We start from the raw sequence: 61,562 nt of genomic DNA on the forward strand, positions 1-61,562 counted from the left end.
ATGTACAATGTAAAAAATGTAAGAAATGTAAAAATGTAAAAAAGAAAAAAAGGTAAAACATACTCACCTAATAATGGACCTTTCACTAGGTCTATAGTAAGCCAAGTAACTTACTTGCTCAGTGTTTTCCACAGTGACTTATTCAGGGATGAAAAAAACTCCTAAAAATATTATTGGATGGTATTGTAATTCTGAGCAAGCTGGTAATTAATCTGTACTGTTTCCCCTAAAAATAAAATTTAGTAGAAATTACAATTCTTTAAAACTTCGTAACTAGAAGGAATACTTATCAACTTACACTAATTAAATAAAAATGTAGACGATATTAATTTTCATAGATCAATTTATTTAGAATTACAAATATTAAGAATAAAAGATTTATGCTTTTCTTAATTAACATAACAGTTGAGCTAAATATAAACTCTGCACTAAAGTTCTGCAGTGGCACAGAATATGGAAGCGTTTTTAAACTATACAAAAATTTCCAATGGAAAATAATCTTGTTTCAGTTTTATTATACATTAACATATAAAAAGTCTCATTTTATGAGACATCTAAAAGAATTAAAGCCACTTCTACAGCTCTATCTTAAACTCCAAGTCTTAAAACAATTTATTATATTTTGACTTTATAATATTCTATATTAAAACAAAGAGAATTCCAAATACACACTTTTTACAAGATTAACATTTTAGGCAGGGTTTTCCTTAAAAAATAAAACAAAAACCAACCAAATACAAACCTTTTTTCTGTATTTCACAACACTGGTTATTATATGTTTTCCTTATAAAATTTTTTACTTTATAAATGGTATACTGTTGGATTTTAACCAGCAATCTGGTTCAAAAGTTGTGCAAATAAACAAAAAATATGAAAATAGTGTGTTATCAGTCTTTTCTTTTTTAATAAATCTCATAACAATAGCACTTTTTGCCCTGAATTGACAGGAAAAGACATGCCAAATCCACTTGCTGAAATATAGCATTTTGCAAGTAATGTTTTTTTCCTGCTCCTTCATTTTCTTTCAACAGACAAACAACAAAAGTTTCTTTTATAAATTATGATAAATTAAAATATTTATTATTATAAAATGATCTACAGAACCATGTCACATTGCAAGTATATACCATATATGCTTGTACAGTCCATATTTCCCATCTATGTTCCAGTGCCTTCCTTCACACTAGGACTTCCCAGATCTCATGATGTTCTTTTGAAGACTGAGGTGGTGATCAACTAAGTGAACCAGAGATGTCGTTTTCTAGAAGGAATCTCCACGTTGCCATGCATGTGCATAAAAAGACCGTGTTTCTTCGTGTTCTCCATTACAGTTGTCTGCATGTGTTGGGTTGAAGTCATGCACGTGAAAAAAAATGGTCAATGTGTTCCTCCATGAAATTATGTTCAGATATTTTCAGTTTAAAGACTACTTACAAATAAACATGTGTAATATAAGCAATGCTACTGCAGCTGAATAATAAAAGAAAAATAAATATAATTATGGTCAGCAATGCTGGTTTAAGAAGCAGTACAGTATATTAAAATGCCTTATTTGGAGATTTAAATTTCCCTTGTTTTCTAGCAGTTGGGTTATTTGGTGTTGGAAGCCTATATAAAGGAAAAGAACTTCTTGAAAACAATGTCCTATGCAGTTGGAATAACTGCACCTTCTCCTCAGTCTCTGTTGGTGTTATTTGCTGCAAAGGCATGTAAGTTTCCCATCTGGCTCAGGCCACTCTGAATATGTGCAACATGGATTTCTACATTATTCTGAAAGCAACTAAAGAAAGAAAAAACATGGTTAACTGCTTTATTTCACAAAATTAAAAACAGTTTTTTAAAAAGGAAAAGTTTAATGTTAGGAGATAGCTATGATAAGGGCCCCAGGGAAGGAATAAGGCTCCCCTTCACATTAGCCCTAATTCTACGTCAGAAGTCATCGGAAAAGCATGCTCCAAAGAAGCAAGGTGCCAAGGAGTTCTGGGCAGAGTGCACGTTCTTGGACGGGGGAAGCTCTATTTCTAAGTTAAACCTCTATGCTAAACCAAAACCTATTCTATCAGTACATTGAATATAACTGAAAAGCTCTTTTACAATTTATTTAAAGGATACAAATTATATAAATCTTGGGTTGGCCAAAAACTTCCTTTGGTTTTTTTCAGTAAGATGGCTCTAGTAGTGCTTAGTTGTCTTTAATGTTATTCGAAACAGTTCTGTTAAGACTGTATTGTCACAGCTGTCATATCAGCAGCATTAAAAAACAAAACAAAACATCAAAATTGGTGAATTCCTGTGTAGTCTTTTTCATATTGAAATATAAATATAAACTCTGCACTAAAGTTCTGCAGTGGCACAGAATATGGAAGCGTTTTTAAACTATACAAAAATTTCCAATGGAAAATAATCTTGTTTTTAAAACAAGATTTATTTATTTGAAACAAGATTTTATTATATTTTGAGATTTATTTATTTTGAAACAAGATTTTATTATTTGAAAATAATAAGATTATTTTCCATTGAAATGTTGAAAATCTGCAACATTTTTGGCATATTATCCTTTATTATTTCAAGGAAGGTAAAAACACAACTGAAATGCAAAAAAGATTTGTGCAGTATATAGAAAGGTACTGCAACTCATCAAACATGTCAAAAGTGGTTTGCGAAGTTTCTTGATGGAGATTTCTTGCTGGATGATGCTCCACAGTCGGGAAGACTAGTTGAAGTTGACAGCAATCAAATTGAGACATTAATTCAGATAACTGATATACTCAAAATATCCAAATCCATAAAGTTATTGGTGTAAATGAAAAGCATGTCTTTTATTTTTTATGGAAAAAAGGAAATGAACTCTTCGGCCAACCCAGTATTTCACAAATATGCATAATTCTTAAAACCTATACTGGTAATCATTATGAATTTAATATAAAAATCATCAGGGTACATCTATCTAATGAATTACCTGATATTAGAAGCATCTATTGTACTCTTGATATCATTCAATGAATCTGTAAGTGATTTGAATTCAAAGGAATTCAGGTCTCCGCCTTCTGCTAGACACTAAAGAAAAAAATATTTCAAAATTTAATTGAATTACAGTTCAACAACTATAGACAATAAAATTCCTGATACAACCTAAGTTATAATTTTTTTTAGCAACAAATTAGCAATGTTTGTTTAGGTGTCAAAATTAAGAAAGCATCTCCTCTGAAATATACCTTGATTTGTAATAAAATAGCTGTAAGCCTGGAGATTAAGTTTGTCAGATTTTCATTTTCAACACAGGGCTGTCCTGCTGAGGAATTTGCATGCCGCACGATTTCCTGTGCTTCTTCCTCGCACCTTCGCCTCATGTCTGTAGGCTGGTCTGCAGGCTGGAGCCCCTGGTCTGGAGCAAGCTGAATAAGGCGATTGAAACATAAAGATGCACATTCATAAGACCACATCATTTGTGTGTTGTGTCCTGTTTTCAGATTTGGATTTTTACAAAACTAGCATTTCTAATAAAAATGAAGGGCACTCTCACTTTAGAAGGTTTTTTCCTCCTATAATTGTTTTCTAGAGAAAAGAGAATTCGACAACTTTTTACCCAGATTTACTATTTACGGCCTATTCCATTTGACCTCTCTCTGTGTATATGTAATTCTTTTCCTTTATACTCTTTATCCCTAAATACTCGTTTATGTTTCCTAAGTACAAGGATATTCTGTTACATAAGAATAGTGCAATTATCACACTCAGGAAACTTAACACTGATATAATACCATTTTCTAACTCGACAGTTAGGTTTCATTAACTGCCCCAAGGACTCCCACACATAGCTATTTGTCCCCTTGAATATATTTGGTTGTCATGTCTCTTTAGATTCCTTCATTCTGGAACACTTCTGTAGTCTTTCATGACCCTGATATTTTTGAAAAGTACCAGCCAGTTATTTTGTATAGTATCCCTCACTGTGGGTTTGCCTGTTTCCTCCGACTACGCTCAGGTTACGTGGTTCCAGCAGGGACACCACGCTGATGCTGACTTCCTTGCGGTGCATCGCGATCAGGAGGCAGGTGCTGCGGATCTGCCCCGCTACTATGACGTTATCTTCGACCACTTGGTTAAGGTAGTTAAGTGTCTGCAGATTTCCCCACAATAAAGGATTAGTAATTAATAAGTACTTGTGAAGAGATATTTTGAGGCTCTGAAAAGATTTCATTCCTCATCAAATTCTATCCACTACTTTTAGCATCTATTGATGATTCTTGCCTTCAGCAATTTTTACTGTAATGGTTGACAAGTGGTGTCTTTCTCATTCTTATCATTTCTTCTACATTTATTAGTGGGTATTTTACTATAAGAACTTTTTCTTAAAAATTAGTTTAATAACGAATATTAGCGGACTCATGGATCTTATTCAATGGGTTATAATCTCTTACTATAATTACTTATGCTGAAGCTCAAATTATCCCAGATTTGGCCAGTGGAGATGCTGTCAAGCTGGTTCCTTTTGATACATCCCCGTAATTTGGGGGGCACATTTTACTTCCCTGGCACAGTAAGATGGTCCAAGCTCATCTTCCCTTTCTCTGCCCTAGCTCTGGAATCAGCCTCTTTCCCAAGGAGCCCTGCTTCCTCTTTCTGGACAGCGTGTTTAGAGATTGAGGTTTGGGTGCGAGGTGTGTGCGGTGTATCAGGGTGTCACTGCTCTAGCCTCTGTCCGTACGCGTCCACACTTAGTTATACCCATATTTAGAAATAAACCAACCATGGATTCATACAGATTTTTTCTTATTCTAATCTAACACCACAGGGTTTGTTCTAGTCTTCCCCTTCTTCAGCAGGGAGAGACTGGGCTCCCATATTAATATACTTTTATTTAGTCCTTTGCTCAATCCTGGAGTACACAGTGTCTCAGAATTGCTAATCTTTTACCACTATGAGAGAGACTATACCAACAGAGTTCCATATTGGTTTAAAGTTTGGTTTACCTTCAAACTTGGGGTATACAGTCAAATAACAGTATTTTTCTAAATTTTTTTGGAGTTCTAGATCAGTTCTAATCCAAACAAACAATAAACTCACTGGATATAAAGCACTCTTTGACACTGATGCTGTAAGGAACAAAACTATATAAAATATGGTTCTACTAAAGGATTTTATAAAGATATTGGCTTAGTTTGATTTTCTAAAATATAAAGGTAACAGTATTAGGCTTCAAATAAGAAAGTGTAGAGGGTACAGCTCCCGAAGGGAAATTCATGAAAATTACCTACCTCGTAGCAGAACTGCTGAACTTTATGCAAAACCTTGTTTAGGTCCTTGTTCAACTGTTCAAGCTCTAGAACAATTGTTGCGTATCTCCGCTGAAATTCAATGCCAATGGGCATGGAGTATGATTTCTGAGAAGAAAAGAATCAGATTTTGATAAGGGATTTTTTTGAGCAGTGCAATTTCAATTATCTAATAAGAAATCTGACTTACCCAGTACCAACTAAAGGTTATTCAGATTGTCAGTACTCAATGCTATATTTCTTGTATGTCGTAACATTATATATTATTATTTAGGAGACTGTCTCTGTTCTTAGGTACATAACGATGTTTGCCATTGACTTTTTAAAATGGAGATCTTATATAGAGAAATTAAATGCAGCAAAACTGTTGATTCTATATAATATTCCTCATATTAGTCTTTCAACTTTCTCGTAAGTTTACCATTTTTCAAAATAAAAAGTTGGTAAAAAATTGTATGCACTCATTTGAAGTGTTCTAGTTATTTAAACTCAATTGATTCTACATTTGGAATCATCTCAATATAGCATAATGCTTAATCACGGGTGCTAGAATCAGATTATATACGATTAAATGTTTAAATCCCAACTCTATCACCTACTAGCTGTGTGACCTTAAGTTTGTTAATCTTTCTGCACTCAGTTTCCTTGTCTGCACAACGGGGGTAATAAGAATATATACTGAATAGGATTATAGCAAAGGTAAAGGGAAATATACATGCTAGCATACTGTATCCCATATAGACAATGCTCAATAAATACTAACCGCTACCATCATCATTCTGTATTTGCTTCCCGCTTGTTAAGTGTAAATGGATTTTGGTTTCATTTCCTTTCCTCTCTTCACAACTCCAACAAATTACACTCTCCTTCCCACTCGAACTTCAAACGCTGCAATGAGATGCCTCCAGTCGAGCCAAATTTAACCGTTTCTTTTTCCGGAGGACTTCTCAGAAACTAGATCATCACGTACCGGGGAAGCCCCACTGCTCCGTCTAGGAAGCACGGCCAAGGACGGAAGGCTCGCCTAGACTGCATAAGCCACGTCCAGGAGCACCACCACAGGGCTACGCTCGTCGAACAGAGACCTTAGAGATCACCTGGGGCAGCCTGTCATTTTACACATGAGAAGACTGAGGCCAAGGAAAGTTAAATGAGCTACTTCATAGCATGCACTATTAAAATGTGTTAATGACTTAATGTTGACGATGAAGATGGCCAACAGTATTGACTAGAGCTGACTAAGGTGCCAGGCACTGTCCTTTGTGTTTAATGGGGTCTCACTGAATCCTCACAACCAGCCCATGGGGAGGGTACTATAATTATCCCATTTTTATATACAAGGAATCTGTTAGGCTCCTTATTATGTCACCTATTGTATCTTGTCTTCTCTTCTGTATTTTCCATCCATTTTTTCCTCCATGCTTCATTCTGAATATTTTCTTTTGCTCTATTTTCAATTACTAGCTCTCTCTTCAGCTATTCCTCATTTGCTGCGGTTACAGCTACCAACTGAGTTCTTATTTTTGAATCCTGCATTTTATTTTTGGAATTTTCATTTGGTCCTTTTTACTGATGTTGTTTCCAGTCCTCATCTAATAGTCTCAATTTTTTCTAATATCTTTAAACAAATTAAGCATCTAAAATCTCTGCCTAAAAATTCCATTATCTGGAATTTGTCAATTGTCTGTACTTTCTTTTGGTTTTTGTTCGGATTATCATGTCTCTTACTGTGTCTGGGATTTAAAATGTAGTGTCAGACACTGTATATTGAATACTGTGGAAGTAATTTGAGGTCTAGTATGATGTCATATTCCTTAAGAGGCCGTATTTACTTCCGGTGGGTTGCTTAAGGCCCTCGAGTTCCATAATCATCTTAATTCAGTTTCAGAGATGAGACAATTTGAAGCTTCCACATTCCAGGTTCCACAACACAGAACACGGAAGGTCTGCCAGCTTCTCCCAACCTTTGGTCGGTCTTTGGACTCTTAAATTTTTGTCCTCCCTGCCCTTGTAAGCCGTTCAAGAATGCCCCTCAGCTTCTAAGCCATCTGTTTTGAAACCTGCAGAAGCCCTGAGTAAAAAGCAACCCTAAATGACAGCTTTCCCCTTCTGAGTTTACGCCTCTTCCCAAATCCTATCCCTGTAATTATTTAATGCCTTGTTAATGCTCCAGTGTCATCAGGCAAGTTATTTTTACATTTTATTTCACAGGAAATAGTTGTTCTTAACTATTTGGATTAGAAAGGTTAATTCAAATCACCTAGTCTACCATTACCAAAAGCAAAAGAAAGCTTAATTTTTCTGAAATGATATGTTCAAATCTTAGAAACGTTATCTGTTTCGCTTTCTCCTGTTAACGTGGGTAATGCCACATTTAAGTTCTGTCACTGGGATGAAGAAGGGAAATGAAGAGACAGACACTGAATCAATTTCTTTTTTATTACACATCACTTCTGCGCTCTCCCTCACACGTGCAGCTCTGTGCCAGGGGCCTCTTCCGGGTGCCAACATGCAGCCTTTAGCTGTAGTTTTTGTTTCATACAACATGTCAGAGAAATTTTAAAAACCTTTCATACCTTGTTAAACATCTGCTCCCATTTATTCTACTTACTCCTTTTGTACTTATTCTGTGTGAAATTGTAAGGGTTAGGAATAAAATGTGTTCAGCCTACCATCTTAAACTAGAAGTTTCATTAAATCTTTAAAATGTTCATACACTTTGACCCAGCCACTCTACTTTCTAAGCTATAGACTGTCTACTGTCTATGTTATAGACAGACACAAACAAATGCACAAAACTATATGGATATGAATATTTACTGTAGCACTGTTTTAGTAAAATAATGGAGATAACTCAAATACCCATTAAGAGATTATTTAATTGATGGTACAAGACAGAAATTTTAAAAGACTGAGATTAAGTTAATATATAATGGCACATTCCATTTTTGTTAGAAAATAATTTTCAAAACCGCAGGTGAGGAAGAAATCTGTATGCTCAATTTATAGTATACACTAAACTGAATAGTATTTATTTATAGGGGAGACATTATAAAGAATTGTTTTCCTTATTAAATAGTTTCATAATATTTGAATTTTTATGATAGAAATTGTTTTTAACCATAAATAAAACAAAACAAATACTAAAACATATTAAACCAACTAGAGACCAACTTCTACAAAGTTCCCACATGCCAAGAAGCCAAGACAACATCAAAACAGGCCTCTATTTAGAAGTAGTGACACTGCCCTGAGTGGTGTGGCTCAGTGGGCTGGACCTTGTCCTGCAAGTGGGAAGGTCACTGGTTCAATTCCCAGTCATGGCACACGCCTGGGTTGCAGGCCAGGTCCAGGGTTGGGGGTGTGTGAGAGGCAACCAATAGCTGTTTCTCTTGCAACATCGATGCTTCTCTTCCTTCCTCCCTCCCTTTTCCTCTTTCTAAAAATAAATAGATAAAATATTAAAAAAAAAAAAAAAAAAAAAAAAGAGTAGGTAACACTGACCAAACTAAGGTAAGCCCAATACTTTAAGGCATGGAACCTGGCCAGCGGGCAGAATCCTAGCTAGTGATATGAAAGTGAAATGCATGAAGATGGATAAGATGATACAATTAATCAGAGAGAATGTAATGGGGGAGCACAGAGTAAAAAGAAATAGAATTGACAGATAAGAATTAAAGTCTAGTAGGAAAGAAGCAAACACATTTTTTTAACTTTATTTTTTTCTGTACTTCATCTTTTAAAAAGATTTTATTTATTTTTAGGAAGACGGGAAGGGAAAGAGAAAGAGAGGGAAACACCAATACGCGGTTGCCTCTCACGCGCCCCCTGCTGGGGACCTGGCCCACACCCAGGCCTGTGCCCTGAGTGGGAATCGCATCAACAACCCTTTGGTTTGCAGGCTGGTGCTCAATCTCCTGAGCCACACCAGCTATGGCACAAACACAATATTTTCATGTTTAGAATATATAATGTCACTACGTTATGGTGACTTTTTTCAATCTTTAATAGCCTGCTCATCTGGTAATTTCATATCAAGCCTAAATGAGTTACACAGGGACCAAGAAGCCTGTTTTGGTACCTGTACATAGCAGTACAATCTTTGATTAAAATCTCTTCACATTTTTGGTCTTCAGTTTCCAATTCCATAAAATGATGGATTTGAATTAGATAATTCAAAGTCATGTTCAGATTTTAAAAAATTCTACAACCCTAAAAGAGGATTGCTCCTCATTTAGTTACATATCTACTTGTCCAGTTACCCCTTGTACAGTTCCATACCAGGTATAACTAATGCTACAGCTCCCTATCCCCACACTTATGACTGATACTGGTAATTAGCTATAGCACTTTGCCCCCACTATCCAATCGCTGAGTTCTCCCTTACTCTCCTATTTCCACGCAGTCATCTTCAATCCACTGGAGATAGTATGGTACTTGAGATGAAACCTATTCATCATCCTATAAATCCATAAACAAGTTTTATGACTTTTAACACAGTTCAACCTGAAACCTATATAATCTTATTAGTCAATGTCATTCCAACAAGTTCAATAAAAAAATAAAACAAAACACCAAAAAAAAGAAGTTCAAACCTTTCTTACTGAGTATTTTCTACATAAAAATAAACAACTCTGATAGGTCCCTCTTATGAATAAAACTGACTCTCATATTTCTGGACTGATTAGGCTAATACGATATAAACTGTCCAAATAACCTGAAGATGACAAGTTTTGTATTTCCTGATTTATTTATTCTTCATCACTTCTAACAACCTCTGTTCATATGACTTCTTTAGTTAGAGGCACCAATGCTAGGGATTCTATCTATACTCATGCAAACTGTCAAAGAACCTAATATACCCATAATCCTATTCAACCGTACAGTCAAGGGCATAATGAAGTGTGGGTTAGCAAACTGTACTGACTTGCTGACTCACTTACCATGTGTTCAATGTAACAAGAGATAGTGATATCAAATGAGGATTTAAAAATAACATTCATCTCAAGGTTTTCTTCCATAAAATATTTAAAAATCCTTAGATACAGAAGCCTTCACCATTTTAAAATTTGACAAGCAAAGAAAAAACCTTACCAATTTTTCTGCATCTGTGTTCATTTCCCTTAATTTCTTGATATGTTCCTTTTTAATCATGAGAATTTTTGATAATCTGGTCTATAGAGAAAGAAGAGATGTTTTGGAACAAATACAGGCATTTAAGTGTATCAGTTAGACATCAAATTTCCAACTTTTCACTAAATATTTTAGCAGTAGATTTTAGTGTTTCAATATGAATATAGCACAGGCTTTTAATTTTATAAATCTGATTGGCTGACAAGAAAATATTTAAAATCCACTGTACCCAGGACATGTCAAAAGGACTAAAGAACCCACCTGAACAAATGGGATAATTCATGAACCAATAAGAATGAAAAATGTAGTAGATTGAAGCACAAGTATGTTAAAATCCATGAGTTCATATTGATACTTAAAAAACAAATTAACCTCTGTTAGAGAATGCTAGTGACTAAAGTCATTATTTTATAAACTGAAAAACAAAGAGAAAGAAAGAATCAAGCATTTATCTTGCCTTTTCTATACAAATTAAACTATTAGTAACCAAACAATAGATTAGGGGAAATTTTTCTTTACAGAGCTCTTTCAGCTAATAATGAAGAAGGGATGATAGAACAAGAACAGCATCATTTTACAATCCTAATAAATGATGGACCTAGGCATTGATAAACAGTGCCAGCTAACATGATATTAAAAAAGAAAACAGCATGTCTCCTATCAGAATACATAACCACGTATAAAACTAGACACATAAAAATAAGTAGGCCAGCCAAATAAAAAGCCCAAATATAATCAAAACTCTACACCCAATGAGCAATTTACATACAATACAAAAAAACAGAAGAACATGTTGAATGATACCACAAGGATTCAGCAAAATCCAGACTATAGGAGACTCTATGGACAAATAATCCAGTTTCTTTAACAAATAAACTGTATGGGGAAACAGAGCATCCAACATTTGAGAAACAAATGAAAAATTTAAATGCCAACTGGATATCTGATACTATTAACATTTTTGTTAACTTTTTAGGTGTAACAATGGTATATTATGTATTACAGTTATGTAATATGTGTAATATATGTAATGTTTCTGTAAAAGAGCCCTTATCTCTTACAAATACATAATAAAATATTTACAATAAATGATATGATGTATATAGTATTTGCTTCCAAATTACACAACAGGGACAAAGTAGGTGGGAGTAAAGATGAAACAGGACTAGCCACAAGTTTTTTGGATTTTATTTTTTCTAAATATATTTTTACTGAATTTAGCCAGGAGTTGTTAATAACTGTTACAGACAATGATGGATTCATAGAAGTGCATTATACAATTCTGTCTGCTTTTATGTGCTTTAAATTTTTGATACAGAAATGTCTTAAAAAACTGGCCTGGTGAGATAAGTTACATACTTGTCAATATAGACTTTTATTTACTGCTCAATAGGTCCAGAGCTCTGGACTGGTCTCCCTTCTCCTCTAAGTTGCTGAGTTTTTATGGAAATCTGTGGGATTCTTTTTGGAGTTGGATGCAGTAAAAGATGGGATGAAGGCAACAGTCTCACTCCCCTTTTTTGTTTGTTTTAGTTTTGTGTTACTTATTTGTTTTTGATAGAAAGTCATTGTTTCCTTTTAATTTTTTTCAAAGCTGAGTTTTCTATAAGAAAGTGGATCAATCTTTTTAGATTCTTCCAAATCCCTAACCCCAGGAATAAAAAGTTCCCCTGCAAAAGAAAATTCATTGTAAACTATGAACTACAAAACCTGCAAAAATTTTTAATGTTTACTTTTTATAAGAAAAATATTAGAAACAAAAAATAAAAACATATACATCTACTTCAAAAGCTAGTATTTACAACAAACCTGAGTTTTATAAAACCTTACATACTACAAAAGACAAAAGGCTTTTTATTTTTACCTCTCAGACAGCTTAAAATAATAATGAAAGTAGTATTTTAACTAGGCTTAACATATGTAGATTATGAAGTTAAAAAATTAAGAATTGAAATCAAATATCTAGGCATCAATAAAAGTATCAGTACTTTAGAAGCAGTCCAAGGATACCTAGTTTCTGGCTCCCTCTGCTGGTGAACAATCTCTCTCTCTCTCTCTCTCTCTCTCTCTCTCAGCTTTGCTTTCACTTTCACTATTTAAAGAAAGCATGTCTTTAAATAACATGGGAACAAGTGTTCTATTTGAGAAACGCATAACCTTTGGCTCTTTTCATAATATAAACTTTTCATATAAAAATATCTACTTTTGGAAGCCAAAGGCATTATAAAATTCTACATTGCAAGGAAATTAGCAACATATGATTGAGAAATACAAAATGCTATACACATGTACACAAATGACAAGACTTTTCCTTGAAATAGCATCAATTGCAAAAGGTAACACTGAATATTTTATGAATTATGCTATATAACATAACATAGAAACTTTTTATTTATAAGGACTATCCCAAGCCAAAGTAGTTTTTCTTTTCTTTTTTTAGTACTTTTTCTTTACAAAAAAGAAAAAGAAAATAAATCAAACATTATTAGACTATGACTCAAACTAAATAATTTCACCTAATTTTCAAAACAAATGACTCATCACATTCTTAAGAATCAGACTATTTAGGAAAACTGTTCTATAAAATAATTCTACACTTGTTTTAGTTTAGGCTTAGATCTCTTAGTGAATAGCTATTTCTAATCTCATAAAGAAAGTTCCTCCTAAACAAAGAGCTGGCCAACACATCCCAACTGCTCAGCTGACTGGTGATAGCAAGATGCATATTGTGGTTACTAAATAAAAGCTTTCTACGTATACAAGTTATTAACAGCTTATCATTCAGAGTTTCACAGAATATAGGCTAGAACATGAGAGTCCTTAACATAACAAAATAATGAGAACAAAACCAAACAAAAGCCCAACAAAAAAGACGTCTGTCTTTTTTGGCTGTTACAACTTTTATTTTTAAGCTTTGATGGAAATAACAAAGTTCTTAAAATCAATACAATGATAAAAAATATTTAAATATTTGGTCCTAGGAAAACTTTCAACTTCAATAACACAATAGACATTTAAGTTTTTAAACAAATAGTCAAGATATTCAGAAAAATTCCTACCACTTGAATGAGGAATTCTACAGGAAAGCCGCCCAATGTTTCAGTGTCAGAGCCCGCAATCTTGCTTCTCCAAGGTGACTGTCCTAATAAAGGATCATTATCCTGTGGGTATAAGAAGGAACCATTTAACCACTGACTGTTGAAAAGGAAGCATCTGATATTTAGGTGAAGAGTAAATTCGACTATGATCAATATTATATTAAAAATCCTAAAAAAATTTCCAGAGTTGAAGCAGCTTTTATTTTATTTAAAATCTGACAACTCAAAATAATGTGCGCAACTCCTGAAGTTGCTGTAATAGATGTATAATTTCATAAACACACAGTTCACATTAATAATAATCATTTAAATTACTGATGACATTTAAAAAATGTTACCGTAGTTGGTGCCGGGAGAAGAGGAGTATAATGTAACCGTGGTGGAGTCATTAAAAATCGAGAAGGCCGCTGTTTTTGTCCAAAGGCAGCAATTGGCATTGTCTCATGAGGCTCATTACTCTTAGGGAAAAAAGAAAGCCCACAAAACTTGTAGAACTTTGCCTATCATTATATATTTCTGCATAGTATACACTAGTTTATATGCTATGATTTATCAGAGAATATATTATGCTACAAAGACCAAAGGTCTAGAATTTAAGTCAGAGTATGAAAATGCTATTTTGTGCCTTAGCTGGTGTGAACTCAGCGGATTGAGTGCCGGCCTGGGAAGCAAAGGGTTGCCAGGTCTATTCCCAGTGTAGGGCACATGCCTGGGTTGCAGGCCAGGTCCCCAGTAGGGAGTGCATGAGATGCAACCGCACACTAATGTTTCTCTCCCTTTCCTTCTCCCTTCCTTCCCTTCTCTGAAAATAAATAAATCTTTAAAAAAAAATTCTATTTTGCTACCAAAAGATTGAACCCACAAAACAAGAGAATTAAGAAGAGAAAAAGACAAAAAAATCAAAACAGAGGATCAAAGATTATTATGGAATATTAGTGTTCTATTGCCACCCTTGGTTGTCTGTCTGTGTGTTAAAGACCAATGTTACCTGGTATAATTAAAGTCAATTCTCTGGCCAAAGAGAAATAGCTAGATGATCTCATAAAGGAAATTACATTGATGAAACAGAAAGCAATTTTCCTTTTTTTGTTTTTAAATATTTTATTTATTTATTTTTAGAGAAAGGAGAATGGAGGGATGGGATAAAGAGAGGGAGGGGAACATCTTGCCTCTTGCACACCCCCAGCGCAGGACCTGGCCTGCAGCCGAGGCACGTGCTCTGACCAGGAATCAAACTGGCTACCATGCAGTTTGTGGACGATCCCCAACTCACTGAGCCATACCAGTCAGGGCCAATTTTTCTTTTTATGAAAAGGGAGGTTGAAAGATTTCATTCTTTAATGAAAAAACTTAAGGTTGTGTACTTCGATCTATTTAGTCCAAATTTTCTCTCTCCCTTATTTGTTGTCTCTAAAAAGCACGTTTGAAAAGGAAACCATCACAATAAATAGAGTCATAGTTTTTAAAAAATACATATCAGAAAAGAAAGATTCTTCTATTTTTGCATCAAGGAGATAAAGAAATTTTGATTTTTAATTTTAAGTTCATAAACCTTAAAAATCAAATTTATAATAAAGAAAAGAAAAAGGGAGGCTAAAGGTGAACAATTCAATTTTCATAATGCTTAGAGGCAAACCATTTTGTTATAGTAAGTTCATTATTCACTTTTTAAAAACTTTGTTAGATTGCATAGATTTATTAGTTCTTAAAATTATTTTAACTTATTAGAAAGGAATATGCTTTTCATGACTTTGCGAAGTCAATCATGATCATGAAATAATGGCCTAGTAGTTTAATGGGCTGTATAAGAACTGAATTCTAGTCTCACCCGTCCAAAAACCAGCTCTAGAGGCTTGGCCTGATTACTTACTGTAATTTGTAATTACTAATGTCTCAGTTTAATAATGCAAAAAGTGAGGGTAATTAACACCTACCCTATGTAATTCTGAGGATAAAACAAGAGAACAAATGTTAAAGTGCAAGATGTTACTTCATACTTTAAAAATCATTTTGTGAGAGAACTATAACAAAACAGCTGAAACGAAAATGTGTAGCTTATTCCCGAAAATTATGTAGTCAGGAGCCATCAGTTCTGACACACTAAAGAGCTACTGGTTAAGGTACAATAGAGAAATGCTAGATTCTCAAAAATGTGGAAGACCTAAAGTATAGTTCTGCCCAGGGGTCCAGTAGGAGTTGAAATCCCTAAGGATCTTTTCCTCTGTGACTTGAAATCTTGACTCTAACATACAACACAATCTCTAAGAAAATTCTATATAACGTATTTAATAGGCATAATACACAAATATATATGAAATACTTACAAGAACTTCATAGTCAGGGATAGTGTGGGTTCCAAGCCCTGCCCTATCAAAAGTTACTCTGTAAGTAGCATTATAAGTATCCACAGCAGCTATTTGTCCAGTGAACAGACCATCATGAACACCACGTAATCGTGCTGAAAAAATAACAAAAAAAGGCATTATGATGTTTGGAAATTACAAAGAACTGCCAATTATAAAACTACTCAAAGCATCTAATTTAAAATGTAGAAAGTACAGTATTGTTGTCTATTACAGTTTCAAAAAACAGTATGCACTTTATTTTCAGTTTAGAGAAAAAAAATTTTTTTGAAACAATAAACAAAGCTATAAATGATGATCCTTATTTTGACATATGAAATCACGTACATACCAAACTTAAAAGAAAAAATATTTTAAAGTCATTGCTTTAATTTTGAATTGAAAAAAACAAAAGGTCAACAAAAGAACTTTGGTCATTATGCTACTGAGTGAAAAAATGAAAAAATAAAAAAGCCCTGGCTGGTGTGGCTCAGTGGATTGAGCGCGGACCTGCGAACCAAAGGATCACTGGTTCGATTCCCAGTTTAGGGCACATGCCTGGGTTGCAGGCCAAGTCCCCAATAGGCGGTCTGAGAGATGCAACCATATATTGATGTTAAAAATTTAAAAAAGACAAGGATGCTGTGAAGAAAATAATGAATATACTAGGCCTGAGACTGCTATCCCTGGAAGGGCCTGACTACAAAGGTGGCATCTGGGAACTTGGATTTTAAGAGTATTCCCATACTAATAATAAGGGTGGTTTCCTGTGCTTGGCTGTTTGTGAAAACGATGGGATGTGTGCTGTATACCCGCTTTCCTTCAGGAGTCTGGAATTCCAGCAAGTGCTATGCAAGAGTGCCTATGTGATCAGCCCCCAATAAAAACCTCGGGTATTGAATCTCTAACAAGTTATTTTGGTAGACAACGCCTCAAGTGTTTTTACCAATTGTTGCTGGAGGTATTAAGAAAGTCACATGTGACACTACAGGAAGGGGACTCCTGGAAGCTTGGACTAGTTTCCTCTGAGCTTTTGCCCTATTCACCTTTTTCCTTTGCTAACTTTGCTTTGTATCCTTCTCTGTAGTAAGCCAAGGCCATGAATGCTGAGCACTCTGAATCTTTCTAGCAAATCACAAACTCAGGAGTAGTCTTGGGGACCCCTCACATAGATGAATTTTTGTGTCACTATTATTTAAATCCAGCCTGCAATAACATCAGGAAAATCCAAGCAAGTACCCAACATGAGTGAAGAATGTAAGAACAGCATTTAAGGCATTCAACTAGACAAAGTGACACATTTTGTATGGATAAAAAAGTAAAATATACAATATCATTTTAATACAACACAAATATTCGATGTAAAACTGTTTAAAAGAATCAACTGATTAAAAGACACAACTGTAAGAGCCTAAAATATTCTCAGTCTTTGACAGATCAGTTAAGGGAAAAGTAAAAGGTATATAGAAGATACAAGTAATAAATAAAGTTGAAAAAACAAACATAAATATAGAAAAGGACTTCCAGCATGAAGAGGTTTTTCATTCTTCTCTGTGAAAAGCAAGCATAAACCTGTACAAGACTGTCAAAGACAACCAGTTCAAGGTATTGGAAATGGATCAAGTGCAGAGAACAATCAGGAGATGTTCAGTGTTGAAAGACTGCTGGAGCTTCAGGTTAGGGGAAGGCAGCGGCCTTTTTGCACGAGGCTATTCACGTCCCACCATCACCACCCACGTGGCTGGTAAAAATGGTGTTACTAGTGTAAAAGCCGGTCATGAAAACTGACAGTGCTGTTGCCACAGGGGGTGGATCAGATGTGGACCACTGGGGAAAAACTTGTCTTTGCCAGTTAAAAGTGATGACCTCAATCAGGAAAGCATTAAGAAAAACCCACAGCTTCTGTAAGCCCATGGGGTAGGCCTGGCGGAGGTGAAGAGCAGAACAGCCAGACGTTTAACAGGGAGATCCTGGAAACTCGAGAGCCCTAAAAGGGCTGACCTAAGCGCTCCATAAATCCCTGGCTAACTGGGAGACTATGCGGGAGGGTGGGGAATATACCTAAGAGAGTCCGGTAAAAAGTCCAAGCTTAGGCTTCATTTCCTCCAGAAAATGTTCCCTGATTAATTCAACCATTTCTCAAACCCTTTCAGTACAATTACTAACCTACCCACTCACTTAAAGCAATTTTAGTTGACCAAATTCTTGAAGATTAACTTAAGCTTGGCTTTGGTGGTACCTTCCCTCCATGTTATAACTGAAGTGAATATATAGAATCACATCTGTAAATTGACAAAATTTATGCCCTTACACAATTTTGAGCAAACTACCAAGCGAATAATTTAGTTTTATTGAGTCATTACAAATGGACTATTTCTGGACCCAAGGATCATTAAGAAAAGTGGTGTTTTTATAGATCATAAGAACTTGGTATAGACTATCAAGAAAAGACTGCTTAGAAATGGAAAAAAACAGAATAATTTAAAATTGTGAAATCTAAACAATTCACAGATGAAGAAACAGTAATCTCTACAGTACATTGCTGTAGAACTATAGTTTAAGCTTTCTAAATTTAAAAGCTACTCTAATAGAGGTTATTTTGGAGAAAAATTACAAGTCAAAATATTAATAAGCTTATCTTCACTAACCTGTAACTTTGGTTCCAATAACCAGGGGTAAAGGAATCTCATCTGGGAGATCTTTGAATTGTGAAAGATCTGCAACTTTCTTTTGTTGTAAGAGCCGGATTTTCTGCCGTTTCTGTTTTAATGCTGATCTCTCTTCCTCAAAAAATGCAGAAGAACATCTAGAATAAATTATAAAGATAATATAAAATAACTATCATATACAAAAACTTCAAATCAGACCACCCATCTCATTGTTCTCTTTCTTCCTTTCATTCTTTTGAGTACTGTATTTAAAAACAAATTCTTAGAAATAATCATTTCCTTTCAAATTAAGTTACTTTTACATCTTTTAAAAAACAGGGCCTTCCAAAACTCAAAGATATAGAAGTCTAGATTATCCCTTTCTGTAAAACAGAAGGATTTGTTCACATTCTTTGACAAAATTATAGCTGGATCCCAGGTCTTGTTTTAAGGACAAAGTTCAATTCTAATATTCTATTCAGAAAAACATGACATTTTCTGTCACCCAGTGAGCATACTAATACAGGAATTAAAGATGAGACGTGTCACTGTGTAAACTTTAAAGTATTCTTCCTGCCTTGAAGTGTGAATGCTGAATTTACTCTTATGGTCTGTCTTACTTCTATTGTCATATTCCATGATGAACCAAAGGTATTTAAACATAGGTTTCATGCCACAAAACATATATCCATAAAACCATCGCCACAGTCGAGACAATGAAATACAAAGACATCAATTATCCCTAAAAGTTTCCCTGTGCCATTTTATTTTTCCTATTTTGCATTCCTTCCATTTCTATACTCCTACTTACCAAGCAATCTCTGAGTTGCTTTCTGTCATTATTATTTCTATCTTCTAAAATTCTGTATAAATGGAATCATCTAGTCTGTACTTTTGTCAGGCTTCTTCCATTTAGCATAGTTATTCTAAGACTCATTCATGTTGTATGTATCAGTTCATTCCTTTTTACTGGAAAATAGTATTCTATTCTATGGATGCATCACAATTTATTTATTCATTCACCTGTTGGTGCACATTTGGGTTGTTTCCAGTTTGGGGTTATTACAACAATGTTGATATGAACATTTGTGCATAGGTTTTTGTATAAACATATACTTTAATTTCTCTGAAGTGAATACCTAGGAATAAAGTGGTTGGGTCATGTGGTCAGTTTATGTTTAACCTTTTAAGAAACCAAAGAAGCCAAATATCACCAAAGAAGATGTATAGATGGTAAATAAGCAGATGAAAAGATGTTCCACATCATACGTCATTAGGGAAATGCAAATAAAATGAGACACCACTACACACCTATTAGAATGACCAAGATCTGAAACACTAACCCCACCAAATGCTGGTGAAGATGTGGAGCAACAGGACCTCTCATTCATTGCTGGTGGGAATGTAAAATGGTACAGCCACTATAAAAGAGTTTGGTGTTTTTTCTATAAAACTAAACATATTCCTACCATATGATCCAGCAATCGCATTCCTTGGTATTTATACAAATGAGCTGAAAAGTTATGCCCACACTAAAATCTGCACATGGATGTCTACAGCAGCTGTATACCTGATTATCAAAACTTGGAAGCAACTGAGATGTCCTTCAGGAGGTGAATGGTACATCTAAATAATTCAATATTATTCAGTGCCAAGAGAATGTACTGTCAAGCCATGAAAAGATACAGAGTAGCCTTAAATACATATTACTAAGTCAAAGAAGCCAATCTGAAAAGACTACATACTGTACAATTCCAATATATGACATTTGCAAATACAACACTATGGAGATGATGAAAAGATCAGCGGCTGCCAGGAGCTGGATGGAGGAGGGAGACGGACAGGTGTAGCGCAGAGGGTTTTTAGGGCAGTGACTGCACTCTGATAGTATAATGGTGGATAATGTCACTGTATATTCGCCAAAACCAACAGACCGTATGACACCAAGAATGAACGCTAACGTAAACTATGGACTCCGGACGACTAGCCACGGAGGTGGAGGATGCTGGTAACTGAGGAGGCTGTGCCTGTGTGGCGGCAAGGGGGGATATGGGAAATCTCCATACCTTCCTCTCAATTCTGCTGTGAACCTAAATCTGCTCTAAAAAAATTAAGTCCTAAAAAAAAAAAAGAAAAAAGAAAAAGAGGAAAAGAATAAAGAAACTGCCAGTTTCCCAAAGTGGCTGTGCCATTTTCTATTCCCAACAGCAATGTATAAGAGTTCATGTTACCCCATTTCCTCACTAACACTTACTACGTTCAGTCTTAAACAATTTTTGATGTTTGAGGTACCATATTTTAATTAACCAGTCCTCTATTAATGGACATCTAGGTTGTTGCCAATCTTTTGCTACTACAAACAATACTGCAATAAGTAACTCTGTATATGTAATTTCACCCATGTACAAGTATTTCTCTGATACAAATTAATAGAAGTACTAAGTCAAAGATACAGAAATTTGTAAATTTGGTAGATGTTACCAACTGCCCTTCCCAGAGATTATATAAATTTAAAGTCTCACCAGCAAGAGTGACTATTTCACCACATCATTGTCAACCCAACATGTTAAAGCTTTATGAAATTTGTCAATCTGATAAAGAACAGTATGTAAGCATACTTTGGTTTTGTATTTCTCATCATGAGTAAAACTGAACTCCTTTTTTATATTTAAAAGAACCATTTCTTTTTCTCTTCCTATAAACTGTTTATAATCATTTTTATCATGGGTTATTTGACTTTTTGTTGTTGATTCATAGTAGTTCTTTACATATCAGGGAATTAGCTCTTTGTGATAAAAGCTGTAAATATTTTTTTCAATTTTGTTTATGGATTTTTTGGGAGAACAAAGAAAACTGTTCTTATTTTTATAAAGTAAAATTTACTGATATTTTCTTTCATGGTTCCTAGCATTGAAGCCTGTTAGAAAGAACCTTTCCAATTCAAAATTAAGCAAAATTTTCCAATAGGTTCCTCGAGTAGTTTCAGTTTTTAAACATTTAACTAACTCTTTGATCCTTTGCAAATTTTTCCTGGTGTGAGGTATAAAACCAACTCGATATTCTCTAGATGGCTACATAGTGCTCTCCATATGCATTAAATAAACAATTTAAACCCCTTCTCCCTTAGGTATCTGAGGTGCAACAACTGTTACCATGTACCAAACTTCCACAGACATCTGTGATTCTATCTGGACTTTTTCTCCTTTTTAATTAATCTTTCTATTCATGCACCTCTACCACACTATTTTAATTATGAGCACTTTATAATCAATTTTAATATCTGATAAATGTAGTTTTCCTTCACTACTTTGCTTCTTCAGAATTTTCCTGGATCTTCCTGCTTGATTTCTCTTCTTTTAAACGTGAATTTTACAACTGATTTATCTAGTAAAAAAAAAAAAGCCTACTGGTATTTTTATTAAGACTGGTTTTAATTTATAGATTAATATAGGATTTTGAGTCTTCTTATGCAAGATCATGGGTATCTTCACATTTTCTCATCTGTATCCTGCACATTTTCTGTTAAGTTCCTTCCTGGTATTTCGTCTTTTTTTTTAAAGAATATTTTGAAAAGTTTACTGTACCAATAATTTATACTGTACCTGGACTTCCTCAGAGAAAAGAAAAACTACAAACTTCTGTTGAAAATAAAGACTTTAACTGTTAATTAATCTTGATAAAATAAACAACTATAAGATTAAGCAATGTTATGGTAAGATAATTGAAGAAAAATTAACAAGAGAAATATAATAGTCTTACACAAACTGCAGATTTCTAAAACAACATAAAGTGACTGATATCTCATTCTGATGGACAATAATTAGAAATAATGTAGGTCAAGTTGCTGTAACATGTAAGTCATAACAAAGCCTCCCAAAATTGCCTAATTACCAAAGACCCTAAATTACCAGTATGAAACACACTAACACATCACATATTAACTGTTATTGTAAATGAGGGAAATATTAAAAACATCATCAGCAAAATCACTTTTTTCCATTTAAGTGTCCTTTTAAAAAACTATTTTTATTTTTCAAGCAAGATCATCTTTAAACACAAAAGATAAAACAAAATTTGTCAGTTAAAATCAATTAAAATTTATAGTTGCATTTCATCACTATCTTCAGAAATCATTAAAACTAATTTCCATTTCTACTTGTACAAGTAATTTTATTATTTCTAGACTTTCCTTGAATTTTCCCACCATTTAAAATAAAAAAAATCTTATACATGCTTTTTACTACGCAGGTAGACTTAATATAAGAACTAATGATCTAATTCTTCTAATGTATTTTAAGATTCTACTCAAAAGTAATATAAGATTGTGTAATGTGTTAGAAAGCAGCATAACACTGGAAAAGTCTTTTCACGTGAAAAGTAATTCTCAGAAAGTAACATATTAGATTCACTTGATTACTGTTTTTATGTAAAGTAAAATATGCGCTGTGGGAAGGTTCTTGCGATAAAGCGATTCACTAAAGATAATAACAATGTACATATAACCTTCCAGCTTCATTAAATATTTTTTGATGCATTCTTATATTTTTGGGAACACAGTGGAGTATGTTTACGTATAACAAAAGTATATTTAAAACCTGTGATTTGAGGAAAAGTAAAACTGCACACTTAATTATAAGATGTGTAAGTATAAAAAGCCCTTAAAGTTGGTTAATAGAATATATTTAACATATAATTAATTATTCTGAAAACTTTTATTTTAGTACTAGTCCCCTTAAAGATTAAAAAAAAATCAATGTAGTAATGATACTACCAATACTGATTTTATTTTAAATAAAAAGATTATTACCTCCTTGGTTTTCCCATAAGCCGCCTGATTTTCCCCCATTCTACTCTTGTTAATTTTCTTGTTTTCAAATTAGGAAAAGATTCCTTTAGACATACACAGAAATCATTATCGCCTTCAAAGAGTGGTCTATAAAATACAAATGGTATTTTAATGGTTAATAAACAATGTGTTATTTGAGACATAAAATTAAAAATATGCATTTCAATTTTCAACATCAAACTAATTACAAAATGCCAAACCTTCCTTTCTGCCCAGAACATAAACACAATAGGTACATACTCAAAGTACTAGAGCTAAATTAAATCTTTAGCAAATGTGAAACAATGTGTAAAAATTACTTAAGAAATACTATCTGGGGTTGAGATGTGCCCAGACAGGGAAGTTTGTTAAATCGCCTCAGGAGTCTATCCTCTGGGAGGCTATGGCAGCACTGGCATTGTATCTGGTGAAGATAAACAATGTCAGCTGTGAAGTACCTGTCCCAAAGGTAAAACCATCATCAAGGAATCCTCTCTGAGATTAAATCAGATTTAGGAAACTGGAGAACCCCCGGGAATTAGATTAGGAATTCCAGAACTCATATCACACTTGGACACCCTGAGAGTTTGCTTATGTACCTATGGAAAATCTGCAGGCAAAAATAGAACAATTCTATTTATAAGTCTGGGCAACCAGAAACCAACAATAATACACAAAGGTCTTGGACTTAAACATGAACATTCATGAGATTCACAAGCTTCAGAGTAGGCAATTGATTTGGAAAGCAGAGAAAGGGAATAAAGATAAGTAGCCAGCAAAGCAAGCACCAATAACTGGCATGGATTAGATGAGATTAGAATGGATGAGAAAGCAGAATTTTTCATCATTAAATTCTGTTGAACAGATCTCACCCAAATTTCTTAATGTTTTATTTAAACATTTATGTGTAACAAAAGTACATAATTACTACAACGAGAAAGGCTATCCTAAAAATCTTATTGAATCAACTATTATACTAGCACTTAAAATCTCAAGATTTATAAAACAAGTCACCATTCATTGCAAATAATGGTGCTATTTCACAGTTTTTATAAATTATGTAGAAATTATACTTTCATTTTATTTTTCACTAAAATGTATAACTTCTTCAAAAGAGGGAAAAGGGAAGAAAACTATGAGAAATGGAAAGAGATCAAACCAGAATGAGGAATAGAAAAAGGAATTTAGGACAAAATAAGATCAAAATGGACCTACAGAAAAGGCTGTAGCTTATAACGTTTGAAAAACTTAAACTTTTGGTTCAAATAATATTCATGATATAAGCCATGATACATACTTATCTATATTTGAGTAGAACCACTCATATATGCACCATTTATGTGCTTTGGGAAGCTTGAGTAGGTTACGTAATCGAAAACCAATCTTCTGTGAGGCTTTCTTATCTGGTGTTGACATTGTTGCTGTAAATTTCTATACAATAAAAAAAACAAAAAACAGAGATTAACTATAGCTCCATTAAGTAAAACTTAGCATCTATAACATTGAATGTAAAATTTTACATTTCTAAATGATACATTGTGGTTAAGCACTCAAAAAGATTCAACAATATTCAACATGAAATTTTTGTTACTATTTAATAAACATTCTGATTAATCCTAACAAAGTTAAAGTCTCCAGTTTCATAACATATTTTGACAAGGAAGGTGAAGTATTTGCCCCCACTGTGTTTGCACTGCAGTACAATTTCAATTAAGGTATGCAGGAAGAAGCTACTTGTGAGAAATACTCCTAGAGTTCATGGGCCAGAAAAGACCAGTAAGAATCCTGCTACTCTTGAGAGTGGGAGAAAAAACATGCAAGTAAGATAGGCCCAAAAAATTTCCAGTGAATTCTATATCAAACCAGAGCTCCAATGCCATTAAGTTGTTTCAAATCACTGAAGAAAAATATGTTCCAAATCATTTTAATAAAGACAATATAACACAGATAGTAACATCTGCCCAAGTATAATAAAATATTACTCATTTCTATGAATTTTAAAAATGCTTGGAAAGATATTATGTTCATGGATTGCAAAAATTAATACAGGGTTGGGCAGATGGAGGTTTACAGTTGATTGTATGGAAAATAATACAATAAATAATGACATAAGAATAAATTGTGTTTTACATACTCACACCTGTAAACCTACTTTTGCCTCACCCTGTATTGTTAAAATGTCCACAGTACCCAAAATAGTCTGGAGATTCAATACAATCTCTATTGAAATTCCAATGGCATTTTCACAAAAACAGAACATGCAATCCTAAAATTTGTATGGAACCACCAAGACCCCAAATCTCCAAAGCAATCTTGAGAAAGAAGAACAAAGCTGGAGGCATCATGCGCCATGATTTCAAACTATATTACAAAGCTACAGTAATCAAAACAGTATGATATTGGCACAAAAACAGACACACACATCAATGGAATGGAGTAGAGAGCCCAAATATAAACCCATACATATGATATTAGTCATATATCATAATCATAATCATGAATATGATTAATTCAAAGGGCCAAAAATATTTAATGAGGAAAGTGCCTTCCATAAATGGTACTGGGAAAACTGGAAAGATACATGCAAAAGAATGAAACTGAATCACTATCATACCCCATACACAAAAACTAACTCAATATTATTAAAGAATTGAATGTAAAACTTGAAATCCTAAAACTCCTAGAAGAAAACACAGGCTTAGTAAGTTCCTTGACATTGGTCTTGGTGATGATTTTTTTGATTTGACAGCAAAAACAAAGGCATCGAAAACAAAAATTAACAAGTTTCCCTAATGTTAACATCTTACATAACCAAGATTTGTCAAAACTGAGAAATTAACATTGGTACAATACTGTTAAACTACAGATTTCATTTGAATTTCTCCAGTTTTTCTACTAATGTCCTTTTTCTTTCCCAGAATCCAATTCAAGGTATCATACTATACTTAAAAAATTAACTTTTTAATGCAAAACATTTTTTTTGTATGTCAGGAGTTGTTAAGCATAAATAATAACCAAATTACTATAAAACATTATCATCAGAAAAAGTGCTGTTTTTCTTTCCATTGAGTTACTGACCCAGATTTTAAAATGAGATATTGATGGCTCACTGGATATAAAACTGTAATAAAGATCCTTTGTTGAGTATGGGGAAATATGCTCAAACTATTACTGGAAATATAAATTATTACAACTTTCATGAATAGTTTTTGGCAGTATCTTCTAAAGTTTAAATGTTAATACCCTTGTAGCAATTACACTTCTAAGGGTTTATTCAACACATGGAAAATGGAGATGACTGTACTTGTGTACAGAGTTTCTTCTGGGGTGATGAAAACATCCTAAAAATGTTCTGATGGTTGCTCAACTCTGTGCCTAAATTAAAATCACTTAACAGTGCACTTTAAATAGATGAATTGCATGATATGTGAATTATCTCTCAATATAGCTGTTAAGACAAACAAACAAACAAACAAAGCAGGGCTCTGGAGGCAGGATGCCTCCGTTTTAGGATCAGCCTTCATCTCCTAGCTTTGTAATCCTGAGCAAGAAACTTCTGAGTCTGTTTTCTCATCTGAAAAATGGGAAGTAATATAACAGTAACCTATTTCACCAGATCAGATTGCTGAAGATTAAATCAAAGTAAAACAAAAGCAGTGCTTAGAACAAGATCTATATACTAAGAATGAAATGAAAGTTGGTTTTTATCATTTTTCAGCTTTGGACAGCGCTCTTTAGCGAAACGCGGACAGCGCTCTTTAGCGAAACGCAGACAGCCCCGGCCAGCGTAGCTCAGCTGGTTGGAGCACTGTCCCGCACTCGAAGGGCTGCGGTTCTGACTTCTGGTCAGGGCACATGCCTAGCTCATAGGTTCGAGCCCCTGTCCAGATGCAGATGGGAGGCAACCAACTGATGTTGCTCTCTCACACTGATATTCCTCTCTCTACTTTCCCCTCTCTCTAAAAAAAAACGATAAGTGTCCTCCGGTGAGTATAAAAATAAAAAAGAAACACAAACAGGATACAAGAATTTAGAGGATGTGATTAGGAGGGTAAGGGAACAAGCCACGTCATGTAAATGAAGACTGAAAGTACTAAGCATGTTAAGGCTAGAAACAAGAAAACTCTAGAAATCTCATATCATGTTCAGAAATAGAAAGCACTTTGTAAAACAGTCCTAGAAGGAATGATATGCCTGGAGAGAAGGGCAGTGGACAGAGTCGGGGCACAGTGGACGGAGTTGGGGCAGGATGGTTTTACAGCCATAAAGACTGGAGTTTCCTGTATGCTTGGAAATTTTCTTAATAGCTGGAAGAGAAAAAAGAACTTAAAAAAATCCACATTTAGAGATTTTTAAAAACTAAAGAGTTAAATCATTCAAATTACCCTAATAACACAGCTCTATTAAAGTTAATACAAGAGTTATTTAACTATTTCTTATATTCATGTAACCTTGTATCCAACACCTACTGAGTCAAACAATGCACATTGGGAATTAGTTTCAAGTTTTTAAAATTGAATTTTAGATGCTATATACATTTGTTCTGATATTTAAAAAAAGCTCAAAATACATTTTTGTTCATTTTACAGAATATGAACATATGTTACTATTTGGTATTATCATAAAGGTATGTAAGACTTTTTAGGGCTTTCCTTTTTTGGCAGGTAGGTCAGTTGCTGGTCATACCTTCAATTCCTTTGACACCCATTCCTTGGTTGAGAAAAATCACCTCTATTATGGCCCATGCTACTGGAAAATCTTATAACACTTTTGGGGAAAAAATGACAGGGAAGTAGAAAATAACTATACCAAAAATTATAAATTTGATGAGAAAAATTACATTATTCTTTAAGTTAATACTTCCTTATCCAATTTTCATTCATTCAATTCTTACATAACCACTAATTTTTTTACTAATGTCAAAAATGAAAAAGGGGATATAATTTCATGCTATATATTCTCTCCATGCCAAACTCCAAACTGATTCCATATTGTCAAATCCATTTGCTTAATGTCCACCATCTCCATGCTTAGGAGAAAAGTGTGTATTTGTAAGGCTGAGGACTAGTTGGCTTTGTACTCTGGTTTCAAGTCCATCAACAACAACATGACGGTCTTTTCTAGGTAACTGAAATAGGAGCTGAGCAGGAGCGCTGATTTAAAAAGAAAAGAACCTGTTACTCAAAATGTAACAAAATTAACACAAACTGTATTAGTAGTTGAGCAATTGCTCACTTCCTATCATGTGAAACAAAATTTTAGCACAGACATACCTGTGGAACCATTGCAACCCTCTGGTTTCTTTTAGGTGATCTTGTATTTATTTGCCTGTCATCTTCATCAGAAAAGAGTCGACTTCGTTTTGAATTTCTGAAAGGCTATGAGAGAAATTTTTTACTTCATGAAAAGACTGAACGCTTCCCTTTTTTGTTCCAAAATATAATTCTATACTTGGAAAATACAGCTAACTGGATTATGAGCAAGCAGTACAGAAGGAGGAAGTATGGGTAATACAAAGTACACAAGTCAAATACAAACGATCTGAGATTTAAAGAGTAGTAAGATAAATGTTTATGCAGCTGGTTTACAAGTAAAACACCTAGCTGATGATTAAAACTAGATTCCAAATCTCCTGAGTACACTGGCTGCCTGGAATGAAGAGAGGGAAATAAATTCTGGAAATTCCAGTTCTTGTTATGCTGGTGTTTGGATTAACATCAGTTGGGTGTATCACATAATATGTCTTTTGCATAGGGCTGGTCTGAGGCAAAGTTACTAGATCACTCTAGAAGGTAAATCTAAATGTATATAATATACTAGATCTGCTGTCAAAAATTGTTAACTGAATTTCCATTTGTAAATAAAAATACAAGATACTTATAACAGATACTTGATAAATGTCTGTAGAAGTAAAATAATTTAAGTACCCAAAGTACATCATACACTTAAGGGTCTGTAATATGAACAATTTTAGAATCCATTCTAAGTTCAGAGGTCACATTAATAGAGAACAACAGAAATAATATCCCAATAGTACCTGCATCCTTTTTCAAATCCTTCTTCTACTATTCAAAACAGAGCTTTATGCTTAGTTGGAAGGAAGGCAGGTACAGAGAGCTAGCAACATATGGGCAGCATCCAAATGGGTCAAAACTAGAGGTATGGATCCTTGAAATGAAACCCACAGAGTCTCAACACTCCATAGCCCGGACAGGAAGTCCCTTCTCCCCTGCTCCTCTTTCCCCTGAGCAGAGGGAGAGAATGATGGTGAAAGAATGGGTAGAGTGGAGAAAGTCCTACACATTCACTGTGGCCTGATGCCCAGGCTACTGTGACCACTGCTTTCTGTCCCAGCTCCAGACCTGTTTCATGATTGATCACTAAAGCCTCCTGGCTGCCTAGAGGAGGATCAGAGATCCCCCAAATCATTAGTCATGCCAACTATATGTTCACCTCTACTTTCCAGCCCTAAATGTACCTGCCCTTGAACGACACAAGATTTTATTATCTTGCCCTGGCTGGTGTGGCTCAGTGGATTGTGTGCCGGCCTGTGAACCAAAGGTCACTGGTTTGATTCCCAGTCAGGGCGCATGCCTGGGTTGTGGGCCAGGATCTCACTTGTGGGTGTGCGAGAGGCAACCGATTGAAGTATCTCTTGCACATCGATGTCTCTCTTCCCCTCCTCCCTCCCTTCCTCTCTGTCTAAAAATAAATAAATAAATAAATAAATTTTAAAAAAGAAAATGGAAGAAAACAGAGATATTAAAAAAAAAGATTTTATTATCTTACCTCTTACTTATATATCTTTGTGTAGGAATCAGAACCATGTAAAAACTTTACTACCTAATAATAGTATGATTTTGGGTTGTTGGAGTTTTTTTTGTTTTTGCTTATTAAAAAAAAAAACAACTACAAATGCTTAATAATGACCAAATTATCACAGACTACAGATTATTTCTCTATATATGACCATGTACTGCTCAATGACACTTAAAGACTCATATGCTTGCCCTGGCCGGGTAGCTCAGCTGGTGAGAGCATCATCCTGATATGCCAAGGTTGCAGCTTCGATCCCTAGTCAGGGCACATACAAGAACGAACCAATGAACACATAAATAAATGGAAGAACAAATTGATGCTTCTCTCTCTCTTTCTCAAATAAATCAATAAAAAAGAAAAAGACTCAAATGCTTGAAGTTGGGGAAAAACCTTGAGCAATGTTTACTGTGCTAAAAAAACAGGCACATGACAATAATACAATTTAGTTATCATATTCTAAAGCGTGAGAAAAACTAGTTCCTTACCATTTCCACAGCAGAGCCTGTATTCCTGCCTTTCCAAACAGGTGTTTTTTGTAAAGAACTGAACTTTTCATTCCATGTGTTAGATAAGCTTCCCTCTGTAATGAATAATTATCACTAGTAAGATTTAAGTTTAGTTCAAAAGATTTCATACTATGAACATTGCCTTTTTAATAACAGCAACGTATCTGAAATATTTACCAATATTAAAAAAATACACTGACTATAATAATTTTAGTTTATTACAAGTGAAAAATCTTTTTTTTGGGTCAAACTCTAAATAATTTGGCAAGGCAATGTATCTTGAAAATATTAAATTTTCTTATTAAAACGTGTGGCTTCTTTCTTTTTGGTTTTTAATAACTCCTCTATTTTAATTTTCTAAGAACCATCTCATAAGTACAATCTGATTGAAAGCAGAGTAAAGAAAAAAGCTTCTTCTAACCTTAAACTTAGAGCGTATTTCTAAATGTTTTCTGCTTGAATATATAAAACTCCTGATATCCAAAAACGAAATGTGTGGCATTTCTGTTTTCCTTAATTCAAAGAAATGTCTTGAGTTGTATGCAACCAGAAAAAATTCAATCAGGTGACTAGACATATTATGAAAAGGATGAGTTTAATTTTTATAACAATGATGTTTATGCAGAGGGAGACACAGAAAACTGTGATGAATATACCAAACATAGTTTCATGTCCTTCTAGTTGCACACATCAGCATTTTGTAATTCTTTCTATTAAAAATTTATATCGCTTCAATATTTTTTAAATAAAAATGATTTTAGTGTTGAGGAAAAATAATGAAATGCTTTTCCATACGTTTATTTTAATAAGTACAAAAGAGAAGAGGTGGGATGGGGTTGATCTTGGGAAGCAAATGAATTAGGGTACCTGGGAGACAACCGTTCTCAAGCCACAAGGGCTTAATCTGGTAAGTCACCAATTCAAAGCACAGCAAAGCAGTTTTAAAAAGTGAAAGTACTAATGCAACTTAGAATATCTAGCTTGGTTCCAAATGTACTTACCCAGGGGAATCTTGCTCAAGAGGTAAACGTTCAAAATGAGCTATATTAATAGGGTTTAGTCTGATTAATACTATTTACATAAAGAAATAGCAAGACCAAGGAACATATTTTTTTCCCTAAGAAAATTACTATCATTCTTTTATTTTTAAGAGACTTGCATTATTACTTAGAAGACAAGATTCTTACAAAATAAACTATTACGCAAAAAATACAGCTTAGCACAAATTGTTTAAAAAATGCTTAAAAAATAAATGTTTTAAATCTAGTAAGAAGGTTTCTTAATCAATAATTCCAGGGAAATGTTTTCCTAGTAATTTCTGACAACCAAGGACCCATTTTCATGTAACAGCATATAAATGTAAAGTTATCATCAGTGAAAACCAATAATTAAAGCTATAATGAACTGTAACAGAAAAACACTATATCCAAATTAATTTAATGAATTAAATGTCTAGCTTATGCCATACCTAAAGAATCATGTAATGAATCTTACCTTTTAAACTGACAAGGGCTTTTGCTGAAGAGCCTGCAATTAAAACAAATCAATATTATTTTATAATCAAAGTGAGAGAAAAAGAACTTAGTTTGGGGGTAAAAATGATCCACTCAGTTTTACCAATGTTGACTTTGATGTGCAATCAGAATTAACTACTAGACAATTCAAGCTATGGACCAGAGCTCAGATAAGGTTAAAGAAGAACTGGAGAGAGACAGCTGGAAGTCTTACTGAAGTTGTGAGAAATGGAGACCTTTCCTAGGGAGAAAAATGTAGAAAGAGAGGAAAGAGGGAGACCAAGGACAGAAGCAATTTTGGATCCTCATCCAGAAGTGTGCTCATGTTGGAGAAGAGAAAGAGAAAGGGGACCAATACTCACTGAGGCAAAAATCAGAAGCGGTAAGAGTGGAGGAAACAGAAAATGACCCGGGCACTGCCCTAGCAGGCAGTGAGCCCCCTGGACGGCTAGGATGCCGGCATGTGCAGCACTTACGGGTCCAGGCTGCAGGAGTTCAGAACAGGCAAGGGGGGCTAGCATAAAACTGGACGGGTTCACGGACTAAAAAAACCTTTAGTGTATAGTAGAATAACCAGGAATCTCCTCAAACACACAGAGTATGCACGATTAATAAAGGTCCTCAGGGGATTCTGTTGCAGGTGACCCTCAGGCTCACCGTGGGAAACATGGGGCTAGTGGTGTGAATAAAGGATAGGAGCCATGGGTACAGGGAAGTAGGAGAATCGATAGAAGTTTTCATGAAAGAGGGAGAGCTCTAAATTGAAAATCTCTGGATTGATATGTGAGTTACAAAAAGTTGAAGTCATCCTAAAAATAATAAAGGGTGATCTCTGTCACCTATATGGGGCATTTATAACAAACAAATTCAGATACAGAGAACAGATTGGTGGCTGCCAGGGTTGGGGAAATAGGTGAAAAGGTATAAACTTCTACTTATAAGACAAACACATCCTGGGGATATAATGGTAAGCGTGGTGATATGAAAGTTGCTAAAACAGTAGACCCTAAAAGTTCTTATCACAAGAAAAAAATGATTATAATGATGTGTGGTAATGGGTGTTAGCTACGTTTATTGTGGTAATAACTTTTGTTATATATACATACATCACATTATTATATTGTACGCCTAAAACAATGTTATATGTCAGTTATATCTCAATTTTAAAGAGAAATTAACAGATAAAACCCTTTCTATGCTATAAAATAAAAATTATTCACAGATGTAGGGATGAACAAATCCTCTCTTAAATTTAAAAAACTGTTTAGCTCTGGCTGGATAGCTCAGTTGTTTAGAGCACTGTCCTGATACACCAAGGTTGTGGGTTTGATTCCTAGCCAGGGCACGCACAAGAATCAACCAATGAATGCATAAGTGGAACAACAAATCAATGTCTCTCCTCCCCCTGCCCCCATCTCTCTCAACTCAATCAATAAAAAATAACTTTTAAACGGTTTAAAATCTTTTTTTCTTTTACTATAGTCAAATTATTTATCATTACTTGTTTTCAAATTTGTTGTATTTTATAACGTTACTTATTTTATTTTATTTTTTTAGAGAGAGGAAAAGGGAGAGAGTAAGGGAGAGAAACACTGATCAGTTGCCTCTCGCATGCCCCCCACCAGGGACCTGGCCTGCGACCCAGGCGGGTGCCCTGACTAGGAATGGAAATGGCGACCTTTGGGTTCACAAGCCAGCACTCAGTCCACTGAGCCGCACCAGTCAGGGCTACAACCAGCTACTTCTCATCTCGGTTACTGTGACATCCATTTATGTTTGAAAGACTATAATCTAAGATTAAGAAGTAATTTGAAATGTGGTCAGTTACTTGCGTTGAGAAAGGACAGATTTTTAAATGGCATGTTCAAAATGTATGTCAACATCTTTACAGAGCCAGTCCATCATGACACTACATATATAAAAATCAGTAAGTACAGGATGATCTCAAGGGATAAAGAAAGAAAAACATGAACTTATATATAAATCAGTGAAGAAAGATGAATTCTCCTTGGTGTTTAAGAAAAGCAGCAATGAGTTACGACTCATAAACGGACAACACACCTTAAATGAAAAGCAACAGAGAAAGTACTGCAGTTCTGGCTATGAAACATTTTTACGCATTTCAGATCCTTAAACCTCAATTGACTTTTCCTCCACAGGGCAGTCTGAGAGGCTTATAGAACAGACAGTCCATCAACATCAAAGACACTGTTGGTTTCATTCTATTCCCTTGCCTAGATGTGGAGGATGGTTAACAGGACAACTCAAGAGCTTCTGTATGGCACACTGAAGTTTAATGACCAAAGGCAGTAAAGTTGTGGGGAGCAAGGTTGGGGAGGAATGCTGTAAAGTCCTGCTAAAAAACCAGTAACACAACACAACTGGGAAGCAGCAGTAGCAGACAAGACATGCGAGAGCTGCCGTGGGAGAGGTAGTTCACCCGAGGAAGAAGCAGTCATCACGCGCTCATTTGTGAGCATGTACAGACTGCTGGCTGCTCCCAGTCGCTGCCACAGGCACCTGGGATAACAGAACATTGCAAACGGCCGTAGTCCTAGCTCTCACGGATTTACGGCCTAGTGAGGGGACACAAACAAATATTACCTGAAAAAAACAATGCAGGATGATAAGAACAGAGAATGTGGGTGCGGTTGGGGAGGAAAGACTATTTTTCTACAAAGTGCCCACGATCAGGTTCTCTGGAAAGTGAGATTTGAGCAGACATCTGAAGGAAGAGGGGTGCACAGCAGGGGTCTCCGTTCCTGCCCCATGAAGACAGGAGCTAGGTCTCCGGGGTTCTGATCCATCACTTTTACCCTTTTCCTTTTTTGGGAGACAGTGTTGCACGGTGGTTGAGAGCACAGACTGAGACTGGCTGTATCTGAATCTTGGCTCTGCCACATTCTTGCTTTGTTACCTTAAGCAAGTTACTTAACCTCTCTGTGCTGCTGATGCGTCATTTGTAAAATGGGAATTAAATGAATTAATACATGTAAAAGTATTTAGAGAACTGTGCACACAGCACATGCCTACTTTTTATATTATGCTATTAGCATTACTTTGATTAAAAAAAACTATTCGATTAAGAACATGGATTTTACAGCCATACGAAATTAAGTTAGAATCCTGCTCTAACTGGGTCTGTTCATTCATTCATTGAACAAAATATTCACTGAGTGTCTGACACAAAACTATTCTAAGACTCGGGTTAACGAAAGGCAACGGTAAAGCCTCTGCTCTCAGGGAGCTTACACTCTAGTGGGAAGAGACACACAATAAATAAGCACATAAAAAGACCACCCTTGCGGCAGTTGTTATAAAGGAAGGTGGTCTCAGGGTGGGAAGTTACTTTACACACGGAAGTTAGGGAAGGCTTCTCTGTGGAGGGAACATTTGGGAGGCACCAGCCATGAGAGAAGGAGGCCAAACCAGTGAGTCTGGGCAGAACAGCAGGTAAAAAAGCCTTGAGGCAGAAAGTTTAGCAAATTCAAGAAAGAGAGGGAGGCAGGGAGGGAGGCCATGAGCTTGGGGAGTAGCTGGCAAGGGACAAAAGGTAGGAAAAAAGGTCAAGTGTTACAGAGGGGCTGGAATGCAGGCATGAAGGAAAACAGTCATGGACCCTCTCCAGTGCAGCTTCTAACCCCAGTTAACCAACCACATGAACAAATATAAAGCTGCAACTGTGACAGCTGCCACTAAGAAGTTACAGAGCAGTATGACAAGATTTAATAAGATGTGATCTTTGTCAGGGAGGACAGAAAACAGCTGTCTGAAGATACTTAAAATGGGATCTAAAGGATAAGCACAAGTTAACCAGGAGTGAGGGTGGGGAGGAACATTCCAAGCAGAGAGAGGGGCATGTGCAAAGGCCCTGCCAAAAAAATAAAAATAAAATAAAATAAAAAAAGGAAAGCCTGGCAAGGAGAGGGAATGAAAAATATCCAATTCAGCTCAAATGGATAAAATGAGAGAGGAAGAGTGGTATAAATGAAGCTGGAGAGGGGGCGAGTGGCAGCCATGAAGGCTCTTAGAGCTACCGAAGCGTTTTAAGCAGTAGGATGACATCATATGCGAGCGTGTAAATATATATTTATATACACACATATTTTTATATACATACTGTTTATATGTACATTTTTACAGGCTCTAACTGTGGGCCGAGGAGGGTGGCAGGGCTGAGCTGGGGGACTGTGAGAGGCTCCAGAGATCAGTTCAAGGAAGAGGTGCTGAGACAGCTTGGCCCCGGGTGACGGTGGGACGTAGGTAGAATTTTCTTTTTTTTTTTCTTTTTGAAGATGGAAGTTACAAGATTTAGTAAAGGCTTAAATATGGAAAGTAACAAAGGGGGAAGTTCCAAATATAACCTCGGGGTTTCAGCTCAATGCACAGCGAAGGCATTCATTAAGACAGGAACCACGGGAAGTATCTCTGTCCTGGGATGGGGATGGGATGGGATTATGGGGTAGATCTGGAACCCCTTGAGTTTGAGGGGCCGCGGGCATCTAAGAGGAGACATGGAACAAGTCAGAGGTATCAAGAACAGGAGCTCAGCAGAAAGATCTGGGCTGAAGATCGCCCTCGTCTCCTCATGTATAAAATTAAACTAGTAAGAGCAGTTACCTCAATTGAAATAAGGGTTAAAAGAGCAAATGCATACAATATGTTTTGTGCAGCAGCTGGTTTATACTAAGTACTCAATTAATGGTAACTTTTAACACTGATAGCGTTATACTGGCTATCGGCTGATTTATTAGCTATTCCCCTTGACTAAAACTGGCAAAGAAACCATTTATTGCTATTTCCTGTATCCCTTTACAAGACTCAGCTCCAGGTGCATTAATAATGCCTCTTCTCCTACAATCAAATATTTATACTTATTTGCTGTGTGACTGTGTGACAAACCAAGGACGGCAATCCCTGCTTTCCACAAGCTGTGGTCTAGCTGAACAGGATACACACCACACACGCAAGCTCCTGGCCAACGCACCGGAGACGCCACACAGCGACACAGATGATGTTACACAGTTTGCTAACGTTACACAGCTGGGACTGGTCCCTACTGTGCGTCCCGGGTCTCTACAGAGGCCCACAGTAAGTCCGCACTGAATGCTTACTGATGAGCAAGTGTTCCAAATGACAGTTGGAAGAAAACCACTTGAAACACCCCTCACTGGACCAGAATGACTACAGTCACCCAAATGACAGCTCCAGCGGCTGTGACTCCTGAGCGGTGAGGAAGCCCCTTTGTGAGAAAGAGAGAGAGCAAGGACTTTTCAGATGACAAACACCGCGTGCTCAGGAGGCCCACCCTGACCGGGGCGCACCCTGAGTCACGGTCACCTGTCTTCTCCAGACAAGAGGCCGTAACATTCCCGGATGCGCTCCGCTTGCGTCCTGTCCAATACGGCGGCCACCAGCGACACGCGACTACTTCCATTCACATGGACGAAAACCAAATAAAATGGAAAATCCCCTTCCTCAGTCACTCCGGCCAGCGGCGTGGGGCCAGTGGCTACCCTATCCGAGGTGGCAAAACAGAACTCTTTCCCCACGTGAAACTTCCACTGGAACTTTGCACTGGCCTAGAGCAGACGTAAAACGCGAACGGCTTTGACTACAACTTCTCACCAGTCTGGCAACGGAACTTTTAGTTTAACTTTCTAACTCATTAAGAGTCTATCACAAAAAGAGCAGCTCTGGCTTTCATTCTGGAAGTGTCTATTTGACTCTTGCCCAGATAGGACTTTAACAGTGATGGAACCCTTTGCTTCCCTTACGCTGAAACTCTCAGAAATGATACAAATACATAAACTGAAGAGTGAGCAGTGTGGACCAGGACCTCCTTGTAATTAACGAAATGCTCTGCCTTTTTATGGACTTGACACAATACTGTAAGTTGCAATAATACTAAGTTCCCTGGCGCTCCAACTCGGGAATTAGCGTTGGTCCTCGCTACGCCCAGGTGAGCGAGCACACAGGTGGGAGACGACAGGGCGAGCACGCAGGGGAGGCGAGGCGAGGCCGGCGGTGGGTGTCCGGAAGGCACCGCGAGCGCGCGCCGGGCCGGCCACGTCCGTGGATGAAGGTGTCCCCGCGAGTCTTAAGACACTCGCACGGAAGAAAGTCGGTGGGATAGGGGCCCCCTGCACACTTGCGAGCCCAGCCTGGGTTATCTCGGGAAAGGTCCACGGCCACCTGTGGTCCCGGGGGAAGGGGCCAGCCCTCTGACACGGAAACACTTCCAGGGGTGGACACACCGGAGGGGGGGGGACCGTGAAGATCACAAGTGCCTGTAGAGGCAGGAGCTGTGACAGGACAAGATCAGAGGCTGCGGCGAGGAGAAGGGGCTGTGCCCACCCTCCCCAGTCTGAGCCCTTCCCGGCCCCGGGACAAGCGAGTTACATAACCTGCCAGGCGTCTCTCCGCGCTTGGCGAGCGGTGCCGGTGGCGAGGACAGTTCCCGCGGCTGGGGGCCCCTCTTCCCCGGCCTCGGCCCGGGGCCCGAGTCCGGCCAGGGGAGCAAGCCACCGCCTCCGCCCCGCACAGGCTGGGCCCCCGGGCTTTCAGTTCCGGCCCTGGCGCTCCCACAACCCCAGAAACCAACACACAGACACCATAACAAAGGCGGCGACGCGGCGGCAACACCGGAGTGGGAAGGCTAGGGGACCACGGCGGGGCTGGCAGTCAGCCCACTAGCGGGGCGGAGGGCACGGCCGCCCGTCCCGGCCGGTGCCGCCCGGCGGCAAGCGGCCGGCGGGAAGCGGGGGGTGCTTTGATGTGCTACTCACTCTCGTCAGGCAACTGGTCGAGCTCCGCCATCTTGAACGAGCCGCGCCGCTTTTTCAAAGGCTGCCCGCCGCGGTGCATTATGGGGCGGAGACTGTCTTTGCGAGGGAGGTTCGAATGCGGAGCTCGCTGCCCGCGGCGCCGCGTCGCGCCGCTCCCGCCGCGGCCGGCCGAGGGGGGCAGGCTGAGGGGGGCCGGGCTCAGCCCGCGCCTGCCGGGGGAGGGGGCACCGCGGAGCGGAGCAGCGTCTCGCCCCTCCGCCGCCGGCCCGGCCCGAGGGAGGCGGCGGGGAGGCCGCGCCGAGAGGCCCGTCTCGCGTCGCCCCTGCCGGGGCCCGGCGCTGGAGAGCTGGGTGGGGAGCCGCGCGAGCTCCCGAGTCCCGCCGGCTCCACTCCCGGCCCGCGCAGCCCGCCCCCCCAGGGGCTCGCTCCCGGCTCGCGGTTCGCGTCTCGCGCTGCGGCTGCGGGAACTGCAGGCTGTTCCGAGTGGGAAAGGGAGGGATGGTGGGAGGGAGCCCCGGGAGGGCCGAGGCGGGGCAGGGGGGCGGCACCCGTGGGCCCGGCGCGGGGAAAGAAGCCCGTGGTGCCGGGTGGCGTTACCCGAGGGGGCTCGATTCCCAGTCGATTTTCACGGTTCCCAAAACCCACGTTTTTCCGGCGTTGCCGTCCCCTCCCTTCTCCGGAAAAGCCGGGGGAGGGAGCGGTGAGGAGGGCTCTGGCCGCAGACCCACAGCTGGTCCGTCCCTGACTCCGGGTTCCGGTCGGGGACACCCTCCTCCCTAATGTCGGAATCCCAGCCTGGAGGAGAGACCTTGAGAGGTCACGAAGTTAGTCATTTAGGTCATCGGCTCAAGAACGGTTTTGCTGCTCAGCTCTTTCATCCAGTCGGCGCTAGACTAGGTTGTGAGCTGGGAGAGAATTACAAAACCAGCGCCGGAGGTTTGGGGAGGATGCAGAGCCAAGTCGGCAGGGACACCACGCGACGGTCAAGCACGCTCATCGGCGTGTTCTGAGAACGCTGGATGGGAAGTCACCCAGTTCCGAAAGCAGCCCGGGGAAGAGACCTCACCATGCCTGCCTGTAGCACTGCCCAGTAATAAACCCCTGTTGCTTTTCCACAATTCATTTAACAAACGTTATGAGTTGCAGCTCTTTGAACCCAGGAATTCAAACGGGGATGGAGAAATAGGATAGTTAAACATTGAAAATACGACGAGGGTGAATGCCAAGAACTAAAACGTTAAAAGGTAGTCGCCTGAGGACAGCAGGACACAGGCCAGTGCAACCCGGCGTTGAACTTGGCGAAGTCGGTCTTTAAATAGCGGTAGCAGCACGTTCCCGTGCGTGTTGTATAACAAAAATGTGGGTGATGGATCGGAGGGAGACAAGATGAGAGTCCTGGAAACCAGTCAGGAGGAAGCTTGCTGGGGCGGGTAGGCCAAGAAGAGGAGGGAGATGTCGACGCGAGCTACCCTAGAGCTCCAGAGAGGGGGCTCTGAAGTCCAAGGCCTGGCTGGGGTTCCGGGGGCTAGTGTGTAAACGCAGGCAAATTTGTTTCTTATTTTAATTCCCTGTGCCTCCGTTTCTCCTGTGTAAAATGCAGATAATAAACAGGGTTGTTTTGAGGATTAACTGAGTTGATGGGTGTAAAAACCTTATATAATACTTTCTAGCACCCACTCTGGCTCAAAGGTTAGCTATTGCTACCACTACTTCCGAACGGAGTATTATTGGTGGTGCCAACTTTGTGCCTCGCATAACTGGGTGCTGCCACTTGCTGGGGGCGGCGGGGGCGGGGGTCAGGATGTGAGCAGAGGTTTAAAAATTCAGTCTTACAAAGTAATCCTTCAGGGCTAACTTACCCCCTCCTGTGCCTTTTAAGCACATTCTGATCTGCCTTCTAAGAAGATGGAAAACAATTGATTCCTGTAGTGAACCCCTGGGGGTGGTGGGGGCAGTAGGACACTATCAATTTGGAGATGAATACAAGGAAAGGTCAACCCTCTGAAAACGAAAGAAAAGAAACAAACAAACACAAAGCAGGTTAGGGGAGTGGAAGGAAAAGTTTAAATGTAAACCATGGTCAAGGTATCCTTAGACCAACACAAATCAGGTTTTGTCCTAAGCCGACTTATTCACACAGTAGCAGATCTGCTGTTAAATATGTATTTCTAGGCCCCTCCTCTGGTGGTCTGCCTTTTAAACAAACCTTAAATGAGTTCTCACACTCTGAGCCTGAAACTGTGTCCCAGCAGCAGATCTACCACTTAGTAGCTGTGTGACTACAAACAAGGCCCTTAACTATTATACTCAATGAGGTTTTTTTATGAGATATTTATGAGAAGGGTTTTCAAATCTTTGGTTTACTTTATTCTCCCCAAACCGTGGTAACTTGTTCAAGGACAACATCCACCAGAAGACAGAATCAGGACTCTGGCCTCCTTTCCTCACTTCATTTTCTTCTGTGATGTGATGATAAAATCTGCCACAGGACTGTTAAATTTTAAATTTTGTATTCCAATTTACAATGACATGATTGCCTTGTTAAGAAAAAAATTGGACAAGGATACTAAGTCTTGGAAAATCTAGATAAAAATACATCATAAGAAAAATAAACAGCCACAGTTTAGGTATATCAGGTCTGATCATTTCCAGGCCCATGGGCCATTTATCAAATATTGCATTATTTCTGTGTAAATGAGTGCTTCAAAGGACATTATCAAGAATGAGAAAAGGCAACTTTCAGAATGGGAGTAAATATTTGCAAATCACATACGGTAAGGGACTTATATTCAAAATATATAAAGGACGTATAGCCAAAATAGATAAAGCATCTTACAATTTGATGTTTTTTAAAAAAGACAAATAATCCAATTCAAAAATGGGGAAAGTCTCCAAAAAATATACAATAAACCAATAAGCACATGAAAAGATGCTCCACATCATCAGTCATTAGGGAAATGCAAATCAAAACCACAAGATAATACTTTACACCCACTGGGGTCGCTATAATCAGAAAGACAGATATCAGAAAGACAGATAATAACAGGTGTTGACAAAGTTGTGGAGAAATTGAAACTCTTGTCCACAGCTGGTGGGAACATAAAATGATGCAACCACTATGGTAGTTCCTCAAAAAATTAAACAGAATTACCATATGATCTAGCAATTTCACTTCTCAGTATAGGCATATGTCAGAGATACTGTGGGTTCTATGCTAGACCACCACAATAAAGCGAGTATCAAAATAAAAAGCAAGTCATAATTTTTCTGCTCGGAGGAGCTGGTCTTCAATTTGTTAAAAAAGTAAAAATAAAAAAAGCAGTATCTGTGAAGCACAATAAAGTGAAGCGCAATAAAACGAGGTATGCCTGTATGTACCAAAAGAATTGAAAGCAGGGTCTTTGGATGTTTGTACACCCATGTGTTCATAGCAGCATTATTCACAACAATCAAGAGGTGGAAGTAATCCAAGTGTCCATCCCCAGATAAGTGGATATACAAAATGTGGTAGATACATACAATGGAATATTATGTAGCCTTAAAAAGGAAGGAAACTCTGACGCATGCTCCAATGTTGAGGAACCTTGAGGATACTAAGTGAAATCAGGCAGTCATAAAAAGACCAATGCTTTTCTATTCCATTTATATGAGGTACCTGGAGTAGTCAAATTCACAGAGGCAGAGAGAAGAATGGTTGTTGCCTGGGGCTGGGGGGAAGGAGACATTGGGAGTAAGTGTTAGTGGTACAGAGTTCCAGTTTGGAAAGATGAAAAAGTTTCGGAGATGGATAGCGCTCATGGTTGCATGGCAATATGAATGTACATAATGCTACTGAACTGCACACTTAAAAATGGTTAAAACGGTAAATGTCATATTATATATATTTCATCAAAATAAACAGTTCTCCTTTGCAAAGACAGTACACACAATATAATCCCATTTACAAATATATGTGCAGGGGTTAAAATCCAGAACAAAAGATATACAATAGTGGCTATCCCTGGGTGGTGGGATTATGGGTAATTTTTATTTTCCATTATGCTAAGTAAAAGAAACCAGTCACAAAAGACTACCTATTGTCTCATTTCATTGATATGAAATATCCAGAATAGGCAAATCCATAGAAACAGACAGTAGATTAGAGGTTTCCTAGGGCTGGTGGTGGGGTGGGGAGGAAGTGGGAATAATTTCTAAAGGGACAGGGTTTCTTTTTGGTGTGAAGAAAATGTTCTAAAATTCACTGATTATGATGGCTGCACAGCTCTGCATATACTAAAAATGATTGCATAGGGCATTTTAAATAGGTAACTTGTGTGGTGTGTGAATTACATCTCAATAAAGCCATTACAAGAAAAATCTTACTTTTCAGACTTTTTGGGTTTTGTCTCGATCTAAAATTTTTGGTAATCACTTTTTACAGAATCCTTTTCTAAGCCAGGTAATGAAGGTGCAAAGTCAAAGGCACTTCGCTTAGCCATTTTATGATTTTGTTTATTTATGTTTAGAGAGATGGGGAGGGAGGGAGAAAGAGAAGGAGAGAAACATTGATCTGTTGCCTCTTGTACATGCCTCCAGCCTGGGACTACACCTGCAACCAAGGCATGCGCCCTGACCAGGAGTCGAACTGGCGACTTCTCACTTTGCAGGGTGATGCCCAACCAATTGAACCACACTGGTCAGGGCTCCGCTGGGCCATTTTAAACAATAGCTACAAAAAACAAACAAACAAAAAAACCAGTATCAAATTGCTTTACTTTTCACTCTGTCTTTTCTGCCAAACATTCTACTTACTATTCTGCAAACAATACTAGAGAGGCTGTCCGTACTGTGGACCCAAGTGTCTACAGAAAGATGCAAATTGCATTCTTGACAGATCCTGTTTCTTTAGAATAACCCGACCCCAGTCTGGACTGGGACCAGAGAATGAGCAGATGTTAGGGAAGGGAAGTGGAGGAAGAATTAAATACCTGTTTCTCCTGAAACTCAGGTAAAAGTATTTAAAACACAACAAAAACAGAGGAAGGGATTGTTAAACCTATTTCCTAAGGCAGTAGTGAGAATTAAATGAGATCACGTATGGCCCGCTCCTCCCCACCCCCCACACTCTTTGCTATATCCTTTTTCCCTAAATGGTACCCAGAAGGAACTAAATGTTGTTAGTTGTATTTCCAAGATACAACTTCTAAAGATATTATGCTTGGAAAACTTACTATCCCAAGTTATTTATGGAGGTCTCTTGTTTTTTGGTCTGCGAAATGGAGCCAAAGTTAAGGAAAAAGGAAAAACACCACTTCCTTTAAGGAATACAGCAACCTCTGTCATCAGATGTCTTGCATAACAAAAGATGAAAAAATTATGACAGACAATCCCACGGGAGGGGAAGCAGAGAGCCATAACCCTCCCCCATGTGAACTAATCATTGTTCAGAATCTTCTGAATGAATCAGGGGACACCAGCTAGGGAGCACAGGGGACCAGGTGCGCCGAAGCGGGAGGGAGGGCCTCACCATCAGAGCTGCCCAAACCAGATGGCTGGATGGCTCAGCACAGCGGATTTGTGGATTCTAACCCAGAAAGATTGTTCCTTCAGGACACGTGTGTGTCGGTGGGATGTAAGGAAACATTAAGAGCTGGATGTCACTGATTTCTCTTTTTCTTCTTAACCCCCAGTATTCTAAGCAATATAACAGGGTACCATTATCCAGTAGTTGGGCAGCAAATATTTTATGTGTGGCAGGCATTAGGCAAAATGCAATGTGACATAGAGCCTGGTCTTACAGATTTTATGATGTAAAGGAAGACACAGGCAAATTCTGCAGGCAATTGCCATGAGCGTGGTGAGCGCTACTGTAGCGCTGAGGACAGAGTGCTGTAAGGAGCATAGAACGGGGCGGGGGCGGGGGCGGGGGCGGGGGCCGGGGGACAGGGAGCAAGAAAGCTTTCTCAGGCACAGGGTCCCTGGACTGGGACCAGAGAATGAGCAGAAGTTAGGGAAGGGAAGGGAATTGGAGGAAGAAAGCAGGAAGAGGGTCACATGCGAAGGCCCAGAGGTGAGAAAGAACGTGACTTTTATTCCAGGGACTGTAAGTAGTCCAGGGTGGCTGGAGAGTTTAAGAAATGGCAAGAGGCAAGCGTAGAGAGAGAAACAGGGTCACACAAAAGTTGGGGGAGTGTTTAAACTTTTTGGGGGGAGTGGGGGTTATCAGGGAACTAAATGGTAATGGAAAAAATAGAGATGAAATTAAGAAAAATAACTTTTCCTGAAGTGGGTTTTGGTAGCTATGGAGATAGGGCTCTGTCTCTCCGGCTCTGAGGAGCACAGCTGGCTGGCAGCCCCAGCCACGGCTCCCTGCGATCTGACACAGCATTCACGCCAATGCCAGGCCCTCCCCAGGCTGCTCTACGCCACTAACCGGGCCTGGCGGGGCTGCTCGGCCGGGCCCTGCCTACCGACAGGGGTCTCCTGCAACAAGCCATCTTCGCCCTGGGGGCTCCCGCATACCAAGGTCTGGGCTGGCTGCATGATTATCTGCAGGGCTGCTCAGACATGATGGTGACCCTCGGCCACCGCTACAGAATGTATTAGAGATTCTGTGACCATTTGTTCTGTGGTTGTTTGGAGCAGGATATACCAGCTCCTCAGCATTGTTTAGTAATTGCTGTTTTCGGTGGAGCCTTGGGGATTTCAACGATCACCGATCACCGGTGCGGCTGGAATATGCCTACAGGATCAGCTCACTCTAAGAGCTCCCCAATCTAAGTCCAGTTTGGACGTCTTGGTACACATGCCCATGATCGTTGGAGACCTGGAGACAAACTGCACGCTGTGGGATCCAGCAGTGGGAGGGCAAAGACGCCTCTGCCCAAGATCTCCAGCCCTTGTTGTTGCATAACTTCTCCTGCTGTGACTGTGCTGTATGCATCCTTTGCCTGTAAAAAACTGTTCTGTGCTGAGAGTGAGCCCTAGTGCAAGCTATGGGCTTTGGGTGATAATGATGTGTCCATGTACGTTCATCATTTGTAACAAATGTACCGCTCTGGGATTCACTGATGGAAGAGCAGGCCAGGTCCCTAGGAGGAAGAACCTGCAACAGGGTGGCAAGTGCACACTGTTATGTCATTCCTCAGAGGGACCTATTTATTCAGGTGACTGAGCCCTGAGGAAAGGGAAATGCCCAGGCATGTTAAAGACTACTGAATACGAGTCTGAGTTGACATCCATAGTCCTCAGCTTGAGGTCATCCTAACGCCCTTTTAAAGATAGGGTGGGGGCAGGAGGTTATAGAGTCCTGATGAAGGTCTGGCTTACAATAGGCCCAGGGGAGTGTGTGGACACAGTTGGTGGTCATTTCCCCAGGCTCTGAGACCGAACCTTGGGATCTGGAGTAAGCCCCTCCCCCACTGAGTCCTTGGCCTGTGGGGTAAGAGCTACTGTAATGGGAAAGGTTAAAAGGGTAAGTGGCCGCCTCTGAAACTCCCCTCTGCCTTCCCTCCGCAAAAATATAAAATAAAAAACAAAGTCAAATGCTGGGGGTGGGGATGGTGAAGATTAGTGTCACCACCAAAGGATGTCACATCTCAGATCTGGTTTTTAAAAATCTTTTTCAGTTACTTGTAAAATCACTCAGCCATGCCTTCACATTTCATGTTTTTTCATGTCCAACAAATTGATTCAAAAAAAGTTATCTCACCATGTGAAGAGAAAAGTCTGTACAGTCAATTTAAAACATGACGTTATCTTGTATAACCACTGGCTGCTTTTCTCAGAAGTTCCAATTCTTCGTTTGACAGATAAAATAGCTCCTAATCTCACAGGGATCTGGGTCTGAGGTTAGCCTTCCTCCCAAATACAATGTAGTCAAGGTTGTGTTCACCCCAAATATCATCAGATTGAGCCTTGTAGTGAATTTGTAGTAAATAATTAACGCCTTCTGGGGAAACCTGTTCCATGGGAATTTTTTTCATCTTCACCTGAGGACAATTTTTTTTCATTGCTTTTAGAGAGAGCGGCTGGGAAAGAGAAGCCGTGATGCAAGAGAGAAGCATCGATTGGTTGCCTCCTGTACATGCCTGGACTGGAGGTTTCACGTGCCCAGCTGGGGGTTGAACCCACAACCTTGGTATGTGTCCTGACAGGGCATCAAACCTGCAACCTTTTGTTTATGGGATGATGCTCCAACCAACTAAGCCACACCAGCAGGGCCCATGGGAATTTTTAATTCAGTTTTTAAACGGGCTCTGTGCTGCCCTTCTTGTCCAATTGCATTATTTTCTTCCAATGCTCTTGGAAAACTTAATGGATAACTACAGGTATTGGGGAAACAACCCAGAAAGGGAATTTTAGCATCACAGCAGTAGCCTATTTTCTGTGTTGAATAAAACGACACTTAAGGTTCAATGCAATAGTTTTTTCTCAATGTTTTCATTCAGGTGACAATTTGTTTTCGTTATAGGTCCAATTTTATTGTTACTTTCATCAATAAGAATACACATCGCTGTCAGAAGCTGAACCTGTTGTTCCTCAAAGTTGTCACTACTTATTGCAGGCATGTTAACATAAGTCTCTTCTGTCCTAAGCATCCTTGATCTGGCTACAGGAAAGGGTCCCCCGTCTGCATCAGACAGCAAGAACCAGGCGAAGGCTGCGGGGCTTAAAATGTGTCTCCCCGGGCGCCTGCCCAAGATTTTCTCTCTAGAACTTTGCCACAGTTGACTGGTTCAAGGACAGGAAGCTCAAGCCCTGAGTCTCCTGTAGGGATTGCGGAATGGGACCCAGAAGAGTGGATTTAGTCACTTTCCAAGTTGCTACACAAGAAGGCAGAAAATTGTCTTTTCTCTGCCTATGTTTTCTGCCCAGTGGCTAGGAAAAAAAAGACGAAGTCAGTCCACAAAGAAAAGCAAGTGGTGAACTCCCAGGAGCCATTGAGAGAGGAGAGTGCCCCAGCAGGAATTCCCAGGCCTGCTTCCATTTCTCACCTCCCCGAGCCTGGCTGCACGCCTGCCCTGGGGTTAATTGTAACTTGAGGCCACAGAAACCTTCTTTCTAAGCAGCAATAAAACTAAACTGCGTAGGTGCAAAGGGTCAGGGGCAAGGAAGACAGGTGAGAACAGCTTCGCTTATTTAGGGGTTGGGGTCATGGGGAATTTTCATCTTATTTTTTGTTTCTTTAAACAGTTTGTACCACATCAATTTTAAGATTTAAAAATGGAAGCGTAATGTATATTTAGTAAAGTGCCCAAGTCTTAAACATATAACATCTTGACAACTTAAAAAAACAAACAAAACAAAACTACTCCTTGGAGGTAAAACTTATGCATAATAAAATAATCCCTTTAAAAAAAATAAAGTGCACCCTTTTTAAGTGTACAGTTTGGTGGATTTTGACACCTGTGTGTACATCCCCGTAAGATACACGCATTTTGGTCACCAAAGAAGTTCCACTCATGCTCCTCTGCACTCAGCCCCACTCCTCCCAGTGCTAGGCAACCACAGATCTGCTTTCTGTCATTTTTTGGGATCTAGATTCTTTAGCTCAATAATGACATTTCTGAAATTTACCCATGTAGTCACATGTATCAGTAGTTTGTTCCTTTTTATTGCTGAGTAGTATTCCGTTGTATGGACATACCACTGTGTGCTTATCTATGTGCTTGCAGAGGCACATTTGGGTTGCTTCCTGTTTTGGAGTACTAGGAATGAAGCTGCCAGGAGAATGTGCATACAAGTCTTTTTGTGATTATGTTTTCATATTTCCTGGGTAAAAACCTAGGAGTGAAATGTCTCGGTCATATGGTAGGTGTCTGTTTAACTTTATCAGAACCTACCAAATGGTTTTCCAAAGTGATTCTGCCATTTAACATTCCTACCAGCAAAGTCTGAGAGTTCCAGTTACTCTGTATCTTTGTCAGCACCTGGTATTATCAGTTTTTTCTTTTTGCCATTCTGACACATGTGTAGTGACATTGATTTCTAGATTCTTCTTTGGTCAAGAACATACTCTATAGTCTTTCCATCCTTTCAAATGTGGGACTTATTTTATGCCCAGGATATGGACTACCTTGGCGAATGTTATACTTGCGCTTGAAATGTGTATTTTGCAATTGTTAGGTGGAGTGTTCTATATATATCAGTAAGGTCAAGTTGATTGATAATGTTCAAATCTTGGCCTATTGATTTTCTACTTGTTCTATCAATTACTGAGAGATGATTGTTGAAATTGCATCTGTAATTGTGGATTTGTCAATTTCTCCTTTCAGTTCTGTTCTGTCAGTTTTTGCTTCCTATAATTTGAACCTCTGTTATTAGAAACATATACTTAGGACTTATTATTGATGAATTGCCTCTTTGTCATTATGAAATGATTTAAGAAAAAAAAACTCTGGTAGTGTTCCTTATTCTGAAGTTTACCTTATCTGATATTCATTTAAATGACTTATGATTAGTGTTTGCATAGTACAGTAGTCTCCCCTTACCTGTGGGGAATACATTTCAAGACCCCCAGTGGAGGCCTGAAAGTGCCAATAGTACCAAATCCTATATATATTATGTTTGCTTTTTTCCTGTATGTGCACACCTTTTCCCTTAAAGGAAGCACTTTGCGGCTACATCCAAATTGCCAGCATTACTACTTTTGTGCTTCGGGGTACAATAAGGGTGACCTGAGACCAGCACTGTCATACCTCGACAGTTGACCTGAGAGCTGAGATGGCTACCACATGACTAATGGGTAGGCTGCGCCGGACGGAGGGATGATTCACACCCCAGACAAGCTGGAGCTGCCGCTCTGAGATTCCATCATGCTCCTCAGCACGGTGGGCAACTGAAAACTTTTGAATTGTTTAGTTCTGGAATTTTCTATTTAATGTTTTCGGCCTGCGGTTGACCACTGGTAACTGAAACTGTGGAAAGCAAAACTGTGGTAAGGAAGGACTCCTATGTATTTTTTAATTTCTATTTTTGAAATTTATTTACTTCTTTTTTTTAGAGAGAGGGCAAGGGAGGGAGAGAGGGAGAGAAACAGCAATGTGGGAGAGAGAAACACTGACTGGCTGCCTCTCCCATGTGCCCTGATGAGGGAACCAAACCTGCAACCCAGGCGTGTGCGCTGACTGGGAATTGAACTGGTGAATTGGTTCGCAGGCTGGCGCTCAGTCCACTGAGCCACACCAGCCAGGGCTGATCCTCCTGCTTTTTAAGAGAGGCATCATTAGTATCCTTATTTTACTCATGTTTCAAGAGTTCATGAAACTCTTCAGGATCATACAGCTAGTTAGTGGCAAGAGTCAGGCAGCTTCTGCTCTTCCCACAGGATGAGGCGACACCCAGTCTCTCAACAGCCAGAGCGCCAAGCTTCACAGGGGCCATCAGGACGGCTTCTACATGATGCCCATTTGTTAGTTTAAAAACTATAAAAATTGTTAACATTGGCCCTGGCTGGTGTGGCTCAATGGGCTGAGCGCTGGCCCACGAGCCAAAAGGTCGCTGGTTTGATTCCCAGTCAGGGCACATGCCTGGGTTGCAGGCCGGGCCCCCAGTAGGGGCGCTCGAGGGGTAACCACACATTGGTGTTTCTCTCCCTCTCTTTCTCCCTCCCTTCCCCTCTCTCTAAAAATAAATAAAATCTTTAAAAAAAATTTTCTAACATTAAAAAGTGTGGTGCAAGGATTACATCGGTCACTCTCAAGTTCATACATTTTTGTGTGAATGGAATACTTCGCATTTTTCAAATTAAACACACTTAGTCACACACCAAATCCTACTGCATCAATCATGTACTTGTCTCAGGAACAGAACAACAGGAATGAGTTGGCCTGGAGCAACTTCCAGGGAGCTATCCCTGAGAATTCACACACTATGATGTCATTAAGTCTCTTGCACTTTCTGTGCCCCCAAAAATCCTCCGTAAATTTCAAGATCCAGCTCCTGTACATCACAGTCCCTTCCAGAATTACTCTAACAACTGTGCTGATTTCCCTTTCTCCTCACTCCAGAAGACGCACTAGTCCTGACCCAACAGTCTGCTTCTCGCTCAACCTGTTTGCTAGTTGACTTGACCAATATTCATATGTGCTTCTTACAAGTAGGACAGAGTGCTCTCCAATTGCCTTTTGAAAGTAAACCTTGTACTTCGGTTGCAAATGTTCTTGGATTTATTGTGTCACCTGCATGAACAAACACAGCCGATATTTAGTAATTATTTGTGCGTGTCCTGGCTCCCACCCCTTGTCCTGAAACTTGTTTTGCCTCCTACCACCTTAGTTCTTCAATTCTAATCCTTCCCCCGGGCCCTTGTGTTCAGCACCATATTACATCTCCATTAATCATCAGCGTTTTGAACTTCTTCCTGCATCATTCTAATCCCTCTTCTAAAGCACAATTTCCTCCCAAACTATGTATATGGAATTTTGTCTATATTTAGCTCTTGGTTTTTATGTCCCTCTCCTCTTCTGCCCTCATGTTGCATTTGCTTCTCACATGTTGCTGTTCCTTTGAGGGGAAAACACACACTCACACAGTCACTGGACTTTCCCTCCAACAAGGAAAACCCTTTTAAAAGTCTTTTATGTACTGAAGATTTTTAACTAAGGGTTGACCTGTTTCTAAGGAACACAACACACTGACTTGAATGATTTGAAACAATAAAGAAATGGTATTGTCTCAGGTAATGAGGCTCCCTGAGGAGGACGGCTTCAGGCTGGCGGCTGAGCATCTGGGGAGGTCGTCAGGGACCAGGGCCCTTCTCTGTCCTCACCTTGCCTTCGCCGGCCCACGCACTAGTCCTGGAGAGATCCTCTGAGAGGGACTGACCGTTAGAGCAAGTCTAGGCATCCAGGCACCACGATGCCCCGAGGTGGAGCCGCCTCTTCCTCGTCTCATCAGGGACGACGTCATTTCCAAAAGCCCTCAGCAGACTTCCCCTCATGCCTCATTGGCCAGAACTGGGCCACGTGCTCTTTCCTAACTGATGGGCCAGCAAAGGGAATGGGACCACCATCTATGGCTTGGATCAGTGGTGACAGGTTATCGTCAACCAGGTGCCGTATGTATGTGGAATCACCTGGGGAATTGGTCTGGGATGTGCCCTGGGCATAGGAAATTTCTAAGTCTTCCTAGGTGACTGTAATGTGTAGCCAAGATTAAGAACCACTGGCTTAGACTTCTCAGGATTTACCCCGAGCTTGCGGGGGAGGAGTGGGGAAGCGGTGGATGTCAGGAAAAAAAAAATGGGGCCTGGAAGGAGAGGAATGATTGTTGGGCTGGCAAAAAAATAAAAAGAAAAATAGAAATAAAAAGAAAAAGAAAATAGTGTCTTTTTCACCCATTCACCTCCATTGAAAGCAAAGTATGTCCTTTCATTCTTTCATTGACTTATATCCTCTTTCAAACAATATCTATTGGGTTCTCACGATAAGAAACCAAAGGGCACTGCTAGGGAATGAGAACAAGTTACCCGTCAGACGGACAAAGCACACCTCCTCCAGGCAGATGATGACCCCAAGGCACAGGGCTGGATTAGGCAAGAGCAGGCTGAATTGCAGCTCTCATTTGTCCCCTGGGCTGGCATCCTTGGGCAGTGCACAATCTAAGAGTACAGGGAGGCCTGAAGAATACAAAGATAACCAGGAAATGGGTGCTGCCCACCTCAGTCTAAAAGAAGGAAACAACACAGTCATATTGACTGCTTTTTGATAGTTTATAACGTTTTCTTTTCTTTTCTTTTTTTTCAGCGACTATAGTTTTTATTCACTCTCCAAGAAAGGAGAGGGGCATGGTGTGGAGAGACCTGATCGTTTATCATGTTTATCAGCGGTGACAGTAGAAGGCATCTAAAAGTTCTATAGTTAAATTAAATTTTTGGCCCTGACTGGTGTGGCTCAGTGGGCTGGGCATTGTCCTACAAAGTGTAAAGTTGCCAGTTCGATTCCTGGTCAGGGCACATGCCTTCGTTGCAGGTTTGGTCCATGGTTGGGACATGTGTGAGAGGCAACCGATGTTTCTCTCCCACATCGAAATTTCTCTCCCCCTTTCTCCCTCCCTTCCCCTCTCTCTTAAAAAAAAAAATCATTAAAGAAATTAAATTTTAATGCCTTTACAGGAGATAAATGCTTTTTAATTCAGTTAGTCTATTTTCTAACTAGGAGAAAGAGACTCCACATGCGCACTGTTATATAATGCCATCCTGCACAGCACTAATTCATTGTAAGGTTATTTGCCTTTAGAAACATTTTCCTTTAAAAACAAAACCAACACAATTATTCACAGTACTTTATTAATAACTTTTTTTGCTCTGTTCTGAGAGTACTGTGCATGCATTTTTAGCCAATGTGAGCAAGTTGTGCTGTGCACCCTGAACCAATGCGCACAAGCAAGTGCCTCCTACTGCCTCAGCTCTCAGCCAATGAGTATCCATCATATGCATTCCCTTAGGTTGTATGAGTTCTACAAAGGTAGGGTTCATTCCTCTAAGGCCTTTCTTTCTGCATCTATTCTGTTTCTGGAGAGTTGTTCTGACCCACAATGGCCTGCTTTAGAAGTAATAGAGCTGGACCCATTTCAAAGTAGCCAAGGATAAGTATCGTGTTGGATTTCAGCAGAGGAGGGAGGCCTAGAAGGAAGCAGCCCAGGGAAGGAGGATCAACAGGAGAGTAGGAACTGGTGGGAGTCCTTGGACTTGAAGAAAATTGTAAAATCACTGCAGTCCAGGGAACTGATGGACATGACCTCGGGTATTTGCAGAGGAAGGATGAGCCACTGGTAGTGGCTGATGCCCGGCGTGCAAGCAGGGACCTCCACCAGTAGGGACCATTCATTCATAGAACTGATTTGCCTGACACTCTCATTTCCAGAACTGCTAAACAGACTATGCACTGCCTTTTGCTAGCTGATACTTTCAGAGCAAGAATTAGTGCGTTAGTTAGCAAGGGCCTTAAATAGAAAAGAAAAAAAAAATAGCAGGGCACAGAAAAACTAAATTCTGATAGGGATTAGGGGCTAGGAAGGAACTCTGGAAAAAAAAAAAAAAAAAGGTCACCATCCACACAAATGGACTCAGGGAGATTTTGGCTTAGTACGTGTCAAAACTTTTCTGTGTAACAGTGATCTCCCGAAGTAGGATTACTGGAAATGGTCAAACCAACACTGCCGGAATATTTCCAGGTACTGACCACCACTCAAGGATGCTGTGGGGAGGACTTTACCATTGGCTAGGAAGCCGGACCAGATCTGGGGGTCTTAAACCTTTTAGGGCCAGGACACTCCTAAGAACCTAAAGAAAGGTAAGGACCCCTCTTTTCCTCTAAAAAATTCACGTGCCCTTTGAATTGATTATTTATTGCTACATAATAAATCACCTCCAAGAACTTCCTGGCTTATTATCTCAGTTTCTGTGGGTCAGGAATTCAGAAGCAGTTTAGTTGAATGATTCTGGCTCATGAAGTTGAAGCCAAGATATGGATCGAGGCCTCAGTCATCCAATACAGTGGCTCCCATCTAGGGGTGACTTTGTCCCCCAGGGGACATTTGGCAATGTCTGGAGACATTTTTTTTTGTTCACTAAGGGTGTATGTGTGTTATTGACATCTAGTGAGTAGAGGCCAGAGATGCTATTAAACCTTTTACAGGGCTCAGGAGGGCCCCCCACAAATATTAATAGGCTGAGAAACCCTGGTCCTAAGTTCTGAGTGGGTTTGAAGGATCTCCCCCGAGACGGCCCATTCAGAGTCTGCTGAGGGCAGATGGCTCCTTCACAACGTGGTGGCTGGGCTCCCCCAGCTTGAACGTTCTAAGAGAAAAGGAGGACGAGGAGGAAGCCACAACGCTTTCTATGACCTATGTGCTACAAGCAAGTCACTGAATACAGCCTGCGCCAAAGGGGAGAGGCATTCACTTCCACTGTTTGAGGAGAGAATTATCAAAAAATTATGCACGTTGTGTTAAAACCACTACATCCACGTACAACAAAATTTCACAGCTCAAAGTTGAGGTTTCATAGATTCCAGAGCCCCTTTGTGGAATCCCTAAGTTAAATACCTCTAAGGTTCCTTCCAGCTCCAACAGATACAATCTAATATCCCATGATTAGGAAAAATGCAAGGACAGGGAAAAACTGGCCAAACAACAAAACCCTCACAATTCCACCCCTGCCATTGTTCAAGCCCTCATTTTCACAGTTTACCTTCCTTTCCCTCCTGGATTTTCGATCCAAGGTCCTTGCAACTTACTTTGTCATTGTATTTCATTCCAACAGAGAGCAGAGGGGCCGAGCTGTGGACATCGACAGGTCCGGGAGTTGAGTCTCCATTTCCACAGAACGGCTGGCTGAGGTCTCAAGACCTTGCTCGCTGTGAGACACAATACAAGCAGGACTGTTGACGGGCCAAGTAAGGGCAGTTTTTATTGTCTACCGGGGTGTCCAGCCTGCGGCCCAACACCAAATCGTACGTTTACTTCAAACATTACGAGGTTTTTTTGTGATTATGTATCAAAATGTATTTAATGTGTGGTCCAAGACTCTTCTTCTTCTTCCAGTGTGGCCCAGAGATGCCAAAAGGTTGGACACCCCTGGCAGTCACAGAAAATGAAGGACAACAGGCGCTAAGATTCGTTCACTGATTCCCTGACACCCTGGTTCATGTATCTATTCATTTACTTGCTTTCTATTAAATATGAATAATTTCCAAGATGGTGATTCCATGAGGGTTCCTTGGAGTAACAAAGAAAAGATTTAATTTTTTTACTTGGATGTTTTTCAAGACTTTCTACAAAATAATTTCTTGGTAATGATTTTGTTTTCACACTGGAGAGGGAAATATTTAAAGGCTTCTGGATATGATGGCTTTCTCAATCCAGTGCTGCGATGGATCCAAGGGGCAAAATCTCATACACTTCTTTGTTGCCTTTGAAATGTCTCAGGGGAGTCTACGGCCATACCACCCTGAACACGCCCGATCTCGTCTGAAATGTCTCAGGGGAGCACTCGGGACAGAATGCCAATGAAGCAAAGGGTTTTTAATACAGGGTCCAGGCATTTTTCGCGACCTGGAAATGCTGATTTTACTTTCTGTCACCCCTTTGATCACCTTTGGAACAAGCAGGACTGTGAAGAGGACAGTCAGGCTCAGCCATCGCCGTTGTTTCTTCCGAGATCGGCATTTTAAGGGGAGGTTCTGGCAACATGGCGCCTGTCTGTGGGAGGGCTCCCCTCCCCCATCACAGATCCTCTTGGAGTGGGGGTGGACAGTTTGTGGCATGAAGACACTGCAGAAAACAGACAGTGAGCCAGCTCCTCAGGAGGCGGGCACTCTGTACCCCCCGCGGATCTCTCACCCACGGGCAATCAAGCCCCTGCGTGTCCTCGTAGTGGGGGCTCACCAGCAGGCGCCGCTGGTCCCTGATCATGAAGGAAAAGGACGTAGCACAGCAGGCCCGGGGCAGGGGCTCACTGGACACACAGCGCCCTAAGCGGGGAGATCCTCGGCGTTCCACCGGCCTTCTCAGGGGGCACGTAGGACATGGGATTTGCAGGGTGAAAGGGAGTCTTGCTGGGAACACCACCAGCAGCCTTCGCCTCGCTGAGCGAGGCCTTCGCTTGGCCTCTGCCCCGCTACCCCTTGGAGGGCTGTGGCTGGGGGCCTGGACTCCCTTGCTTTCCGTCCTTGCTGCTATTCAAGACAAATAGACCCTTTTTCATTTCAAGAGTTTTCCTGCTAATCATTATGGGAGCAGGTAACTTTTAACTGTTAGGGCCAATGTGGAGAAGTTACTGAGGTTCCAAGACCTCCCCAGGGTCTTACAGTGGGGACCACCCTCCGCCCCTCTGGTTTTCTCTCATCCTTATTGAGCCAGCAGAGCTCACCGAGCCCCACCCCTCGGAGTCTGCCTTTGACTAAGTGGAACTTTCTCTCTATAAAACCCAACTTCCCAGTCAGAAAAGGCACTAAGTCCTTTGTGAGTGGTTTGGGAGGAAAACGAATGCCCCTTTGCTTCCATCCAGTGGGCAATTATACCCCACAGGCAGATGAAGATGGACCACATTTTCTTAGGAAGGGAGACCCACTGCAGCCTTCCAGGCATGCATTCTGGAAGTCAAGGCCAGCTGGCGGCTTGGAGATGACCCGCCCAGCCTGTGCTGAAGTGCCTGAGGAGCTGGCAGATGACCGCCTTGGCGAGGAGGCACCAGCAGAAAGCCACCCATAGGTGCCTGTGTGCCTGGGCCCCAGGGCCTCCTGTCTTGGGCTGAGGGCACCAATGTCTGTCAAAGGGAAAGCTGAGGAAGGCTTCAGAATACAGTAGGTGTGATGCCCTGGCTAGGTGGCTCACCTGGTTGGAGAATCGTCCCATACACGAAAGGGTTGGGGGTTCGATTCTCAGTTGGGGGACATACCTAGGCTGAGTGTTTGATCCCCAGCCGGGGCGTTTATGGGAGACAACCGATGGATGTTTCTCACACTGACGTTTCTTTGTTCCGCTTTCTAAAATCAATAACCATATCCTAGGGTGAGGATTAAAAAATACAGAACAGGTGTGAACAGGAATGAGCCTGTGTGGAGAGTTCCAGGACTCTGAGAACCGTCAGCCAGACTGGGAGGTAAAAGGGGTCAGTGTGCGGACACAGCATCTCCTAAGGTGGCTTATGTTAGGAGGGAACCTGCGCTGCGAGCCTATCCCCTTCCCCTGCCATGGGGCAGCGGGTGGCCTGTCTCCTCTGAGGGCGTTATCTGCAGCCTCTAAGCTGGGGCCCGGGGGCTGGGGCCTGCCTCCCTCCAGGGAAGGACATGGGGCCGACTGCTTAGCAGCAGAGGCTGGGGGCACCATGGCGCTGGGGATTGGCCACGTTCCTGGAGACGGTCAGAGCAAGGGACGAGCGGGTGACCGGGGCAGCCTGGCGGCACGAGGCTGCAGGGGAATGCCTGGGCGTTAAGACCTGCACAGGTGACCACTACAGACACGCACCCGTCAGTCCGAGCAGCCCCCTAGGGGCCCCCCGAAAAGCTAATGAAAGCGCCCTCAGAGCCAGTGTCATGCCCCTGCCAGCCAGGTGAGCCAGGGGTCAGTGCGGGGAAGACCTTTCCTGTCGCCCAGCCTTTGCCCGCCTCACCGCCCTGGGGCCCCACAACGGGCTAGAAACTGGGACAGAAGTTTGAGGAACGCCACCGCCTCCCTTTCCTGCCGCAGGCCTCCAGCCTGACACAGGCCCAACTGAGCCCAGGGAGGGAGGGAGTCGTGGTAATGTAAGTCAAGTTCAGAGATCTGATTGTGGTCCTGCACCGGCCACTCCAATTGCTGAGCTGAAACTGTGTTTGAACTTTAGAGTCAGCGTGGGTGTAAAAGACCATCTGTCTTCTACAGAGGGGAGAGCCATGGGGCCAGCCTGCAGCATTTCTTTCAGTGGCAGGAGAGCTTCCCTCACTGAACAATCTTGAAAGGGCAGTGGGAGAAAAAAATCAATGGTTTTGATCCAAAGTTGTGCTTTTTCAACATAATGTGGATGAGATGTGTTTTGTCAAGTGTCCGCCGGCTCGGCAGGGGTGCCCGTTTCCTCAGTTGTTGCCACAAGCCAGGGCTGGCCCGGAGATGGTCCCTGCACTGGGGAGCACGTGGGAGGTGCCCGAGGCCAGGCTGCGGCCCTGTGAGATCTCAGATTGTCACAGCCAGCTGGAGCCGTTTCCCGGTGTTCTGGGCACCACCCCAAGGAACGAACGAAATCACCACCAGTACAACTGGAATCTGGCAAAGGACTTCGACTCGGCTAGCAGGGCAGGACCATTCTCTGGGGAAGGACACTGGGGTTCACAGCAAAACATCAAGCTAAGGAGAAAAAGCTGAGTTTGGTTGTCCCAGGGGTGTCTGATAGTGTTATTGAAGCCTGTCTTTGAGATTAGCACTAAGCACTACCATTGAAACTATTCTGGGCAACTGGTTCTATTTCTGGGATGATTTACATCTTCCTTCACAAAAATCACAGAGTGTTAGTTCAGCTGAGGAACCCTCAGTGATTCTCTATAGCTGCATTTCTGAAAGTCTTTGAATTCATGGGCCACTGAGAAATCTGACGGCATCCATGGACCTGCTGCCCAGAAAAGTGCTGGTGCCTATACGTCTGTATGAACTTCCCATGCACTTAGCCATTCTTGACCCTTTTGGTCCTTAATGGTAGAGCCCACCTCACCCTAAACAGGTTGAAAATGTCAGGTATTCCATGTCCAAGCTCCCTCGCAGCTGGGTCACTGGCATTGTGTCCCAACCCTTGCCAATGAGATCGGTCCACTGAGCAGTAGAGAGTTTTCCTTTCTGGTATAAAGAGAAGGATCAGAGGCTAACTCTTTCCTCCTTCAACTGCCTTTGGGTGATGATGCTAGAAGTCCAGCTGTCATCTTGCAACTGTGAAGAGAAGACCAAGAGAAATGCTGAGCTGAATTAGCTAATCCTGCCACTGTCCACTTCTTGACAAGAGGTCACGGGTGTGCTTACTGTTGAGCTGTTGTTAGTTGGACTTTCCTTTCTTACAGCTGAAAGATTTCCTGATGACCGTCCAGCATCTTCTAGGAGTTCACAGACCCAGCTTAGTAGGCTGTGAACGTGAGTCTGGTCTGCGCATTCTATTGATGCCTTCTCTGGTCCTCAGTTTCCTTCAGTGACTAGTTAGCATAGAGAAAGGCAAAGGCAGCTGGAAAACACATCTCCAACTTACTGGGAGAATTCTGTACGTGGGGGGGTGATGAGTAAGAAACATTCGGGAAACAGAGGTTCTCAATCTGCTCAATTCCAACCCGTGTCAGGACCTTGAACAGTCTCCTCCTCTGAGCCTAGTTTCCACATCTGCCTGCTCCATATAAGGTTGTCTTGACGTTCTTATTGGCATCTGCAGTTCATTTCTTCCTGATCACAGGTCTTCCACAGCATCAGAAAACAGCGCAGCCCCCCCCGCAGCGGTTCAGAGGCTGGCCCGGGAGGCTAAGGAGCTGGCTTTCTTCTGTCATGTTGACCAAGAGAGCAACGAGAGGTCAGCGTGCCCAGGAAACTGAGGACCTGCCACCTGCCTGCTATCAGGGAGTGCAAGGCAGGAGCTGGTGTCACCATCTGCTCCGCATGGTCCTCCTGGCTTGTCCTCAGAGCCCCACAGGCTTGACTGCCTGCTGGCTCTATAGTTTTAGTTGTTGGTTCAGAGAAACAGCACTGTTTAAAAATTACGTTTCTGGAATGCCTGTGAGGTTCTAGGCAGACACATAAATCACAACAACTAGCTATATTATTGGCTCCAAACCAAAGTTGCACACTGGATTATTCAAATCTACAAAGTCCAGCCCGGTCCCTGGGTGAGTACCACATGGCTAAAATTAGCCTGGCCATCTGCTGAGACAGCAGCGGGGCTATTCTGAGCCCCAGAAGGCCTTCCTGGGAAGTGGGGCTGGGCCCAGGGGACAGCGTGGGAGAGTGTGGTCCCTTCAGTGAAGGAAGATGACGGGAGGATGACATCACACTGAGAGGCAAGACCAGTTCCAGAGTGAGGTTTCACAGGACACTGGAAAGCTGAGCTGAAGTGCCCTGCGGAGCCAGCCGTACGCTCCTCCTCCCAAGACTGTGCAACAGCTCCCGACGAAGCACAAGGTTGGTTGGTTGTTCTGGTTCCTGCTTTCTCCATTTTTACCTGGAGACTTGTACACTAGCAAAATCTCTCCCTGGGATCTTAGCCACAATGGCTGAGAGTTACTGAGGGCACATCAAGGTCAGGAGTGACGGGGATGTGCACTCATTCTCAAAACAACTCAGAGACAGGTACCAAAGGACTTCTGGGATTCAGAAAGGGTTGATTCATCTTTCTGCTGTCAGAAGCTTGGTAGAAAGGATGTGGCACTGGGCACTTGGCTCAGGTGTCCCCAGATATAGAGTGGTTCTTTCGTTTAGGGCCTGGCCCCTGCTTCACCCAGGCTGAGCGAGCCCATCACTTGTACTGGGGGTGGGAGGCACGTAGCAGTATCCCTCATAGAACAGCCTCTTCTTAGAACCTAGATTACCTATTATGGGGACTAGTAAACAACGAGAGAACTGGCACTGCTCTGTTAAGCCAGAAAAAGGGGCAAACAGAAGCCGCTGTGCAATATCCCAGGCAGAGATTCAATGGCGGAAGTGAGGAGGCCGCGGGACGCTATCCCTGACCGGACCTCACTAACCCAGCCCCCAGTGCGTCTCAGTGTGAAAGGTCCTGCCTGAAGAAGTGGCAAAAAACCACCATTCCTTAAAGTAAAATAGACGAACAAGTAAATAAATGCCAATCTTTTGGGAGATAAAACACAAAATGCAAGGGAAAGGCAGTGTCACTATTTCGGGAAGTAGGAAATCCTGCAAGTACCTGGGTAACACGTCAGGATAACAAAACCAGCCCAACAGGTGGCAGATAAACCATTCCTGGTAACTCAGGTTCCTACCGGAAGGAGCCAAGGTTCTGGAGGCCAAAGGCCAGCGCGCCTCACAGGCTTTCAGCCTGAATATTTAACAGAGCATGCGCTGTGCACACCATGGGGGCCAGGCTGCCCCTGGACTCCATTCAGGGAACTGCACAGCGGGGAGGTTCGCCTGAGGTGGAGCCCCAGACAACTCTCTCTGCGGCAGCTTCA

At 40.4% G+C, this 61,562-nt stretch overlaps 1 protein-coding gene and 1 pseudogene across 1 annotated transcript; both read right to left on the reverse strand.

Annotated features, from left to right (window-relative positions):
- Positions 1-845: 845 nt before the first annotated feature.
- LIN9 (lin-9 DREAM MuvB core complex component) lies at positions 846-39,028 on the reverse strand. The gene is made up of 15 exons (XM_054576467.1): positions 38,950-39,028; positions 32,142-32,174; positions 30,627-30,721; positions 28,596-28,700; positions 24,620-24,753; positions 23,305-23,430; positions 18,498-18,655; positions 15,832-15,965; positions 13,846-13,965; positions 13,469-13,570; positions 10,371-10,451; positions 5,259-5,384; positions 3,216-3,395; positions 2,960-3,057; positions 846-1,780 (listed from the first exon to the last, which is right to left on the reverse strand). Exons 1-15 carry the CDS (start codon positions 39,026-39,028, stop codon positions 1,675-1,677), a joined length of 1,677 nt encoding a protein of 558 aa, XP_054432442.1. The 3' UTR covers positions 846-1,674.
- Positions 39,029-46,591: 7,563 nt separating this feature from the next.
- On the reverse strand, positions 46,592-47,501 carry LOC129073093 (isopentenyl-diphosphate Delta-isomerase 1-like; annotated as a pseudogene).
- Positions 47,502-61,562: the final 14,061 nt, after the last annotated feature.

Source organism: Pteronotus mesoamericanus, unplaced genomic scaffold (genome assembly GCF_021234165.1).
Source record: "Pteronotus mesoamericanus isolate MK-2021 breed Mesoamerican mustached bat unplaced genomic scaffold, CSHL_Meso_final contig_347, whole genome shotgun sequence".
NCBI lineage: Eukaryota > Metazoa > Chordata > Mammalia > Chiroptera > Mormoopidae > Pteronotus > Pteronotus mesoamericanus.

Coding starts and splice junctions, on each gene's coding strand:
- LIN9 (XM_054576467.1), bottom strand. CDS start 39,028: ATGCACCGCGGCGGGCAGCCTTTGAAAAAGCGGCGCGGCTCGTTCAAG. Junction 13,966..15,831: donor TCCCTGACTATGAAGTTCTT/GTAAGTATTTCA, acceptor TTTTTCCCTAAG/AGTAATGAGCCTCATGAGAC. Junction 3,396..5,258: donor TTCAGCAGTTCTGCTACGAG/GTAGGTAATTTT, acceptor CGCCTTATTCAG/CTTGCTCCAGACCAGGGGCT.